Genomic DNA, 72,089 nt, shown 5'->3' on the forward strand with positions numbered 1-72,089 from the left:
ACCATCCAGAACAGGAACAACGTTCTGGATACTACCATCCTTAACAGGAACAACATTCTGGATACTACCACCCTTAACAGGAACAACATTCTGGATACTACCATCCAGAACAGGAACAACATTCTGGATACTACCATCCATAACAGGAACAACATTCTGGATACTACCATCCATAACAGGAACAATATTCTGGATACTACCATCAGGAACAGGAACAACATCCTGGAGTCTGCTATCCAGAACAGGAACAACATTCTGGATACTACCATCCATAACAGGAACAACATTCTGGATACTACCATCCATAACAGGAACAACATCCTGTAGTCTGCTATCCATAACAGGAACAACATTCTGGATACTCCCATCCATAACAGGAACAACATTCTGGATACTACCATCCATAACAGGAACAACATTCTGGATACTACCATCCATAACAGGAACAACATTCTGGATACTACCATCCATAACAGGAACAACATTCTGGATACTACCATCCATAAGAGGAACAACATTCTGGATACTACCATCCAGAACAGGAACAACGTTCTGGATACTACCATCCTTAACAGGAACAACATTCTGGATACTACCACCCTTAACAGGAACAACATTCTGGATACTACCATCCAGAACAGGAACAACATTCTGGATACTACCATCCAGAACAGGAACAACATTCTGGATACTACCATCCAGAACAGGAACAACATTCTGGATACTACCATCCATAACAGGAACAACATTCTGGATACTACCATCAGGAACAGGAACAACATCCTGGAGTCTGCTATCCAGAACAGGAACAACATTCTGGATACTACCATCCATAACAGGAACAACATTCTGGATACTCCCATCCATAACAGGAACAACATTCTGGATATTACCATCCATAACAGGAACAACATTCTGGATACTACCATCCAGAACAGGAACAACATTCTGGATACTACCATCCATAACAGGAACAACATTCTGGATACAACCATCCATAACAGGAACAACATTCTGGATACTACCATCCATAACAGGAACAACATTCTGGATACTACCATCCAGAACAGGAACAACGTTCTGGATACTACCATCCTTAACAGGAACAACATTCTGGATACTACCACCCTTAACAGGAACAACATTCTGGATACTACCATCCATAACAGGAACAACATTCTGGATACTACCATCCAGAACAGGAACAACATTCTGGATACTACCATCCATAACAGGAACAACATTCTGGATACTACCATCCATAACAGGAACAACATTCTGGATACTACCATCAGGAACAGGAACAACATCCTGGAGTCTGCTATCCAGAACAGGAACAACATTCTGGATACTACCATCCATAACAGGAACAACATTCTGGATACTACCATCCATAACAGGAACAACATCCTGTAGTCTGCTATCCATAACAGGAACAACATTCTGGATACTCCCATCCATAACAGGAACAACATTCTGGATACTACCATCCATAACAGGAACAACATTCTGGATACTACCATCCATAACAGGAACAACATTCTGGATACTACCGTCCATAACAGGAACAACATTCTGGATACTACCATCCATAACAGGAACAACATTCTGGATACTACCATCCAGAACAGGAACAACGTTCTGGATACTACCATCCTTAACAGGAACAACATTCTGGATACTACCACCCTTAACAGGAACAACATTCTGGATACTACCATCCATAACAGGAACAACATTCTGGATACTACCATCCAGAACAGGAACAACATTCTGGATACTACCATCCATAACAGGAACAACATTCTGGATACTACCATCAGGAACAGGAACAACATCCTGGAGTCCGCTATCCAGAACAGGAACAACATCCTGTAGTCTGCAATCCATAACAGGAACAACATTCTGGATACTCCCATCCAGAACAGGAACAACATTCTGGATACTTCCATCCTTAACAGGAACAACATTCTGGATACTCCCATCCAGAACAGGAACAACATTCTGGATATTACCATCCATAACAGGAAAAACATCATGGACACTACCATCCAGAACAGGAACAACATTCTGGATGCTACCATCCAGAACAGGAACAACATTTTATCACTGCAAGAGAACAAACTTGCAACAAACACCATAATGTAGCCAGAATGCTGTGGATTCATTATCTGTGGATCTGGAATGTGAAAGTTGATCCATGTAAGATGGATGTAGGACCAGAACAGGGTGGAAATCGCTGTTTGATTGAAATGAGCTGCTTGGTGGAGGTCTGACATCTCTGGGTGCTTTTCTAGTTCCAATATGTTTCACACATCAGCGTTTAGCTTAGGCTGGTTTCTCAGATACCAGAGAAGCTGCCCAGTACGCCCACTGTCCAGTCAGAAATAAGTTTTAATGTTCAAAGACATAAAGTCCTGATGATCTGCAAACTCTGAATATCTTCTCACTTCACTTTCCCTGCAGTCTGCTTGCTTCATGCCGCTGAAGTGAAAGGGATGTGACGGTGTTTGGTGAATTATTCAGAGCTGAAATGTGAGGGAGCTCACCATTCCTCGTCCTTTGACTGGATCCCCTGTGGGATATGCTGAAACCAGCATGAACCTTTCCACTGCTTTACACTGCCTGTGTGATGCACTGCAGCTTTCTGACAGTTTAGCTTCTGAATAAGCCACTACTCAGCTTACTACGTTTGTATTTCAATTACATTCCCATTTATGTTACATTGCATACTTCAGTCACTGAGCTTCATGTTGATAACCAAGAGTAACTGTAGTAACAGGACTGGTCTTGTCTGACCACTTTGGCCACTTTAACACTTCCGCCCTCAACAGGATTTTTTTTTTTTTTTTCATTTTTCTCAACATTTTCTTTTCCTTTTATAAAATTTTGCAATAATTTTGGTTGTGTTGCAGCTACAGGCATAAATCTTTGCAATAAATCTTTTTTTTTTCTTTCTTGCGTCTTTCATATTCTGTCGGTGCACTTTGCTTCAACTTTGTGGCAAGAATTACCCACACGCACAAAAACTGTTATAAAAATATTAAAACATTACTATTTCTCTCTGCTTTTGTATATTTAATCACCTAAACATCATTATACCTTCTCGAAACATTCATTTTTAAGACTTTAACCCTTTAAATACCAGTCTGCGTATTTGAATTGTTGCAATATTTATTACAAAAACACAATATTTGATCAAGACGGCTGTTTTATATTCTATAAATATCACAGTGGTGGACTGTTGGTGGTGATTAGTCTTAAACATGGCAACAATTCGCAATTAAATTTCCTTCATTGGCATGTGTATGTTGTATGTAGTGTCAGATATTTGCTCTGTGTGTTGACTGGACAGTTTGGAGCTGATCTGAACCTGTTCAGGGAACTTTAAGAGAAACGATGCATGATGCTTCGCTGTTATCTGTGCATGTTCAGAAGATTAGTCAGCAACGTCATAAAAGCACATGGACGGCACTGAACTTAGTTTTCTGTAAGTCTCTTCTGCAGCCTGATGAGTTTAAGGTGCTGCAGGAACACCTCAGCAGGGTGGTGTGAATAAAACTAAAAGTTTTATGTAAGTCCGTTGTCGAGTCAGCAAAGAAAGTTTTCAACTTAAACTGTCTTCTGTTGAAGCAGAGTGAAAGCAGAACACAAACTACTCTGCTGGGGGCGTTTACCTGATAAACTGAGTCCGTGTCAAGCTGGGAGAGATAAACGGATTCCTCCTGCTGGACTCCACATCTTATCTTCATCGTCAGGACTGTTGTGTTGCACGAACTCTGAAGGCTCCTTTCGTTAAAAAAGAACACCTGAAAAAAGGGACTGTCTTAAAAAAAACAAAATTCAATGTTGTGGGAGGCAAAACTGATTTAAAAAAGTGATTTATTAACAGTAAAGTGCTTGTGAAATTTTATTGATGCATGTTATTACTGCATCATTATTATAACATAATTAGCATTTCTCTCTTACAATCCTTCTCATTAGAGAGCACTTTATTCTGTATTATTTATTGTTCCACTGTGTTTACCTGCCAAGGGACTAAAGTCTTGCATTTCTACATTTTATATGTTCATTAAAATGCATTTCCCATTTTTAAAGATAAAAAATAAACTCAAAGTGAACATAATTTAAAATCTTATCCAGTGAGTGTTTTGGCTGAAGGAGAAGACGGTCTAGGCCTGATTAGTTTTTCTGACTACATTTATGTTGATTTATCTTTTTTAGAATTTAAAACAGAATTATGTGGGGTTTCCGACGCTGGTACAAAGGGATTTTCTGCTGAAAGGCAGAATACTTAGGGGCATCCGTGTCCTGGTATGTGGGGCTACATTCCAAAAAGGATGAGCTGAAAGTGTGTGAGTGTGTCTGACGTGCACATCTGTATGTTATTGCTGAAGAACAGTTTGTTTCTGAAATATATCCAGTTCCTTCAAATCGCATTATATTGCTGTTTCCGGATGGTGTGTGTGTGTGTGTGTGTGTGTGTGTGTGTGTGTGTGTGTGTGTGTGTGTGTGTGTGTGTTTGATTAAAGCAACAACTTCTGGTTTTAAAAAGTGGATAAAACCTGCAGTTCCCCCTTCATCCACTAGGGGCTCCAAAACAGAGAGAATCCCCATAAACTCCCATGTTAAAAAGACCAACTTCACAGCAGAAATAAACATGTTTACAGCAGTAATAAACATGTTTACAGCAGAAATAAACATGTTTACAACACAAATAAATGCATATTTTGGGGTGTGTCCTTTTGATTGACAGGTACCTGATCTCCTGCTTCTGTTAGCTGTTAGCACGGTTAGCTCTAAGCAACAGGGAGGTCAGAGTTTGCTAGATGTCAATCATCCACCCTGACCTTCACAGCCCCCCCTTACAGCTCCACCTCTTTGTCCACTTTTGTATTTTCCAGGAGACGCGACACGTTGACGCTGCTAAGATGGCGATGGTGGGAATGAGCTTCAATTCAGCTCTTCAGAAACCTACAGCTGACGTCGCAGAGGCGCCGCCCATCTTTTATATACAGTCTTTGGTTTGACTCCAATGTTACACAACTGTGCCTGCTTGTAAGCGTTGCTATGACAACAGATCCATTAGGTGATCGGGATTTCTGGCTCAGTCAACCCCTCAAACAACCAGTTGCTCTTCTCTAACAAAAAGTCAGTGAACCTTGGGGTCCGCCTGAGGAGGGTCTACCGAACACACTGCTGTGTGATTCTGTCATCTTCTGTGTAGTTTTTATCGCGTGTTAAAAAGCCCTTGTGGGGTCACCGTGCGCTCTGAAGGGAGTTCAGAGAAAACTGAAAGATTTATCACATTGATGGTAAGACTGGAGAAAATTGCTGACATCTTGACAGGTAATTTGTGTGTGTCCATGGAAAATAAAAGAAGTTTATCTGGGAAAACTTTGGAGCGGGTGACATCACACCTCGGGGCGCCGGCTCTGTAGAAGATTTCGGAATTTTAATAAAAATTGCTTCAAAAGCATAAAACTGCCTTTTCAGACAGTAAAAGTTTTATCTTGCATGACCTGCTTAAACTTTGAATGAAGTTTGGGCCTCCTGCATGTGTCTTTCCTCCCTTTCCAACGGAGGTCCCATTCATTGTCAACGGGACAAAAATGGTGTTTTAGACAGTGAGACAGTGAAAGTCACAGCTCTCTTCCCCCTCAAGACGCTCGCTTTGATGTCATCTTTGATGGCGCTGACTCGAGGCTGCACAACAAATTCAAGATGGACACAGAATCTTAATATTGTGATGATATTATGTGTATGTCGACACCCACGGCAGAAGTTTCAGGCTGCTTCCACTCACACAGTTGTGTGTTATTTGCTTTTATCCTGCGCTTGTTGTTTTTCCGTGGCAAACAGCTTGTTGCCTTCCTGTCACCTTGACGACGGGGGGTTTTGGGAGCCTCTCTCCTCAGTGTCAGTGTGTGTTTATGACAGAAATGAAGTATAATGGTGTGTTTAGGATCGGACTGATGTGTGTGACGTGATGAAAGCAGTGACAGAACGCTCCATGTGTGACGGCACCGACACCTCGCGCCGACTGCCAAGCAGGTTGTGAAGGTGTGTTAATTAGAGCCTGTTTTGCACCGACTGCAGCTGCCACAGAAAGATGGCATTATGGGGTTTTTCTCTCTCTCACATGATTTTGTAGTATTTGTCATTTTCAGCCTCATGTGAGTGAATTCTCTCCCAACGCCATGGTTGTCCTCGTTGGTGTGTTTTTGTGCGTGTCGTCGGAGCGGTGCGTCTTTGATGGGCAGTTTCTGGTGCCGACATGTTCGCTGTTTGTCCTGGAAAGGTTCTTCCCCTTTCTGCTAACTTCTGTCCCCCCTTCCTGTACTCCCCCATCATCCCTCTGTTGTTTGTTGGCTCATCACCAAGCAGGACCGCTGTCGTCTCCATCCAGGCTAAAGTGGACAAAGTAGAGCCGGAGTTACTTTTACTGAAGTATTGCACTTTTACTTTCTTTTACATGTTCCAACTTCACCCTGCAGGCCAGATTGGACCCTCTGGCATCCAGTTTTTGCCCCCAGGCTGTACATTTGGTCCAAAATCCTCTGCATATATCCTCTGGTGTTTCATTCCTCCATTTCTTTGCCCTTATCCATGAAAGTCTTCCCGCTTCTGGTTTCCTGACGAGTTGACAACAAGGTCATGTCATGTTATTAAACTCCAACACTATTAATGACCTCTGGGCTAGAAGAGATTCAGGTTAAAGCACTCTGGACTCCAGCAAGCAGTTCAGCTGGCATGTTATCTGTTCCTTTGTCTGCTTCCTGCTTCGTTCCTGCCTTGTACAGGCCCGTGAAGCTGCATATGAGACCCCGCTGTGCACCGCAGAGCAAAATTCATGGCTTAAATAAATTACAGTCAGCCTCCCACAGAAGTCAGATGTGATAAAAGGCCGTATTGATCCTATTTTCCCATGACAGTGAGATCTTTCTGTTCTTTGAAGAGCTTCAATTCGTATTTTTCTATAATTTTTTAATTCTGCCACTGTGGCGTGACACCCAGCAGTTGTCTACAGTCATGTAATTAACGCTTCCATCCCGCTATAACGCAGTTAAAACCTTCAGATTTCATTCAGCACGTTGCTTGGCTGGCAATCGGCATGTTCAGAAAACAGACCAGTTTGCAGTTCTAAAGAAAGTAACGCATGAACTGGTCTGCCCCGCAGCTTTATCGTCCCCTCCTCACTCGCCTCCACCAAGCACAATTACAAACTTGCTCAATTTGCATGATCCAAATTGGAAGCAACATATCAGGAGAAATTTGTTTCCTTCTGCATATTTCACCTCCTTTTCCTTCGTAGTTCCCGCTCCCTTTCTGCAACTCCTCCTGCACGCGTTTCTCCTCCATACGTTTGCAGAAAAGCTGCAGGCGTGTTTCTCCCGCAGCAGAACAGCGAGCTGCAGTGCTTCGTTTGTCTTAGGAAAGCTGACAACAATGGAAAGACCAACATTTAAAAGATAAATAAAAACTCCTGTAGAGTCGTGACTTAGACGAGCCTCCCTGTAGCCATGGTTACCGATGCACCAGCAGGAACCAGAACCCGTCCACTATGGACTGGGAGATGTAGCGTGGATCGTCCTACGTCCTTCTGTTTGTCTGTAGCTCGAGAATAAAGCAAAATATGTCTTTCTTTGGCCTTTGCTGTTGATTAGATGTTGTCAGTGGTTAATGTTGGGAAGAAGGGGGTGAGGTAGAGGTTTGGAGTCTGGCAGCCCCCTTGTCTGGACGGCTGAATCCAAAGGGAGGAATTTTCTTTGGCATCTATCAGTTCTGCCTCCTCTCTGTTATCTCTGGAGCATCTCTCAGTTTGGATGAATAGCTCACAGGGTTCATCACTTTTTCTCTAATCAACGTTAAAATCTGCAACAGTTTATTAATGACATTGTCCTTAAACCTCTTCATCAAGGCCAGACGGGTCATAATTCAGAAGACTTATCAGCTATGAAACAAATAAACCGTAACACACTGCGGAGCTCAGTCTGGATTAACACCCAGTCCGTCCCCTGTTGCCATTCCCTGTGTTCATAGATAGATAGATAGATAGATAGATAGATAGATAGATAGATAGATAGATAGATAGATAGATAGATAGATAGATAGATAGATAGATAGATAGACAGATAGATAGATAGATAGAGATGGTCTCAGTGTGTGGCAGCATTCACATCACCAAGCTCCTCAGCAGAAGGTACGCTGTCTCCGTCCTCGTCCCAGTGTCTTCCAGAGACCAGGTTATCTGCGAGCTTCTCTGGTCAGCTGATCTTGGAATCACATCATTTAAGCTCTCTGATGAGTCTTCGTACCCGTCTCATCTCTGTTTGACCTGTCATCATGGCTCTCCTTTGCAGTATGTCTTTGTTGAACCTCATCAGTCTCTGTTTATTTATTGTTTGGTTCATTTTATGTGAATAATACAGTAAAAGAATGTAATGAAAATTGTTGCATTTAATGTCGGCCTCCTTGCTGTGGCGTGACGTTGTTGTCCCTGTTAGACCTATAAACACACATTGGACAGGACGAAAACACAAACTTAAAAAATGTTCCAGTCTGGTCTTTTTCTTTTCCTTTCGCTGAACTCTTCCAGATCTGTGGCGCTTTAAAAGTCAGAGAAGATTGTCCGTCAGTGTTTTGCTCCCTGCTGAGTTCCCGTCTCCATGCGCTGCGACTCTAATGACTCATGAACATCAATGTTTCAAGATCATTTGACTAACAGGTTCAGGAATAATGGAAATCTTCTTTTTGACATTTTCCCAGAAATTATGATTTAAATTATTGAACAAATTATTAATTAACCTTTATTGTCTCTCAACGTTTGTTTGTGAGAAGATTTGGGCTGAGAGGGATGCTGTTCGGCTGCTTCATTTTCATTCATATTCTGGAGTGAAAATTGTGAAAATCTTGCTGCTCCTGTTGCCAAAACCTTTATCTCTGTCTGAGTCCATGGATTTGAATAACCAGGGGCGTTTCCTGGACCTGGGAGCAATGGGGGCCAAACCCACATCTTCATCGAGGAATCTCTGTTTTTATTTAAGCTTTCTAGTCTGTCCTGTCTTCTCTGTCCTGCTCCTCTTTAAGATTTGTTTTTATCATAATTAATGACACCAAAAGCTCATCTTAAAAGGGAACTGACCTTTACAACATAGGCTCAATAATCCAGTTTAATTATAAAATATGCTACTTAACGGTTCAAATGTATTAAATCTATCCTTTCTGGATAGTTAGACGTTATGCCTGCATGCAAATATTTGTGTATGTGATAAATCTAGAATGCAAACAAAATTAAAAAAAATGTTATTCTTAGAGTAAATCTTGGAATCACAAAGCGACGGGACAGTTCACTCAGTTAGTTAAGCATTCAAAGTAAATAAAATTATTTAATTAAATTTTGAACATTTCTATCAGGAAGCCTCATCTTAATCAACAAAAAGAAGAATCCTCCTGCACTGCAAGGCAGGACCTGTGTCCAACTGGACTCCAGCAGTCTGACCAGCACTCATCCACGCCGGACCCTCCTGTCTGATTTACTGCTTGTGTTATTCATGTCATGTCTGCTATTCTATTCTATTCTATTCTATTCTATTCTATTCTATTCTATTCTACAGTCATTTACCAGATGCTTTTATCCAAAGTCACTTACATATGAGAGTAAGAACAACAAAAGCACAAAATCAAACAGTAGAGGACATCATAAGAAGGTGCTGGTAGACTGTGTGTGTTCCTGGAGCAACACACACATACAAGACCACCATCCTCATTAATACATAAACATCCAACAGCTGAGATCATGATAAGTGGCTTTTTATTCCAAATATATTGTAAAGCAACATAAAATGTTAAATCTGCCTTCAACAGCTGGAATTGACCTGCTGAACAACCAGAGACCTGCAGGTAAACAGAAAATATTAAATAATTCCTGAAGCCAGGAAATTACAAAACTACCTTTTTATTTAATGTCACACAGCAGCTCAGTTAATGTAAACTTATTACTTCTCAGCTGAAAGTTCAGTCGGGACTTGATGAGAAATGTTCAGGGCTCGAGCCGGGAATGCCCAGGCCAGGCGACGCCCATGTTAATAACCCAAACAAATAAAAACATTTCAGTGTTTCACCGTAGGCTACCTGTTGGCCCGCTGAGGAGGTGGGATTAAAAACACATGATAATATGTTAAACTATTCCTTTTATCAGAAACATTCATAAACATCCAGAACACATGAACCGATGAGGAGTTACCAAGCAGAGACTGAAACTGGAACAACCCAACGTCTCCTGACGTATGAGGACAAGTCCCAGTTCCCAATGCACCGATTCCCATAGCAACCGGTGTGTTTAGCTAGTACGTTCATGCACGGTGAAATCTGCGGTCATTAGCTGTTGCTTTCCTGAGCCGCTCTGCGTCGTTACAACAACTAAACAACATCATGAATCCCAACCGCTTCCTCTCCTATTTATCTGATTCAGGCCATTTTGCAACAAACATAAAGACATGTTGGAGCTGTTGGAGAAACTCAGGATGGATGTGGAGAGGAGTCACACACGCCTGCAGATGACAGATAATGCATGTCACAGCTGGGATCCTCCAGATGTGCTGTCCAGGTCCTAGATGACGTGTCGCTGGATGGTCACAGTAATCAGGTTTTCACACACTCTGCAGTCATTAACTGAGACCAAACAGTTTTTATTCAGTAGCTGGATTTATTAGAGAAATCAGAGCAAATGATTGCATCCAAGTGCAAAACATCTCAGGTCAGTGCGTGATGCTTTTATTTTGAAAAACAGTTTTCTTTTCTCCAAGCTGTGAACTGCTGAGTTTTCAGACGGCGGGTCAGTTTATGACATCCTTAGTGAAAATAAATGAGGCCTTTATTAGAAACAACAGACATATTTATTCATGTTTTCTCTAGTCTAAAGTGACAGTACACACACCAGGAAGGATCAACACAGAGTGTGTGATGTCTCGCTATACTGCAGATTAAATTGCACCTCTAGTTTCTCACATAATTGCCAGAAATTCAATCCCTTAAATCCAGAAATGATGAATTTCTGCGTATGGTCCCTTTAAATAAGCTCCTAAACTTTTCTGGAAACACACTTTCGTTCCTGCGTTTTACCTTTCCCCGTGCAAACTTTGATTGCATTGAGCTGCTTTACATCGCCGACATCGTGTTCTGTCTCTACGAGTTTTTCACTGAAGTGACAGCCTCGTTCACATCAACCATTCCTCTCTTCCACAAACACATTCACTCTTCCCACTCTAACTCTGGGAGCCTGACACTCTGGAGGTTATCGAACAGCCTGTCATAACAAGTCAGGATCAAGCTCACCTTACTGATGAAAACAGTAATCAGGAATAGCATGTGGCTGGAGAGCTGTTTGGTTTTTGCTCAGTTTGTGAGGAGTGTTAGTAGACGACGTTCCCTCAGATAAGCTCAGATAACATGCAGCCACACATATTAATGAGGAACAGCTGGCTTTCTGACACACTTAGCTTTGTGACACTGTAGCATGTTGGGAAATGGTGCAACGGTTTGATGATACTCTGAGATCTGAAATGCATAAACAGATGTTTAAAATGGAGTTGGCATCTCCTGCTGTTTTCCTAACCTCAGCCTCCCCCTCCCCTCGTACCTCCTCTGCCTCCTCCTACATCTATCTTCCTCTGTTTTTAATCCATCCCTCTCTCTCTCTCTCCCTCTCCTGCTCTCTCTTTATTAACTTTCTTCTCCCTTTGACATGAAAAAGAGGAGCTCTTATCTCGGCACCAATGCAAGAACACCCCCTCCCCCAACCTCCCGCCACCCCTCCATCAACCATTTCCCCCAGGCCTTGTTATAGTGCGACACACGCCAATGACAGATAACAACTGAGCTAATGAATTTCTAGACTAATCTATATTTGTACACAGTTCACAAGGGGCCAAACAGACAGTCGAGAGGGAGAAGGAAGAAGCAGGAAGGGGGGGGGGGGGGGGACAGACAGCCATGAAAGATGGACGGATGAGGCCATGCATGCCAGCTGATACTTTTAGGCTGAGCTAAATAAGCTAATCCTCATTTTGTGTATGGTGAGGTGTGCGACTCGCAGCAGCTAAAGTGTGTCTAAGTGATTGTTATGGTCGCATTAAAACCAGCGATGAAGCGTGGCCAAACCTCTCCATTGGAGCTGCTGACACATGAAAGACTTGTGTGTGGCTTTTGTTCAACCCCTCAAAGAGCTATTTCAGACTGGTTCTGGCACGTTTCTCCCAAATGTTCTCCAGATAACTTAATGAATTGGTTCCTGTCTTGTAAAATGGGTAAAAACACAAACGTTTTTACTGTGGTTTTTAGCCACCGGCAGCCACAGTTACCATCACTGTGGACAAACAGAGAACTCTGCTTATACACCCTGAAGTCCAGGCCCACTCAGTTCCCACATGGCCCATGTTTAACCATCATGGACCCCACATGGACATGCAGGACTGGTTTCACGGGTTTCAGATCCGCCATCAAATCACAGGTTTTAATCCGTTTGTTAAACAGCTGCATGGAAGGTGTAGGAACGTCCACCAAACACCAGGTAAACGCCAAAGTCTGTGACCGACACATTGCAGGGAACCCTGAACATGTCAGCAGACTGAAATGGTTTTTAATTTTGCATGGCGTCGACTCTTTGCTTGTCTAGTGAAAGTTCATGAAAGTTTCTTTTCAGCGCATTTAAACATGTTTTTAACACACTTTACTAGTTAGAAACCTGAAAGTGTTGGTGTGGGCAAACCACCCCAAAATGCCAGACTAAGCTGGGATGACATCATGTGAGTTGCTGTAAATCAGACTTTGAACTGAAGGAATTGTGGGGGGTGTAGTCCTCGGACTGGCAGCCATGTTGTTGTTATGGGTGGCAGCATCTCTCCTCTTCCTCCCTTCTGGAGATGTATAGTAACATTTATCTCACCATCTGCTGCAATAATCCACTGTTACTTTATTCTTTCCACAGTTCCAGTCGGGAGAAAACGTGCAGGACGTCATGAGCATGAAACATGACAATGAAATCGCACCGTTTCTTCACAGATGGAAATTTTAGAAACAGAAAACATCATATACGCTTGCGGTTGTTATCTGACAGATAAAACAGGAAAACAAGAAGCTGCTGACTGTTTACTGTTTGAGTCCCATTCCTCCGGCACTGTCTCGGCCCTTTTTACACCATCGCTATGCACAGGAACGATGCTTTCATGTCCTGCCCTCGCCCTTGACCAAGGCAGCAGCCCAAGAAGCAGTTCTGGTCCCCAGGCACATGAGACGAGCACCCCACTCACCCTTTACTGCCAGGGTGAAAATGTTTGGGTCAAATAAGAAGGACAAGTGTCCTCACAGGGATAAATATACCAAACTTTCTGAGGGCCATGTCCTTTCTGCCCCAACTGCCTGGTCACTTCCAACCCAGCCACAAGCAAGGACACCATGTGGCAAACACAAATGTTTTTGAATATTTTTTCCAAGACTGAGGCAATCTTTTTTCCTCCATGATTCCCCAATGTCCAAGAATTTCTTCTTCTTATTATTATTATCATAGCTACATTTGCTTCAAGGTGGCTTATGCATAACTGTATATTAACACATTTATTGTGGTAGAAATGTAAATGTAAAAATGTGGGTCTTGCTAATGGATACTCGGGCGCCGTTTTCTGCCATGCAGCATGTCACGGTCTGTACCTGAGCTCTGTTTCTGCTGGTGAGACATTCTTCCTACACTGTGACGGCGCCAGATTCCGTCTTTAAGCAGTCTACCCTCCTGTCACGCCTGGCATCAGAAAATGAATTATGTCATTTTGATTGCACTTTGCTTGGCTTCAGCCGTGACACTGGATTCCAGCAGAAGCTGTTTCCTGCAGAAAATTATCAACAGGGACTCAAAAGTTCTGAAAGCACATTGACATTCTGCTCTGATATAATATTGTGCTGTGTCTCAGTATTCATGGTGTTGTAATTATGGTTTTAAATAATATCTGGGGTGTCCAGCTCTGGTCGTTGAGGGCCCTAATCCTGCCGGTTCCCGATGTATCCCTGCTCAACCTGATCAAATTAATGAGTCATTGTGCTGAAGTTTATAGGCCGTTGGATACATTTAAGATGTGTTGAAGCTGGAATACATCATGAACCTGCAGGACAGCAGTCCGTGAAAACCAACTTTGGACACCTCTTGGCATCAATCAATGTTTCATTCAAGGTGTGCTGATAAAAGCTGCCGCTCCACGTACATCGCTCTAGTTGCTAACTGGAGAAACTTGGATGTGATCAGTTAGAGAAGAGGGAACAGCTGGAAAAATCATCTATCCTCTGCATTGCTGCTTTACAGACATACAGCAGCTGCTAGGATTGGTTTGTCTCTTGTTTCTTTCTGCTGTGATTGGCTAACCCTGCTGTCACTCACTCAGTTGAAAGAGCTAGCGCTTCTGGCTAACAGCGGCAGAGAGAGGGGCTGAAAAGAAAGATGGATTTCAGAAGATATTACAGAATAAAGCTCAACTGATGCTGGACACAGAAGACGGATACGTAGATGGACAGGTCCGTCAAGCTGTCTGTCTCCTGTGTTGGTTTTGTATGTCATCTGGTCTCTTGTCATCCGTCATGATGTGGAAATGTCAGGCAGTGCTGAGTTATGTAGCTGACACACAACCACCATAAGGAACAAACCAACAAAGAAGAGAGAAGAAAGGAAGAAAACACAGAAACCATCAAATAAAAAGCACCAGAAGAAGATGACACTGATGAACATTAACAACATGGAAGACAATGACAGCCACAAAGCGGTGTGAAAAACACACAGTGAACCCTAAACTCACCGCTGCCCACTAGTGGATGAAGTGACTCAACATGGTAACGTAAAAAAAAAAAAAAACATAAAAGTTTGAAGGTAACGACGTATGACAATGTTTGAGTTGGACGTCCTCGTTTCCATTCAGCAGAGAGCAGAATGGGCGTGAAGCTAAAGGTTTAAGCGACAACGAAATGATTTTCCAGCTGCGATTGAGTTGTAAATAATGGTGATAATGGTCATTAAGGAAACAAAACTTTGCATGAATCAATGAGTAATGTCAGGTGATTAAAGCTGCCAGGAGGTTCTGAGAGAGGAGGAGATGCCGAGGCAGGAGGAGAGCCGGTCTGATACAATCAATTAAAACGTAATCAAAGCTGAAATATACATTACTGAAAGTAATTACCTGACTTTCACATAATATTGAGCAGACTTCAAAATGCATATGGACCATAATCATGTTTCGAAACTGAAATGAGAATGATAACGTTATAAAGATGAACGTTTTCTCTGACATCATACATTATTCCATTACAAAGTGACCACATTGACTTTTCTGAGCTGATTACAGCAATGTTCTTATTAATGCTGCTTGTGATTCAGTCTGTCATCTCTGTCATATATCCCAGGAGAAGTGAAAGATTTCTTGTTCTTCATGCCACGAAAATGTCATGTAAAGCAGAGCTTTCTTCTCAAAGTGTTGTGTGATTGGTCAGGCCTTTGAGGTGGGCGTGGCTAACATGGAAACGTGTGAAGCGTACAGTTTCTCTGCATTTATGCTGTTTTAATGAAACAGCTGATCAAGGAGGTGAGAAAGTACAAACAATTTTACGACATGCGGCATTAAAACACATGGATGCAGCCTCGTGCACAGGTGCACGAAGTTTCTAGTTAAGTATTAAATAACCGAAGTTATTGCACATAAAAGCCCGGACAGAACCCCCCCAAGTTCTCACTTCTCATAGAGGATATAGCAGACTTCAGAGGTCATTTTTCCTTCTTGGTTTTATTAAGTTGTGGGACGACAACAACGATGATGAATGCACCGTAGTGCAATCTGTTTTCCCGTCTGGAGAACATTGATATGAAACAGATGCCATTAGATGTTCAACTGAAAAAGTAATCTTGCATAAACTTTAGTCAAAAAATGAAACACTCTTATTGTCCTTGATTAGATTATTTGGTTTTTCTGATTCTCCAGATGTGCTGTTCACTCAACATGACTCTGCAAATATCGTAAGTTCAACAAAACACTCGGCCACCTTCAGGTTGACAAACAAACCAAATCGAAGTAGAGCTACATTTTCTTCAGCCACATGGAGCAACTCTGAGCTCCATGATCAAGAATCTTCCCAAACATTCAAAACATTCATTATATATGTGTTGACTTTGAGCCCTTTTGTTTTTCTTTTTTTATTTAAATTTAGTTTTAACAATGAAATGCTGAGTAATAAAAGTGTTACTGCGCATGGTGCTGCATGGTGTTAAGGTACGTCCAAGTGGATTTCTGAATAGAAAAACTTAGAATTTTTGCCATTTAATTGAGTCCAGGTTTGGAGTTAACTTTGCTTTTAAGTTAACCATCCCAGAGATTAGCCACCATTATTTATTTATATATTTGTTACTGTTGCTAGTTGTCATCAGTAAACTGGTTGTCTGTTGGAACGCAACGACATGCTGCTCGTTCAGAGGAACGTCTGACATTTTCTCTGTGGGTCAAGTTTCAGCTCCGACAGATCAAAGATCATCTGATGACCTCTCAACCACCATTTTTCTCTCTATCCAAGACTTTTTCACTTAATTCTCTGTCTGCTTCTGACTTTCAGACGTTTCAGTGACTGAAGTGGAAGAACGTTTTCATACATAGCAAACTAAACATGGAAACTTGCAAACATAAAATATTCATGCATGCACACGAGATGACTGCTCACATATTTTACTAAATAAATCCTTATAATTCGGTGTTATTTCCTTTTCTCACCGCTGTTGCTTTAATTTTTATTACAAAAATATCTAATAACCAAAAACTATCAGCTCTGAGGAAGTTATGTTTCTTGTATTCCAGCTGAATTCACAGCACTCGGCTGTGTGTAGAAATGTGTGTTACTGTGTAGTATTGAGCCTTTTATGTGCTCTTAAAAGCTTTTGGGTGGCAGTGGAAGGCAGGAAGAGCAGAGACATTTCAGACTGAACAGCAGCTGAAAAAGAAACTTGACGTAAATGTGAAGCTGGTTGCTGGATGGGCTTGGAGGCTTGATGAGCTATGACATCTTTATTGGATTTTAAACAGATTCAGTAAGTGAAGAATCTACAAGTTTTGTGAGTTCCTGCAGAGGGTAAGCTAAAGAAATTAAATCAAGCCAGGTTTCAGATAGCACATTAGCATAACTGTACCACTCAGCTAAGTGATCCTGGCATTAATTTGTGGGTCCACTCTGCATAAACGTGAATTATGAGCCGAGCTCTGGTAAAATGTCAGCAGGGACCGAGATGGAAGGGGAGGCTACGCATGCTAACAGTGAATGGATGGTGAGTTGAGGGCTTGGATGGAGGCAATCATGAGGCTTAAAACTGTTTGTCTGAACAGACTTCAAAGTAATCAGCCTTATAAAAACGTGGCTTTATTCTCTGGTTGACCTTTGTTCCACCGACAGGACATGGACAGGAGGCTAGAGTGGACATCCAGCAGATCAGAGCATGTCAGCAAGGATACAGGAGAGAAAGTGGTTTGGTTCGATGCATGAAAGAGATGAGTTATTTCATTCTAATGGGGAAAGAGGGGACTTCATTAGCTAGGCCTTGACTGATGTGCTCATCAAACAGAGCGGCTGATGCATGATAAAAAGGAAAAGCAGTGATGGAGGAATATGGAAGAGGTGGGAGTGAAACGGAATGAGAGAAGGAGAGAGAGAGAGATGAAGGGAAAGATAGATGAAAAGGTGGTAGGGCAGTGAAAAACAGGCAGAATGACAGAGTAGGAAAGAAACAGAGAAGGAGTGACATTAAACGTGGCGGGTTGAAAAGAAGGACCTGGTTCAGAGCGAGCTCTCGTGTCAGAAGGCATCGTCAGAAGCTGCAGGGACACCAGTCAGTTTAGAGGAACTATGTATGATCTGAGCTCAGTCTGAGGACTTTCCTGTCAACGACTTAACTTTCATGTGTGGCTCCGGGGTCCTGAAGGACTGACAGAACCGCGATGATTCAGCTGCACCTCGTAGGACGAAGTCCCGCCTGGATAGTCCAGAGGACTGAGAATTAAACCAAGTCCAACCAACATTTGGCTGCTTTACACTTCACTCCACCCACCTGAACGATGTCAGAGGCGAGAATGAGGGCGAAGTCCCTGAACGACCATGGACCAGCAGGAAGGAACGAGTTTATCCAGCTCATTGATTGGCCAGGACCAAACTGGCTCATTCTCTGCAAAGCAGACCATCTTATACCAGCTGACTGAGGAAACTGGGACACTGAAATTAATATCTTCTGTTTGTCATCGCGCAGATTGTTTACCACAAACTGAACTTTTCTTTTTTTAGGGACTGAACAGAGGCACAGTGGTTAGCACTGTGGCCTCACAGCAAGAAGGTCACTGGTTCAGTCCTTGGCTGGGGAGGGGTTTGGTCAGTGGCCTTTCTGTGTGGGGTTTGCATGTTCTCCCTGTGTTTGCGTGGGTTCTCTCCGGGAACTCTGGCTTCCTCCCACCATCGAAAGACATTTATGTTAGGTTGATTGGTTACTCTATATTGCCCATTGGTGTGAGTGTGAGTGTTTGTTTGTCTCTGTGTGGCCCTGCGATGGACTGGCGAGCTGTCCAGGGTGTACCCTGCCTTTCTCCCAAAGCCAGCTGGGATAGGCTCCAGCTTCCCTACAACCCTGAATTGGATAAAGCGGTTTAGAAAATAAATGAACTTTTTTTTGTTCTTCAGTAAAAAGAGTTTTCTAGTAAATATATTTCTCGTCATAAGTCAAACATCATCGTTTCTTATTGTTTTGTATGAAAAGGGATGGATAACTGAGTGATTAAGAAACCAACTTTTTCTTTTTTTTCTTTTTTTTTTTTTTAAGTTAGGTCATTTCTGCCTTTCAGTATCTAAAAACATCTCAATTTTTCCACACATAGTGAAACTGTGCCAAACTGTGCTGAACTGTGCCAAACTGTGCTGAACTGTGCCAAACTGAAAACCATCAGGTCACCTCTTTACTAAAATCCTTGTAACTTTGTTGTGCGTTGCTTCAGCTCCATGAAACGTTACACAGATACTGTCTTTATGTTGAGGCATGGTTTTCTGGGTAGTTTTGTCGAAAGTAGCTATTTTTAAAGCTTTTATTTATCATGAAATGCAAAAAATATTCAGTCGAGGAAAGGGTATGAACATTTTGTCATGTTCCATCTGCAGATACTTAAAATGGTAACAGTGATGATTTCACTTCAAACAAAACATCAGAAGTATTAGCTTTAATTCAATACCAAGATGGTTTTAGAAGGTATAATCACAGAGAAATCCTATTTGTGTTTGTCATTTACAAGCCAAAACCTTAAAAACAGGGTACAAGAGGTTTTAAATCATTAGTGCTGAAAAAACACTGACTGACTTTGCTGATCAGTTCAGACTTTGTGTCAGATTTTGCCCTAAAGTGGTTAAAAGTTCACTCAGCTTAACACTTAATGCTTTTCCATAATAGAGAATGGGACCATACCACTGGCTCTGTGGCAGATTTTGATTGGGATTTGAGTTATTACAGCCAATAAACTGTTAATAACTTTATATAAAAAACTAACTGTTCCCTTAAGATTTGGGGCCATTTTTCACCCTTTAGCAAATTTGTACCCCCACTTGGCCACACCACTGTTGGAGAGATCGTCCCAGTTTGGCTGAAACACACAGTGTGAGTGCTTGGAGTCTGGTAAAAGCAGCCAGCTCAGAGCAGAAGATCATCTACTTTGTTTTCTGTTTGGGAGTTTAACTACAGATTCGACTCTGCTGCTCCTCTCTGATGGACCTGACAGCTACCTCTGAGCTTTATCTGCAAGATAAACATTAATAATCAATAATGACTGAGAACAATAATCTTGGCTGGAAAGGTGAACAAGACACGTGGACTTTCAGGAGAGAAGGAACAAATTGAATCCATTTTCTCTCCTGGAGGAATGCAGACACCTGGATGCTCAGTTGGACAGTGAATGCAGCTGGAAACAGATCAATCAGACTGAACAGACTCAAGTGAGAAGAGAACAGTTCCAACGAGACGCTGCATTTTCACCGTGGAACATCTGCATGGGCGGGAAACAACAACGTGTCTGGTGACAATATGTTTTTATAAAATCAGTATTTTTGTTGTAAATAATGAACCTGTGAGGAGAAATTCTTTCCTATCCATCCTCTGCCCCATGTGGTGCCTCCTCCTTTAGGCAATCCATGATCCAAACTGCAGGTTTTCAGATGATTAACCTCCGTAAATAAAATCAGGATTATTACAATCCCAAAGTTTGAGAGGAATCAAGGAGAATAACTCCCCTAACTGCAGCACCAAGGTTCTGGGTTTGGTCGGGTTTGGCTGGGTTTAGCCTGGTTTGGCCTGGTTTGGCTGGGTTTAGCTAGGTTTGGGCTGGTTTGACTGGGTTTAGCCTGGTTTGGCCAGGTTTGGCCTGGTTTGGCCTGGTTTGGCCAGGTTTGGCCTGGTTTGGCTGGGCTTCTTATATCCGTAAGATGCATCAAACACTGAAAGAAATAGCATCTCTCCTTAACACTGTTTTCAGACAGAGGTTCTAACCGGACCATGGCCTGCGGAGCGTTTCCCTCCTGCAGCAGATCAGCTAACAGCAGATAAGACTCCTGTTTTATCGTAGATCCAAACCTCCGCTTCAAATGAAGCCGGTGGCCATAAACAACATGCAAATCAGATGTGAGCCGGTGCCAGCCAGTCGGAGCATATTCATAAGGTCTCCTTCAAGGCGACTTGCATTATGAATATGAGCTCAGATCATGCTGCCCCCCCCCCCCCCCCCCCCCCCCCCACTCACCGCCGTCCATTTCAGTGAACAGTCACTTTCCCACCATGATTCATCATCATGTTTCCTTTAGACATTGCTGCTGCTTGGAATGTGTGAGTTCCTTTACGACGGCAGAGTTATGTTTTGTGTGAACAGTCAGAGCCAAAAAGTCCTACAAGTTTCACTGTGAGTTGATTAAAAAGTAGAATCTGTGTTTCTACCCTTTAAATCACAGGTGTCAGACTCCGGGCCAGTATCCTGCTGGTTCACGTTGTCTCCATGCTCCAACACACCTGAATTACATGAATGAACAGGTTGACAAGAAACTGTTGGATCCATTTGGTTTGAATCATGTTTGTTGGAGCAAGGAAACAATAAAAACCTGCCGGATACCTGCTGTCCTCCAGGACTGGAGTTTGACACTCTGGCAATGATCAGAATTGCAGATCAGCAATTGCTCTAAACTGGTTTGCAATTCAGACCACAATGAAGAGGCTCCAAACAAGCATTTAGTGAACAATACCAGAATATAAACAATAAGAACTGGACCATTTAAAGCCCGGTCTCGCTGTAAACAATGAGAACTGGACCAAATAAAACCCGGTCTCGCTGTAAACAATCAGAACTGGACCAAATAAAACCCGGTCTCGCTGTAAACAATGAGAACTGGACCAAATAAAACCCGGTCTCGCTGTAAACAATAAGAACTGGACCAAATAAAACCCGGTCTCGCTGTAAACAATGAGAACTGGACCAAATAAAACCCGGTCTCGCTGTAAACAATGAGACCTGGACCAAATAAAACCCGGTCTCGCTGTAAACAATAGGAACTGGACCAAATAAAACCCGGTCTCGCTGTAAACAATAAGAACTGGACCAAATAAAACCCGGTCTCGCTGTAAACAATGAGAACTGGACCAAATAAAACCCGGTCTCGCTGTAAACAATAAGAACTGGACCAAATAAAACCCGGTCTCGCTGTAAACAATGAGAACTGGACCAAATAAAACCCGGTCTCGCTGTAAACAATGAGAACTGGACCAAATAAAACCCGGTCTCGCTGTAAACAATGAGAACTGGACCAAATAAAACCCGGTCTCGCTGTAAACAATAAGAACTGGACCAAATAAAACCCGGTCTCGCTGTAAACAATAAGAACTGGACCAAATGAAACCCGGTCTCGCTGTAAACAATAAGAACTGGACCATTTAAAGCCCGGTCCATCAAATGTTTCTGAAAAAGAACTTTTTTACTTTGCCTTTTAATAAAATTTAATGAAACATTTGACAAATGTTTTTGGCATGTTTATGAACATTTTCACACAGATTTACAGATTTATTTAGATAAAAGTCTTTTCAGCCGCGGAACGACTGTAGACTGACAGAAACGTAGATGTTCTCAGGCATCAACTTCTTTTCTAGCCTTGTTGGGTTTTCACTGCAGCAGCAGCCTTTTGTTCTGTACACACACTGTACACACACTGTACACACACTGTACACACTGTCACACACTGTCACACACTGTACATACACTGTACACACACTGTACACACTGTCACACACTGTACACACACTGTACACACACTGTACACATTGTACACACACTGTACACACACTGTACATACACTGTCACACACAGTCACACACTGTACATACACTGTACACACACTGTACACACTGTCACACACTGTACACACACTGTACACACACTGTACACACACTGTACACACTGTCACACACTGTCACACACTGTACATACACTGTACACACACTGTACACACACTGTACACACACTGTACACATTGTACACACACTGTACACACTGTCACACACTATTACACACTGTACACACTGTACAAACTGTACACACACTGTACACACTGTACACACTGTACACACTGTACACACATTGTACACACACTGTACACACTGTACACACTGTACACACACTGTACACACACTGTACACACTGTACACACTGTACACACACTGTACACACTGTACACACTGTACACACTGTACACACACTGTACACACACTGTACACACTGTCACACACTGTACACACACTGTACACATTGTACACACACTGTACACACACTGTACACACTGTCACACACTATTACACACTGTACACACTGTACACACTGTACACACACTGTACACACTGTACACACTGTACACACTGTCACACACTGTACACACACTGTACACACTGTACACACTGTCACACACTGTACACACTGTCACACACTGTACACACACTGTACACACACTGTCACACACTGTACACATTGTACACACACTGTACACACACTGTACACACTGTACACACTGTCACACACTGTACACACTGTCACACACTGTACACACACTGTACACAAACTGTACACACACTGTACACACTGTACACACACTGTACACACACTGTACACACTGTCACACACTGTACACGCACTGTACACGCACTGTACACACTGTCACACACTGTACACACACTGTACACACACTGTACACGCACTGTACACACTGTACACACACTGTACACACTGTCACACACTGTACACACTGTACACACTGTCACACACTGTACACACTGTCACACACTGTAAACACACTGTACACACACTGTACACGCACTGTACACACTGTACACACACTGTACACACACTGTACACACACTGTACACACTGTACACACTGTCACACACTGTCACACACTGTACACACACTGTACACACTGTCACACACTGTACACACACTGTACACACACTGTACACACTGTCACACACTGTACACACACTGTACACACTGTACACACACTGTACACACTGTCACATACTGTACACACACTGTACACACACTGTACACACACTGTACACGCACTGTACACACTGTACACACACTGTACACACACAGTACACACTGTCACACACTGTCACACACTGTACACACACTGTACACACTGTACACACTGTCACACACTGTACACACACTGTACACACTGTCACACACTGTACACACTGTCACACACTGTACACACACTGTACACACACTGTACACACTGTCACACACTGTACACACACTGTACACACACTGTACACACTGTCACACACTGTACACACACTGTACACACTGTACACACACTGTACACACTGTCACATACTGTACACACACTGTACACACACTGTACACACACTGTACACGCACTGTACACACTGTACACACACTGTACACACTGTCACACACTGTCACACACTGTACACACACTGTACACACTGTACACACTGTCACACACTGTACACACACTGTACACACTGTCACACACTGTACACACTGTCACACACTGTACACACACTGTCACACACTGTACACACACTGTACACACTGTCACACACTGTACACACACTGTACACACTGTCACACACTGTACACACTGTACACACTGTACACACACTGTACACACACCGTCACACACTGTACACACACTGTACACACTGTCACACACTGTACACACACTGTACACACACTGTACACACACTGTCACACACTTTACACACTGTCACACACCGTACACACACTGTACACACACTGTCACACACTGTCACACACTGTACACACTGTCACACACTGTACACACACTGTACACACACTGTGCACACACTGTACACACTGTCACACACTGTACACACACTGTACACACACTGTCACACACTGTACACACTGTCACACACTGTACACACACTGTACACACACTGTGCACACACTGTACACACTGTCACACACTGTACACACACTGTCACACACTGTAGACACACTGTACACACACTGTCACACACTGTACACACACTGTACACACTGTCACACACTGTACACACACTGTCACACACTGTACACACACTGTACACACTGTACACACTGTCACTCACTGTACACACACTGTCACACACTGCCACACACTGTCACACACTGTACACACACTGTACACACACTGTACACACTGTCACACACTGTACACACACTGTACACACTGTCACACACTATTACACACTGTACACACTGTACAAACTGTACACACACTGTACACACTGTACACACTGTACACACTGTACACACATTGTACACACACTGTACACACTGTACACACTGTACACACACTGTACACACACTGTACACACTGTACACACTGTACACACACTGTACACACACTGTACACACTGTACACACTGTACACACACTGTACACACTGTACACACTGTACACACTGTACACACACTGTACACACACTGTACACACTGTCACACACTGTACACACACTGTACACATTGTACACACACTGTACACACACTGTACACACTGTCACACACTATTACACACTGTACACACTGTACACACTGTACACACACTGTACAAACTGTACACACTGTCACACACTGTACACACACTGTACACACTGTACACACTGTCACACACTGTACACACTGTCACACACTGTACACACACTGTACACACACTGTCACACACTGTACACATTGTACACACACTGTACACACACTGTACACACTGTACACACTGTCACACACTGTACACACTGTCACACACTGTACACACACTGTACACACTGTACACACACTGTACACACACTGTACACACTGTACACACACTGTACACACTGTCACACACTGTACACACACTGTACACGCACTGTACACGCACTGTACACACTGTCACACACTGTACACACACTGTACACACACTGTACACGCACTGTACACACTGTACACACACTGTACACACTGTCACACACTGTACACACTGTCACACACTGTACACACTGTCACACACTGTAAACACACTGTACACACACTGTACACGCACTGTACACACTGTACACACACTGTACACACACTGTACACACTGTACACACTGTCACACACTGTCACACACTGTACACACACTGTACACACTGTCACACACTGTACACACACTGTACACACACTGTACACACTGTCACACACTGTACACACACTGTACACACTGTACACACACTGTACACACTGTCACATACTGTACACACACTGTACACACACCGTACACACACTGTACACGCACTGTACACACTGTACACACACTGTACACACACTGTACACACTGTCACACACTGTCACACACTGTACACACACTGTACACACTGTACACACTGTCACACACTGTACACACACTGTACACACTGTCACACACTGTACACACTGTCACACACTGTACACACACTGTACACACACTGTCACACACTGTACACACACTGTACACACACTGTACACACTGTCACACACTGTACACACACTGTACACACTGTACACACACTGTACACACTGTCACATACTGTACACACACTGTACACACACTGTACACACACTGTACACGCACTGTACACACTGTACACACACTGTACACACACTGTACACACTGTCACACACTGTCACACACTGTACACACACTGTACACACTGTACACACTGTCACACACTGTACACACACTGTACACACTGTCACACACTGTACACACTGTCACACACTGTACACACACTGTCACACACTGTACACACACTGTACACACTGTCACACACTGTACACACACTGTACACACTGTCACACACTGTACACACTGTACACACTGTACACACACTGTACACACACTGTCACACACTGTACACACTGTCACACACTGTACACACACTGTACACACACTGTACACACACTGTCACACACTTTACTCACTGTCACACACCGTACACACACTGTACACACACTGTCACACACTGTCACACACTGTACACACTGTCACACACTGTACACACACTGTACACACACTGTGCACACACTGTACACACTGTCACACACTGTACACACACTGTACACACACTGTCACACACTGTACACACTGTCACACACTGTACACACACTGTCACACACTGTACACACACTGTACACACACTGTACACACACTGTCACACACTTTACTCACTGTCACACACCGTACACACACTGTACACACACTGTCACACACTGTCACACACTGTACACACTGTCACACACTGTACACACACTGTACACACACTGTGCACACACTGTACACACTGTCACACACTGTACACACACTGTACACACACTGTCACACACTGTACACACTGTCACACACTGTACACACACTGTACACACACTGTGCACACACTGTACACACTGTCACACACTGTACACACACTGTCACACACTGTAGACACACTGTACACACACTGTCACACACTGTACACACACTGTACACACTGTCACACACTGTACACACACTGTCACACACTGTACACACACTGTACACACTGTACACACTGTCACTCACTGTACACACACTGTCACACACTGCCACACACTGTCACACACTGTACACACACTGTACACACACTGTACACACTGTCACACACTGTACACACACTGTACACACTGTCACACACTGTACACACTGTACACACTGTACACACACTGTACACACACTGTCACACACTGTACACACTGTCACACACTGTACACACACTGTACACACACTGTACACACACTGTCACACACTTTACTCACTGTCACACACCGTACACACACTGTACACACACTGTCACACACTGTCACACACTGTACACACTGTCACACACTGTACACACACTGTACACACACTGTGCACACACTGTACACACTGTCACACACTGTACACACACTGTACACACACTGTCACACACTGTACACACTGTCACACACTGTACACACACTGTACACACACTGTGCACACACTGTACACACTGTCACACACTGTACACACACTGTCACACACTGTAGACACACTGTACACACACTGTCACACACTGTACACACACTGTACACACTGTCACACACTGTACACACACTGTCACACACTGTACACACACTGTACACACTGTACACACTGTCACTCACTGTACACACACTGTCACACACTGCCACACACTGTCACACACTGTACACACACTGTACACACACTGTACACACTGTCACACACTGTACACACACTGTCACACACTGTAGACACACTGTACACACACTGTCACACACTGTACACACACTGTACACACTGTCACACACTGTACACACACTGTACACACACTGTCACACACTGTCACACACTGTACACACACACTGTACACACTGTCACACACTGTACACACTGTCACACACTGTCACACACTGTACACACACACTGTACACACTGTCACACACTGTCACACACTGTACACACTGTACACACACTGTACACACACACTGTACACACACTGTACACACTGTCACACACTGTACACACACACTGTACACACTGTCACACACTGTCACACACTGTACACACTGTACACACACTGTACACACACACTGTACACACACTGTACACACTGTCACACACTGTACACACACTGTCACACACTGTACACACACTGTACACACACTGTACACACTGTCACACACTGTCACACACTGTACACACTGTACACACACTGTACACACACACTGTACACACACTGTACACACTGTCACACACTGTACACACACTGCCACACACTGTCACACACTGTACACACACTGTCACACACTGTACACACACTGTACACACTGTCACACACTGTACACACACTCAGAGTGCTGAGTGTGTGTACAGTGTGAACTGGTGGGTTCAGATGACTGGGGTGGGGGGCTGTAGATGTGTGGGGGTGGGGGGCTGTAGATGAGTGGGGGTGGGGGGCTGTAGATGACTGGGAGTGGGGGGCTGTCGATGACTGGCGGTGGGGGGCTGTAGATGACTGGGGGTGGGGGGCTGTAGATGACTGGGGGTGGGGTACTATAGATGACTGGGAGTGGGGGGGCTGTAGATGACTGGGGGTGGGGTACTATAGATGACTGGGAGTGGGGGGCTGTAGATGACTGGGGGTGGGGGGGCTGTAGATGACTGGGGGTGGGGTACTATAGATGACTGGGGGTGGGGGGGCTGTAGATGACTGGGGGTGGGGTACTATAGATGACTGGGAGTGGGGGGCTGTAGATGACTGGGGGTGGGGGGGCTGTAGATGACTGGGAGTGGGGGGCTGTAGATGACTGGCGGTGGGGGACTGTAGATGACTGGGAGTGGGGGGCTGTAGATGACTGGGAGTGGGGGGCTATAGATGACTGGCGGTGGGGGACTGTAGATGACTGGGGGTGGGGGGGCTGTAGATGACTGGGAGTGGGGGACTGTAGATGACTGGGAGTGGGGGGCTGTAGATGACTGGGAGTGGGGGGCTGTAGATGACTGGGGGTGGGGGGCTGTAGATGACTGGGAGTGGGGGGCTGTAGAGAACTGGGGGTGGGGGGCTGTAGATGACTGGGGGTGGGGGGCTGTAGATGACTGGTAGTGGGGGGCTGTAGAGACATTTGGAATTTCTTCGTACCAGATCACTGGGACAGTCTCTGGCTGGATAAATCTTCTCTAAAGTGGCTTCAGAATATTGAAAATTCTGCATCGTGTTTGCTGTTCGGGGACAAAGCGCGACATTAAGGACACGATGGGGCAGCAGAGCTTTAACGTACTGGCCATGACGTGAAAATGAACTCATGGATTAGTGGAAGATGTCAGAAGGGTTTGTTCGTATACAAGACCAACGTGTGTCCTTTCTGTTTAGGAAAACAACTGGTGGCTCACTCTGTTTTTTAATGCTACACATGAAAACGTTCTGTTCTTGACTTGCGTTGATATAAATTTGCATTGTGAGGGTTGTGTGAGGTTGTGATGTGTGTGTGCTACAGTGTGGTCCCCAACAACGATATTCATGCCGGACGCCACTGGATATGAGTACAGACTGTTCTCGGTGCAAATAAAACACTTCCTCTAAATAAAAAGACACATTGTTCACTTTAACAGTCTTCTGAAATCACTTTAGTAAAAACTCAATGGTAGAACTGCTTCCACTTTGTTCTTATTAAACTATAAATGTTTAATGAAAGTAACAATGAAAGCGTCTCTTCAGCTTGGCAGGAGTAGTAGGATGAAGTAGGATCGGTTTCTAACACTCGCCTTGATGAACTCGCGTCGTTCAGAGGTGGTAACACCTCATAGATTATACGCCTGGAGACTCCAGAACTGCTGCATCCAAAGTCCGATTCTCCAGCTTCATTCTCCCCACAGAGAAAAAAAATACTTGTTTCATTTTTCAAAGAACCTTTAAAGACCTGCTTGTTCTCATGGTTCCTTCCTCCACGGAGGTCTCGTTTCTGCTACAGTTTGTCTGTTTGTTAGCAACTTACCACAAAAACTATGTTCTGTTTCCAGGAGAAGTTCCCAACAGGTTTTCCAAGATACCAAAGATAGATTTGGATTCCGGTGAGATTCTGGACACTACCATCCAGAACCGGAAGAACTTTTCAGAACAAGCATGCAACAAACACCACAATGAGGCCAAGACAGTGGATTTGTTACCACTGGATCTGGAATCGGATGGTGGATCCATATTAGCTGGATGTTGGACCATTCAATAAGGAGAAACTCATTTTTATGGAAATAATCCCTGGAAGCCGTTCTAAGCCAAGCTTCGGATGGAAATAAACTCTGTTGGAGGGAATTGTGCTGAAATGTCGTCTGGTTGGTGTTGCTGCACATGATTTCACAGTGAGATCACTGTTTTGGAGTTTCCATCACCAAACGACCACAGAAACTTGCCCCCGTCCTCGCCTGATGAGTGAAGCAGTGTTATCCTGCTACACATCCTTTTGTGCAGATTAGCAGATTAGCTTAGCTTCATCACAGAGTGTCTGCCAGCAACACCAAGCAGCCTCTTTACTCCGTTCTCATGGCCGGTTTGTTCCTTTTTTACTCGCACAGGGTTAGAACACCCGTTATTGCCTTTTATATTGACCTCAGGTCCGTTTGACTGCATGTCTGCAGCAGAACTTTGCAACGTTCCAACTGATCTACAGCAGGACACGACGAGCCGAGCTGTCTGAGGCATAAATGATGTCAGCAGATCAAAGAATGAACTCAGCTGATCAGAGCGAGCTGAGAACCAGTCCATCTTAAGGTAGAGGCGTTTCTGGCCTTGTGGGGGCCCAGACTGCAGAACTACTATGGTCCATGAACATGCACAGTCTTGTGCACCTGATGGACTGAACAGGCTGCAGTCATGACGACGTCTTCGATCAAACGTCTTCCGTTCAGTAACTGCAGCACAATGATGGATAAAAAACAACAAAAACAACAACATGAGACACAGTCAGAGGTAACGGGGCGACTGGGTCAGAGAGAACTGGTCTACTGGTCTGCAGTCTGCAGGTGGAGGCGTTGCTGCTGCTTACTGGTCCGGAGCTGGGGAGTCTGCCTCACATTTTCCTGTGAGAAGGTCCTGAACTCAGCGCCGTCTCCTGCTTTCCTGGTCAGGACGTTTGGAGAGGCCGTCTGCACTGATGCCTGGAAACCCGCTGGAACTCAGGTTACCGAGCAAAACGGATGTTCCTGAATGCAGCGTCACCAATCTGAAACATTCTGATCTGGTTTAGATTTGGTGTAATGTTCATTTTCCCTTCAAGAATGTGTTCGACACGCTCACCTTCAATCTAACTTTATTTATAAACCATGTTTTATTCAGAAACAGCTCCAAGTGTTTCACATGAAAAAACTCAAACACACACACACACACACACACACACACACACACACACAAACAGTCATCATCAAAGTTCTCCGTTAACGTGGACAAACCTGACGTGTTCCCAGCATGACGAGTCTGAATGTGCTGAATGAGAATCAGAGAGAAGAAACTGAACCCAGTAGAAAACGGTCCGAGTCCTGATGGCCTGCAACGGCTGCAGAGGTCTGGGAGTTCCAGAAACACCTGATGGCAGTGAACGCCTCAGCATGAAATCAGCTGCTTCATTCTTTGTTTTTCTAAATATTCCTGATAAAACCGCAGATAAAAAAAGTCGTGTTTTTCTTTTTAGTTTTTATTCATCGTAACTTTTCTCTGTTTATTTCAGCGAAAACTGCTTCTTCCTCTGATGGGGGGTAAAAGAAATCTGAAATATGTTAGGATTTAAGTATTTTTTACACTTTAAAGGCCAGTTTCATTACATGATGTCACTCATGACAGAAAAAAAAACACACTATGTGTGTTTTCATAAAATAATATTTTTGCGTTTCTGGGACTGATTCATTTTTAAACAAGTCTTTAATGCAGTAAAACTCTCACTAAAAGTCCACATCAGACCGAAATGTGTGAAAGTCCCATATTCTTCCTGGCTCCACCTGCCGTCTCTTGGTTTGTCCTCTCTCTCCAGCTACAGCTGCACCAGATGGACACACACCTGCCCTCCATCACCATCCCTTCAAACCAGTTCAGCCCTCCAGTCACCAGTCTGCCGTCCAACTCCAGAGCCGGATTCCTCCTGACATTCTGGCTGATAAAAACCTTCCACCTTCTGCCATGTGAATCCACCTGCAGACTCCTGGCAGTTGTGTGTCTTTTTGGGGACATTGGTAGGAAACATTTAAAGTGTAAAAACAGCATAAAAATGTACATTTAATGTTTTTTAATCAGATCTGAAACATCTGAGCAGAAATCTGTGATGGTTTTAAAGCTGTTTTAGGTTCTCTGTCCTCCTGAACGTGGACTGAATCTGTCCTGTTGTCCAGCCTTGGTACCATACGGACAACACTGTCCCCTTCTAAAGAAAATAAAGTTTATTGCTTAAAACAGTGTCAAGCACCTGAATCCTGCCAGAGACAATCTGCAAACGTAGAAAACGGCGGCATCGAGCACGTCACGCTGCTCCCAACAACCAGCTCCCAGTCTGTCTGAAGTCACCAGTCTGATATCCGGCCAATCATGGACAGGTGATGGCCCAACCAATCCCCGCGGAGAACAGGACCACTGACCAATCACCTGGCTGTCAGAAAACACGCTGGTTTCCATCCTCACCGGCCGGACTGGGCTGCAGGTCCTGCTGGAAGCAGCGGAACTTCCCAGCTCCTCACATGGAGCCGCTTCATACCAGGAAGACTGTTTCACGACAAGTTCTGCACTTCCCAAGACCTTTTCTGTCTTTTTTAGAGGCTTTTAATCAGTTCTGCGACTTTAAAATCCAAAAGAGTCTCTAAACCACTGAGGTGTGTGTGTGTGTGTGTGTGTGTGTGTGTGTGTGTGTGTGTCGCTGAGTTTGCTGCTTTTAACTCGGTAGATTTACACCCCAACCCAAGAAACACTTATTGATGTGACTGCAGTCGACTCTTATTGTGAAGGACAACACATCAGCCGTACATCCTCACGCCTCCTCAGGTTGTGTGTGCCGTACCAGATTTACTCCTCCAGTGTGTGAGAATTACGGTAAACATGCAGTAAAAGTGCACGGTGCGGTGCCATCTCTCACCAAGCTGCTCAGACTTTCTCCATACTTTTCTCAGGACTTTCCGTCTGTCTGTCCGTTTGCTTTTATTTGCCAGAGTGCAGCAGTAAACCACGCTGATCAATAAGAATGAGCCATAAATCTAAATGGAAATGCAGCCGTTGCCTTTTAGTCTGTAAATGGATGTATTTTCCCAGGTCTCTAAAAGCAGTCAGGTGAATTATAGGATCCTCTGGACCGCGTTGCTCTGGAGGACCTGCCGTGCAGAAGAATAGGCGCATAAAGTGCTGCAGCCACTCTGCATATTGTCCTGCATCGCTGCTGCCAATAAGAGGACGTTTTCATCAAGAGGCAGATATGACAGCTGGACAGCAAACATTTGGCATTATTAACGAAGGCAGGGCCTCCCCAGGCAGTCGTACTTGTGCTCTGTCCAGTCTGGATCCTGGATCCTGGATCTTGGAGCCTGGAGCCTGGAGCCTGGAGCCTGGAGCTGCCACTGGGCACCCGGACAGGTTGCCAGTCCATCACAGCCAGGGCCAGTACAGAGACAAATGGGACAAATTACCCCCCCACCCGGGTGTATTTAGGACTGAACATGCATGTTCTTGGCCTGCAGGATGAAGCCAGAGAGACACGGACAGATGTTGTCAGCCATGCTGGATGCTGCGAGGTGCTAACACCACGGCGCTCTGCAGTCACATGATCAGGGCTTTATGTTCCCTGTTCAGCTGGACCAGGAGTCTGCAGGCTCACAGTCCAAAGAGCTTTTCTTTCCGGCACGCCATCGAAGTAAAACTTGTTTAAAGCCATAAATGACCTATTGAACAACAATAATGAGTAATGTTTCAGGAATAGCTATAAATCAATATTTTATTTCCATTTTATGTTTTAAAATAATAATAAAATATTTTTTTTTTTAAAATTGCAATAACAGGATAAATACATGCTCTTCTTTGGGATGTCTGCTATTTTTGAAAAATAATTTTATTAATGGAGAAAAAGCCCACAGTTTCCAACATAATGGCAAAGTTACTTGTTTATCATTATTCTGTAGAAATTCAGCAATTATTCCATAAAAATAAACAGCTAAAAACCTGCATTTATCATTTTATTTTCATTTATAAACATACTTTAGTATTTTTTTAGTCAATGTTATTAAGAGTCATTGTGGAAAATCCAAAGAGCCTCCAGTGGATCTGGAGCGGCAGGTTGCAGACACCTGATCCACTAAACACCAGGAGGAGCTGCACCTCCTGGAGGAGCTGGAGCTTGATGCTGCAGGTCTGAAAGCTTCAAAACACAAACTCATGCAAGATTTCAACAGTTTGTTGTACAAGCGGCGTTTCCACTGCAGGTTTCCACTAAAAAAGCGAAAGCTTTGCGATTTGCAGGCTGTAACTCCAGTAGAATGTGGTCCAGCGAGACTCCAGTTGGAGCAGGATGGAGATATGAAACATCTTGCAGCAGCGTGTTCTGCTGTTGCTGCCGTCCTCATCTCATCATTCAGATGCAAAGTCTGTAAAAATGGGACACCAATAAGGGATTTCTGGGAGGAGACCGTCAGCGAGGAACTGATGGAGGGATTATGGATTCAGAACATCAGAAAGACGTCTGATGAGCTGTGTGATGAACCTCTTGTGGCTCCAGACGGTTCAGGTCCTCAGGAGGTAGTTCCTACCTGGAAGCGGGCGGTTCTTTACAAACTGGAAACTTGCTCTGTGTTTTTATTTATTTATTGATGTTTTACATTTTCCATTTCCAGTTTGTTATTATTGCAGCATTTAGGAGTTGCATGATTCTGTTTTACATGTATTTACATCACACTGCAGCAAGGACAAGAAAAGTCTTACAGTAAAACCATCTGCCTTTCAGCTCATCAATCCAAACCACACACGCTATCTGAACACAGAACTGCAGATGTAGAACATGTCAGACTTACAGGACCAGCATCCAACTGGACTCCAGCAGTCCACCAGCACCTTCCCATCATGTCCTCTACTGGTTCATTCCCTGCTTGTGTTTGTCTCACATGTACGTCGCTTTGGTAAAAGCCTCTCTAATGACTGTAGAATAGAATAGAATAGAATAGAATAGAATAGAATAGAATAGAATAGAATAGAATAGAATAGAATAGAATAGAACAGAGGGTTAAACCAATGTTCAGGTCAGCTTTTTCCGCCCCACAGTGAAGACATATGAAATGAAAAGTAACTCATATGATCTCCATCCTGTTCTGGTCCTACATCCAGCTAATATAGATCCACCATCAGGTTCCAGATCCATAGATAATGAATCCACGGTGTCTCGGCTACATGGTGGTGTTTGTTGCATGTTTGTTCTCTTGCAGTGATGAAATAATGTTCCTGTTCTGGATGGTAGAATCCAGAATGCTGCCAGGATCCTCGTCTATCTCTGATATCTTGGAAAACCTGATGGGAACTTCTCCTGGATTTTCTCACCATTTATTGTGGAGTTTTATGGAGATTTACTGAAAATGGTTCTGTCTCACACTGAGGAAGAATCCTTCACAACATCCCTGCACCCAGACACTGATCCGGATCATTCCCAACATTTTAAAGGAGTCTCAGTCAGACAAAGACCCGTTCTCAGAAACTCATCATGAAGATCCCTCCAGGAGTTTTAGCGTAACGCTGCAGACAGACAGACAGACAAACCATCAGACAGACAGCTGTGGCTCAAACATGGCCTCCATCACCTCCTTGGCAGAGTTAAAAGAAAAAACTGGGAGTGTATACAGAAACCCTGGATTCTGTGTTGGGAGGGTGTGTGTGTGTGTGTGTGTGTGTGTGAGGGGGTGTATTCTGCTGCAGCTTCCCAGATGGCCGAGCATCAAGCATCCAACATGGCTGCTTATCTTGGAGAAGCGTCAACCGAACGGGAAACGAAACTCCAGAAGCCACCAGAGTCCGAGGGGCAGGAAGCTCAACTGCAAAATATGTGTGTGTGTGTGTGTGTGTGTGTGTGTGTGTGTGTGTGTGTGTGTGTTTGGAGACAGTCTCATGACTCCATATTCTCCTGAAAACGTCCAGATGAAATCTTTTAGTGAATCACTGTCAGGGATTCATAACCGTTCTCACAAGATGTTTATATCCTGGTCCAGTCATGTGACCCCCCCCCCACCCCCCCCCCCCCCTTCCCCCTCGTCTAATCTTATTGCATGAGCTCGGTAATGAATGTGACCTTTACTGTCTGCAGCAACTGGAAATGCAGAAGCCCAGTGGTGAAGCTGTGATTCCCACTTCATTGGAGCTGCTGTCATGTAATTACAGGGAAATTGGATTATTAATTTAATAACCTTATTACTGCTGGAGGAAGTGTTTCTCTTTCTTAAGGGAAAGGGGGGGGGGGGGGTCCTGGTTTGAGCCTGCTGGAAGATGAGATGGACTCCAGCCCTCCTGCATGTTGGATAAAGAACGTTTAGAGAATGGAAGGATGAGATATGCAGTCACGATAAGATTAAAATGGAAGTTTTAACATCAACAGATCATATTTCCATCAGCTGTCCATAAAAAAAAACCTGAAAGGTCGAAGCCTTTTACTGCCATCGTGGGTCCTTGTTTCTTATCCAGACATTATTTATTCCAGATGGCCCCAGATGTCAGAATACGAGGCTCAGATGAAGTAGAAGCACTCAGACCTCCGCAGAGCCACTGTCTTTTGGACGTTAGTTTTTACCATGAAGCTGTAACATCAGAACGATTCTTATCTCCTCTTGGTAAAGAATCCTGGATCCAGATCACCCTGAAAATCCAATCACTTGTCCTTCATTCCATTTCTGAGATTTCCTGAAAATGTAATCAGAATCCGTCCGTCTGTCTGTGAGCAGCAGACAGTTGTGTTGTTTCCTGACAGACAAACTGACTCTGAATGCATCACCGCCTGTCGTGGCGGGACTGCGGACTTCCTGGATGGAATCTAAATGTCTGGAAAACGTCCACAGATGATCTAAAGGTGAAACTATCTCTCACATCTTCACACCTCACGGCAGAGTTCCTGAAGCCCCGTCCACACGTAGCAAGTATCGCACAAAACGGAGGGATTTTTCTCCGATTAGACCCGTCGACCGCACCGAGACACAGATTTATGCATCTAAAACGATTCTTTTAAAAACCTCCGGCCAAAGTGAAGATGTGTGAATGTGTCTGCATGTCAGTTTTTGTGTCTGCCCGGATGGGGGGAGCTATTCAGTTCTACGTAAACCCGGCTCCGTGATAGCAGTCATAGTGCTGCAGTTCACTGGCAACCTGACTGAGTCATCTAGACTAGGGTTGTTGGGGGGGGGGGGGGGTCCTTTACCTGCTGCTACCTGGCAGGGTACACCTTAGCAGGCCTCCGGTCCATCACAGAGCCATTATGTGAGATGTGCAGAAGCATTTTTCATCTTGAACACAAACAGAACGAGCGAGTTGGAAACAGCAGACTTAACCTTCAACCCTCCTGTTAACCCTCGTTTCTCAGGAGCAGCAGTTGTTCTGGGTTCCAGATCCTGTCTAGTTACTGTATCTGATACGCCACCTGGCAAAGAGGTCCAATAAACATACTTTATATCTGATAAAGTCCTTTATTAACCATTTCAGGCAACATTTAGTTCTTTTCCTCCAACAGATCATGACTGAATGAGGATCATTTATTCTGTTTTAATAAAAATGGATGAAAAAACATTTTAATATGATGAAAAGAGCTCTGTGTAAACAACAACAGTTTTACATGATAATCATGTTTTTAGTTTAGTTTCATGCTTAGTTTTTTGCTGTTGTTGTTAAATTAGCATAAAAGCCTCTGAGTTCAGCGTCAAACTGGACGAATGATTCCTGAAGATTTCTGTCGAAAGTCAACTTCTTCTACATTCTGTTATAAAACACAGGAAACAAACATGTTGCTGTTTTCTGCACGCATCTGTCATGGTTTTAGTTCCCAGCTGTCCCTGAAGGCATCCCTCCTCAGCTCTGTCTACTGATGCCTTCCAGCTGCACCACGTTCTTTTTAACAGCAGGACTGCAGAAGTTCTCCGTCCGTCTCCAGCCTTGATCAACTGGTCACCTGTTCCCAGTGGATTCTGACCATTCCCTCCCAGTACCCAGTTCCCTGCCTGTCAGGGAACTGGGTTCAGTTCCTGGGAACAGGGAACTGGGAGCAGTTCCTGGATCCAGTTTGGATCCAGGAACTGTTTAAAGGATTCTTTAACATTGTACCTCTGGGACCTTTGGGATTTAGGAAGACCACAAATGAAGCCATAGTCACTCATTTTACAGCCAAACACTGTGGAATCTGCAGGTTGTCAGCAGATTTGTTGTATATTTAAAAGCTACAAAGTTGGATCCAGAAGAAAACCATCATTACAGGAAATGTGATTTTCATGAATAATTACAGAACTAATTATCCTCCTAATGAGAATCCAGTTCCCAGCCGGGTTTTCATGGTGAAGGCGTCAGAAAATCTGGATAAAATGAAAGTAGGATTAATATTATGCTGCACATCGCTCTAATTCCGGGTCCTACGATCCAGAATGTGAAAAATAATCATAGAAAGACAAGAAACGAAGCTATAATCACACAACAGACTCCAGTACTGTGGAATCCGAACTCTCCCAGTGGGTTTGTTATGTCTTCAGATGCTGACGACGTGTCGATAGAACAAAAGGAAACAGGATAAAAGAAGAAGGCAAATAAAGAAAGTGAAAAAAGCTCATTTGGATACAATAAAAGTTGGGCCAATATTTATCATTCATGTCACAAAATGGGGAGAACTGTGGAGTTCTGTGATCTCCGAGCTCTTTTCTACTCATCTTCAGGGAAGGATCTCTTGCATTCCACTGAGGTGCCAGCTGCCTGCTTACTGGTCTCCAGTCATCGGTGACGGAATATTCTACCTGATCCAGAGGTTTCTGGTTTCTGGGTTCCATCTTCTGAGGCGTTGCAGCGTCGGCCAATCAGAGCTTTCTCTGCGAAAAGCATCAAGTGGACAGTTTGCAGGATGAATGGACAGTTTTAATAAAACAGCTGATGGAGGGGGTGAGAAAGTATGAAAAGGTGTAAAACACACGTGCACAGTCGTGTGCACAACCTGACCTGCAGTGGACCATGTTCCTCATTTAAATATAAAATATACCGATTAATATGTTCATTGCACATAAAACAGACATCTCCCAGCACTGGAACATGACAGGAGTGTTAACACTAACAACGTTGGCCGTGCACGTTAGCAGAAGTGTGCACGGTGATGCTGTGAGGCATGCCGTCCGACTCGGAGCGTACAGGAAAAGGAGGTCCTCCAGTGTCTGCATATCTTCTCCAGATATGTCTGCAGACGTCTGCAGCATCAGAAGAAACGTTCAGAAACTAAACAAACTTTTCTGTAGATTTTTTTTATTTATATTAAACTTATTTCAGTGTTTTGTCTCTTTTCATATGAAGGCTTTGTGTTTCAGTCCTCTTTAATCTGACTCTACAGATACCTTCCAACATCCTCCTGGGTTTTATATGAGTATGATGGGATTAAATGGAAAAGTTGTGTGTGTGTGTGTGTGTGTGTGCTGCATGTTCACATGCAGCTGCAGAAACATGAAGGCAAATCAAAATCCATCTGTAGAGGCAGAATGGGATCAAGCTCTCTGACTGCTTCCTGCCTTAAGCTTGATGACAACACTAAGCACAACTTCTTTCAGCCTTATCCTCTTAGCTGCTCGCACCTCGCCTGCAAAACCTTCAATCCGAGTCGTACCTGCAGGCGAAGCGGCGACGGAAAACATGCTAATGTCAGTCAACAGCGGCTTCCTAGCAAACCTCTAAGTAGCATTTCTCTACCTGTGGCTGTCATGAGAATGAGCCTGGACTCAGATGAGCATAAGTGTGTGTGTGTGTGTGTCATTGTTGTTGCAAGTACGGTGTGTGTGTGTAACAGATCCAGTAATGAAGTGTGACGTTCTTTGAACTTATGTGCATAAATCCGTTTTTAAGCTGGAACACATTAGTCAAGTTCAGATAATGATTTTTCTTTGATTTGTCCTTCATAGTGGTGTGTGTGTGTGTGTGTGGGTGGGTGTGTGTGTGTGTGTGTGTGTGTGTGGGTGGGTGGGGGGGGGGCTGCTGTCAGAGCCTGCCAGAGTCCAACTCTTCATACTGGAGGGTTTGTCCTGGATGTCTGCCACTGAGATGGCCGCTGGTTCTTCTGGTCAGCTCTCAGGTCATCGCCGCATCTTTATCGTGGATTTTTATCCCTCAGAAACCGCGAAGCGTCGCTCACAACGCGCTCACTTCACAGGAAAACGCTGTCAGGAGCCGAGCCAGAAGGTGGGAATGCAGCTTGGTCTCCGAGGCCACGCTGACCGGTCAGGAGGCGACACAGTTGCCGTGTCCTGATGATGATGATGATGATGATGATGAGGGGTGACATGGCTGTTCTACCGGTAACGGATCATCTGCAAACGTGCAAATCCCCAGTGAAGATCTGCAGCAGTGTGGTACTGACTACGTCTGCCTTCATTTTGTGGCAGGAGCCAATAAGATTCATGTTTTTTCACAGTTAATAAACAAACATAATGGTTTTACAATATTGTGTTGGTTTCGGATCTTTGCAGACATCCGAGGAAATCCTAAGTCCAGCAGGGGATGATGGATTCTGGTTCCAAAACAACAAAAGGCAGAAAAATGTCTGAAGTTTCTTTCTGTGATCATTAAACTGATTTAACTGAGTTACATCATGACAGTTTGTCTCTCCAGCAACGTCCTTTTATGTGTGGAAATCATCAGGTCATATTTCATATCCGGCCACCTCCTCACCTGGTTCCTCCGACGTGGAACCTGTGGGATTATTTCATTCATGTGATGGAAAAGATCATTTTATCCTCCTGTTATCAATCCACTGCAAATATTGGTTAGAACAGGGCAAGGCATGTTTATTTGTATAACACATGTCATGAAGAAGACAAAGACAAGTATTTTACAGTAAAACATTAAAGCAGACATGTCCAAAGTCCGGCCCCCGGGCCAATTGCGGCCCGTGGTCAAATTTTTACCGGCCCACGGCCTCTATCATAAAATCAATAATATGCGGCCCGCCAGCACTGTTGACCACAGTATAAAATACATGTGTACAAAAAAGCTATTTTACTTTTCACCAGAAGATGGCAGTAGCCCTGTGGCCGCACCCTGGCTGCCGTGACCCTTGGCCTGGCATGATCGTTTCAGCCACGTCCATTTCTAACATGGCGACTGTAAACAAAAAACGGAAAGTTGACTGCGAGGGCCGCTGCTTCCAGGACAAGTGGAAATTGGAATATTTTTTCACTGAAATACGAAACAACTGTGTCTGCCTAATTTGCCAAGAGACTGTGGCTGTTTTCAAGGAATTCAACATCAAGAGGCACTACCAGACGAAACATGCTCGCTACGACAAGCTAACTGGGAACGAACGTGGTGAAAACGTCAAGCAACTGGAAGCTGTTTTAACGGCACAGCAGCACTTTTTCACTAGAGCCCGTGACTCAAACGAAAATGCCACAAAGGCAAGCTACGAGATGGCAACGCTGATTGCAAAGCACTGAAAAACTTTCACTGAGGGTGAATTTATTAAAGACTGTGTGATGAAAATACCGCACATTTCTGATCGCTGCAGGAAATTATGACCAGTTTCCCACAGAACAATATCAGTGCTCAAATGACAAAGTATGCAGCAGACATCTCATCTCTGGTTGAGGAATTTCAGCAGCGCTTTCGGGACTTTGCAGCTATTGAAAAGGAGATCACGCTTTTTTCCTCTCCTTTCTCCGTGGACCCTGATGACGCTCCAGACCACCTGCAGCTGGAGCTCATTGAGCTGCAGTGTGACGCTGAGCATCGCAGTCGGCACCAACAGCTCCCTCTTGTCAACTTCTACCGCCGGCTGGATGAAGGTAGGTTCCAAGCAATTCAGACATTTGCTAAGAAAATGCTGAGCTTGTTTGGCTCCACATACATGTGTGAGAAGACATTCTCCGTTATGAACATTAACAAGAGCTGCATGAGGACGAGACTGAGTGACTCTCACCTGCGTGACGTCTTACGCATCAAAACCACTGCTCTTGAGCCAGACCTGGACTACATACTGCAGTCAAGATCCCAGTATCACCCTTCACATTAGTGCAGGCAAGATATTTGTTAAGTCCTCTGAGTTGAATAAATTCTTAAATCTCAGTTAATTAATTTTTTTGTGATGGTCAAAATCACAGTTTAAATATGCTGTGATCACTGTTTTGAATTTTGTTTACAGTGAGCATATAATAGTGAATAATATGTAATGTTTCACATGAACTTAGATATCCTTGATAGTTTTCTTCATTTTTTGTGGTTTGTGATTTTGGTAAAAACTTAATGGAAAAAAAAATGTAAAAGTAAAAAAATGCCATTTGCAATAAAAAAAATCCAAAGTTCATTTGTATTTAATGTTAATGGTTCAAAGAATGTCAGGCTGAATAGTCGGCCCCCACACATTTTCACCTTACCAAATCTGGCCCTCTTTGCAAAAAGTTTGGACACCCCTGCATTGAAGCCTTACAACGAGATGCAGAGGGAATTAAAAAGAAGAAATGTTAAAAGAAAAAGAAAGTGATGAAATAAAAGAGAGGGGGAAAAAAGAAAATAAAAATGACAGTGTGAGGAATGAATTATTTTGATAAAAGGGAACAAATAAAAAAGTTGTTAACCTGATTTAAAGCCACTGAGACTTTCAGCAGACCTGCAGGTTTCTGGAGGTTTCGTCCACAACTGCGGAGAATAAAAACTGAACCCTACCTCCATGTTTGGTTTTTACTCTGGGAGCAGAAAGTAGACCTGATCCTGATGAGCTGAGAGATCTGATTGGTTCATAACAAACCAGAAGATCCTGAACGTTGGTCAGAAACCATTCAGTGCTTTTTAAACTAACCGCTTCCCTGGTCTTAGTGAGGACTGGATCAGCAGCGGTCTGGAGGACCTTTGATACGGAAGTCTCCTGATTGGAATTCACCTCACCTGCTTCTTCTTCATCTTCTCTTATGGGAATTGCAGGATGAGGTGAACATGGCTGCTCTCCTCCAGCCAAACGACAGGCAAACACTCCTGCAAGGGAAATTCCACTCTCGTCCACGTAGCTGTGCACGTGGGGGCTTGTGACGCCTGATAGTTAAAAAATGTCCAACTTTTGTTGCTGTACAACAAATCATCGAGGTTTCAGCGATTATCAGGTAGAAACTGAATTTATCTGCGTCGTTTGTCACAGGAAGCCTTGAAAACATCAGAATTCCTTAAAACACCATCACCAGTCAAAGTTACTGGGGACAATGGTCTGGGAGCACAAGGCTGCTGCTGTGTTGCCTCCCGGGTGTTGGGCTTCCACCCCCATGTTTGTCCAGCCGGTGCTTTTTCTGAAAAACTGACATGAAATGAAACCTTTTAAATGTGAATGTGAGACAAACGAGGAGAAAGTTGCTTCTCAGACCAAACTGACCTGAAACTATTTGGATTATTGAATAAAAAGTTTTATCTGCAAAGATTCTCTCAGGTCTCGTTGGAACTGAAACATCAGCAGTGCATCATTTAGTCACACAAACAAACCCTGAACATGGTTTATTTATTAGTTTAAAAACTACAGTAACAGAAACAATTATTGAACCGTCCCCGTTTTCCCAGTTTTCATCTCTTCATTCATTTATTTGTTTGGGAAACGAGGGAGAATGTTTAATAATCTGCGATGTAACTACAGACTATTTGCTGACTGTAAATTCAGTTTTTCATGTCGTCTTTCAGGCTTTGACAAACTTCCAAGGTTGTGCATATTGTAATCTAAACATGACTCATTGTGGAAAAAACTACTGCAGGAAAATCGAAAGCGTTTTTATACAAAGTCCTTCATTTCAGACGGTTTCTGTCAATGAATGAGACAAAAATGTTTTCTTCCAGTAAACCAAACGAACAAGCGGAAGGGTCATCATCCGGAGACTAACATGCCAGTAGGATCACCGTACCGACCTTTGAACCCTGACTTCAGAGCCTTAACAAGCAGATCTGAAGACATGGGATGTTACAGAGCGCCTTGACCTGAGCTGTCGTGTACTAACTCTTTATGCACACAACCTGGAGCTGCTGTACAACATATTCTACAACCAAGTAACATGATTCTAAATAATAAATACTAGATCGGGATTCTGCTGATTGGCGCTGGCAGCACACAGACTTTTGCGCTGACCGGACTCAACCGTAACCAGTCTCGCCCAAACTGGTCATTTGGCCGAGGTCCCGGAGCTGGTCCGCAGAATCGACAACAACATGGAGAAGATGTCTGCTAGGATCGGTGGAAATTGACACCCCTCCCCATTCGGCTGTTTGGAGCTGCCAGCCTGAGATCAGCTAAGGACTCAAGGCCAAGGGCAAACAGTTTTCCTCGCCTGGAACCCAAACAACAATCATATCTGGATTTGGCTTCCCAGCGGCCTTGGGCCAATGCAACCCCCCCTGAGAATGGAAGCAGAGATGTTCATAGATGTGTAGCAGGAGGAACATTTTATTCCTCCTGTTGCTTCACTATAGGTCCTGTCACATTAATAGCATGAGATGGCCAGCCCTATAAAAGGGGACTGCAGCTGCAAGTTCAGCATGCAGACAACAAAGTCTCCACCTACTTCCTGGTTTTATCTCCCTTGTGCTGCAGGTAGGATCTGTTGCTGCTCTCTTTACCAGTCTCTTTTTTTTTTTTTTTTTTTTTTACTTATATGGTGCAGTATTTTATTGTGGTTTTTATTTTTATCCATTTCTGCCATACATATCCCCCAGTGAAGGCCTTACTGCTGGTATGTATGTTTACCATGATGGTAACTTACCATAAGTTGCCAGTAGTCATGTGGCATATGCTTCTAGGGAAAGCCAGGCCAAGGCCTCAAACTCTTCTGCTGCTTTGCCTGTGTTTTAGCTTCCTTTTAAATTGCTGCAATTGCATTGACTGCTGCAGAGTAGCCCCAAGCAGGACTGGGGATTGCAAGGAGCTATTTTCTTAATTGGAATTTTAATTTTTTTATTGCAGAAATTTTTACTTTAAAAGAACCATTTTATTTTAATTTATTTCTTTTATTTAGGTGTTGGAGAAGTTGGGCGGTGGTTGTTGGGCTTTGTCTGCAGTGGCATCCCCCTTTTGTGTCTGAATGCAGTGTTAACCCTTCAATTTTGGGCGTGAGTTGTTCCTTTTTGGGTGTGCGCATGAGTGACTCACGTGTGCCTTATATTGGGAATGCCACTCCCGTCCTGCCAGCCTCCCTGTCTGTAAGCTTGCCAACACCAAAGCTTGTGTTATTTTATTGGTTCTTTTTTCTTGTTAATAAACATTTTAACTTGGATCCAGTCTCCTGCCTCAAAGTGAATTGAACCTGAGTGCCACTTTCACCTCCTTCCCGACATGAGTCCACTTTCTGGCCGGGGGACCGTGGTCTTCGATGTGGAGGTCCGGATTCTCATCCCAGCTGCTTCACCTTCGGTTGCAAATCGCTCTGGTGAGAGTTGGACATCTCAACCTGATGAAGCCGATAGTCACATCAGAGACCCAATCTTGAGGCCACCGTCGACCCACAACATCCTGCATCGAGGTCAACTCCCCATCGCACACGGAGGACTGTGAACCCCCCCCCAACTGCTGCCGGGTGGTGGACCAGAATCTCCACAGAGCCGTCTGGACGGTCATTCCATGGTGCTGGCTGTCCTTACCGTGTTGTCCCTGCAGTGGACTGGTGGTCCTGCCTCTGGTCAGCAGGCGTTGGGAAGGACTTCAGCGGTTCTTCCTGCATCCCGGTAGAAAGAACGGCACTGTGTCATCGTGGCGCAGATTCATTGCGAAGCTTTGATAATCAACTGTAGCGTCTTTCTGTGCATTGGACTGGGACGATGCAGGATGGTGAGCTGCTGCAGCCAAACGGGTGCAATGCTGCCGTAGGACACCATTTCCTTTAGGTTCTGTGATCCTTCGACGTTTTGGAGAAAATAAGAGGAAGTTTGTTTAGAATAGAAAGGAATTTGAGGTTTCACTCTGAGCGATGAAACTGTTATCTTAGCTTTTTACTCATCAGAGAGCAAGATTTACAGCGCTTGAGTGGCGGTCGGTGTGGTTATGAGATGCATGCAAGGCATTATTTACAACCCTGACAAGCCATACATATTCATGTCATAAGTCCGACTGGATAAAAACTGGTCTCATTCCCAAACAAACGGTGTCCATATCCACCAGCGCTCAGCTGTGTAGACACAAAACCAACCTAGTCTGCTGTTTTTACCTCAAAGGAGAAAAATGATTTGAAAATGCCTGCAGGGGTAATTAGCAGGGATTTACTGGCACAAAGAAATTATGAACATAAACAGGTTTTCCTAAATATTATTCTTTAATTTGTAGTAATTTATTTGCTGTTAATGCAGCTGCTCTGTCATGTAGCTTGGTTGGTATGTCAGGTGTGCTCTACTCAAAGGATTCACAGCTGCATGTGCATCGCCTTTATTCTGTTAAATGGATCAGTACATTTATGGCTTTTAGGAAGATATCACCCATGTTTGCTCCATATTTAACAAGTTTGAGAAAAGCTAAAAAGGTGGATCACACCACAGACTGCTTGTCTTCACCTCCACCTACAACCTCTGCTACTCCGTGGGAACATGTGACCAAGGTGGTCACCGCTAAGCTCAAGAAGTGGCGAGCTGTGGAGGCCAGGAAGTAGAAAACACTGAAAGGAAGTGAGAAAGTATTTACCTCCTTCCTGATTTCTCACTATTTAGTGGATTTATGGCTTAAATATTTCAGATAATCACATAAATTTTCATAATAAACAAACATAACCTGAGTAAATACAAAATGCTGTTATTAAATGATCATTTCATGTATTAACCATTAAGTTAGCATGGTGGCCTCGCAACATTAAGTTCGCTGGTTTGATCCTCGGCTGGGGAGGCATGAACAGTGGCTTTCTCTTCTCCCCCATGTATACTGGGTACTCTGGCTTCTTCCCACCATCCAGAGACATGCATGCTAGGTTGGGTTTATTGGTTACTCTGTACTGTCCTTGTATTGACAATGTGACTGGCGACCAGTCCAGAATGTACATGTCTCACCAATGAATGCTGGGATACAGTGAACCTTCCCACAACCATGAACTGGGCTAAACTGTTTGGAATAAGAGAAAAGCAGTGAATCGTGATGGTAGACATGGATGGCTTGCTGTGATTGATGGAACCGTGAACTCGTCTACCAGGATGTGTTTGGTCATCAGTTCGTCACCTCCTCTGCAGCAGCAAGTGGAAAACTCTGAAACAAGCAACAATATATAGCGCATAACGTTCAATATCTGCGAATAACGTTTTCACTTTGTCAAAATTTTAGAAATACCGCCTTTATTTTGTGAAAAACTGCAATGGAAACACAGTAATAGACCTACAGGAGGCACTGGAACAAAGGACATGGCCTCCAGCCGAACGATGAAGGTGGGCTGTGTTGTCTGACATGGGAGTTTATTTGTATCACATATTTCATATTCAAGAGCATTCAAGGACTTTAATATCAAACATGGAAAGCTAAACAGCAGAAAAAATCTTACAAAGTTATAAACACACCCAAAAAAATCACATGACAAAGTTTCAACTATATAAAGATTACATGCATCAAATAAAAGTTCTAGTCTGAGAAATTAACAATTATTTTAATAAAAAGCAGCAATTATGAAAGTTTTCACTGATTTCCAGCAGCTGAGAGTTTCATCAGACCTGAAGGTTTTTGGGAGGTCCACGTTGTTCCAGAAACTAAACACTGCCTCCAGGTTTGGTTCTGACTCTGGAACAGAAAGGAGACCTGATCCTGATGACCTGAGGGGCCTGCTTGGTCCAGAACAAACCAGAAGATCCTGGATGGATTTTGGTTCAGTAATTTGTAAACCATCAGCAGACTGGGAGCCAGTGATCTGACAACAGGAGTTCTATGATCCATGTTGTTGGTCTTAGTGAGGACTGGAACAGCAGAGTTCTGGACTGATGCCGTTTGGATACGAGGACCCCCTCAATTCTTAGAGGTTATTGTTTAGTATTATTTATATCATTTCATAAACCCTCTGCGAGCCACTGGCCCCCCACTAGATTCTAGCCTTTCCCCTGTATTAGATGGACTTGCATCAGCTAACAGATGCTTTTGTTATTTTAAAGTGTCAGAAGGACCCTTAGAAATGACTCAGCACCAAAGCAGCCTAATTTTCCCTAAATCAACGTGTTTCTGACAACATGACACAGCATGTTGTCCTGCTCCTGGACACCAGACTGGTTTGATGGCAATTCTTCACGGTCTCATGCTTCTTGAACCACCTGCCATATGCTCCAAAACAAGCAAATGTCACTGTGACAAGCATTACACTTTGTAATTTTACTTCTGTGGAACTGCAAACCCATGTCAGACTGAATGGATTAAACCTCCAAACAGAAGCATCAGGTCTGATCAGGTCTCTGAAACCACCAGGCTAAGTTTGCACCAAAGAGCTCATTTTTAATTGTTAATGGGCTCAGTTGTGGCCTACTTGCAGAGATAATAGAGTTAATATTTCATGTTAATTATGGGATGTAAGTAAAACAGGTCCTCAGGTAACACCAGCGAAACAGATGTTATTTCTAAAAACCTTTAATTCCAGATGAATAATAAGCCTGAAGCCCAACTGGACTTTCTCTCTTTGTTTCTCTCTGTCGGCAAAAAATATGAACTTTCTGTAGCTTCAGTGATTTCCTTTGTTTAATAATGTGATATCTCCTGGTACGATGCTACAACCAGACCACAGCCACCCGAATCTTTATCATGCCCCTGCACTGGTAACCATAGTGATGCCGACATAACAGAGAGAAAACTCTAAAATGTAATGAACAGAGCAAATGCACATTAGGAAGTCTTTGAAGCAAATGAAGTATGTTAAAGAAGAGACAAGGATAAAACCTGCTAACAATCCAAAGTCAAAACCATCCGGCTGTGAAACAAACTTTTAAATGTGACTGATTCTTCTACGTTTGCAAGATGCAGGTTTGTAGCTGCTGCTGTCCTTCAGTATGGGTCTGCTGGAGGTTGTGCTTCTTGTTAGAGGGCAATCTTTCCTTTCCACTGTCACCTGCTACCCCATTCGTCCTCACAAAGCAAGATTTATCTAGGTTTTTTAGGTCACAGACTGTCATAAATGTATATAATTTCATGTTCATCTTTCCTGCCTGGTAATGTACAACTAAAGGTACATTAGTTTGGAAAACAAGTGCAATCTAATAATTTCCTCCATGACTGTATATACACACAGTTATACATTTGGCTATTGTAGATAATAAGATGGATTTGCTTCAGTTGGGTTATAGATGGAGTACAATGAACTGGTGCCATACAAATAAACCTGAATTTATCACATAATGAAAGCAGACAGCATGGCAACACCCAAATAGACTGTTTTAGTCGTTCACTAGCAATAAAGACTATTCACAGTGCATCAGAGATGTCTGCTTTGGTTTATTCCCAGAAGGATAATAGAAGATCATTATTTTTCTTCTGTTTAGACACAAATTAAACTTTCTTCTCACTTGTTGATCTTTGGCTGCTCCTGATTGGACATTACCATCAGTTTAAGCTCTCTGATTGGTGGAAAGTCTGACAGGAAGCATCTTCATCATCATGTCCAGGTGAAAATAGAGGTCTCTAAGCAACATGGTAGTGATGGTGATGAAGATGTGATAAATAATGATGTTATCATGGATCATTGCTGATTTACCTTGTAGAGTCTCTGAATAAACAAAACATTTATTTGTAAACCTCCTGGATGGAATACAAATGCTGGAAAACCTCCGCGGACCACCTGACATATAAGGTATAAGCGGTCGGGGACGTCAAACACCGAGCAGAGCTGTAAGAGTTACAAAAGATCAGGCACAACTATTTTACTATGAGTTAGTTCATCAGTTCAAATCTATCTGTAACCTCACAATGAAGACCAGAAAAGGTCAGAACCAAAGTTCTGAAGAGACGTAGATTAGTCTGGCTTGTTAGTTTACATCGCTATTAACTTATGGGAATGTGCAAACCTATGTAGAAAGTGTAAAACCTTAACTGAAGGATGTGGTGAGGAAGGCATAGAGAACAAAGAACTGTGAAGGAGCCATAAAACTCTGCAGCAGAGATCCAAGCATCCCTTAATTGGACCTCTTTAAAAAGTCCATAATGCTGGACTTCACGGCAGAGTGACCAGAAGAGCCAAAACTGCAGAAAAAGTACGAAAGCACATAAGAGTTTTTCTAAAAGGCATGTTGAAGACTTCCTATGCATGTGAGAGAACGTATTATGGTCCGATTAAATCGAAATTTTGATTTTCTAACTGGGCTGATAGGGTCAAAACAAAGTGGAGACCAATTCCCTCCAATATCGTGATCACAGCCAATTAAAAGTAGACTGAAGCAGGCAGAGTGTCCATGTTCACTGAGCCCTGAAGGAAAAGGATGATGGTTATGCTATAGTTGCAGTGGTAGGATGGTAAAATAGTTATGACCAACTCCAGTGCTCCCACTGCAATATAATATATCCAGAATGCTGTAATCCTGCAAATTAGACATCTTCATCGAAAACAGAGTGATGGAAACACATGGAGGCCTGAAGGGGCAACCTGGGATGTGAACGCAGCTTCATGCTTCACTTCATTCAGGAAGAGCTTCAAATGCCCTTTAAAACACCAGTTGCCACCATTATAAAACCACTTTAAAAGCAGCAGATTCCTTCCTAATCTCCTCCTCTCAGCAACGCTGTTGGTACAACCATCACTATGTATGAGACCGTCTCAGTCCAGACTGCTTTCATTTGTGCTTCCATGATGCTGGAATGGGTCAACAAAACTCTGAGGAAGTTTGGGAATTCTACAAAAAGAATGGGAAAGAATTCCACCTACAGAGCTGCAACACTTCCTCAAAAAGGATGAACAAACCATTATTTACGTTTCTCACAACGTCCCAACTGGGGTTGTGTAGGGTAGGGTAGGGTTAGGGTTAGGGGGTTAGAGAACCAAGCACTTGTGACATCTGATCTTGATTAAACATGTTCTATTCACCTTTATTTCTTCCCTGAGCCTTCAGAGTTTATGAAGCAAGGTTTTCTGATATTACACCACAAGCAGGATCAACTGAGACGAGCCTACGTGGCCCTAATTACCTCCGGCTCCAAGCCGACATGTAACAGATGTAAATGATCTCGTCAATGGTCTCTGTGAACAGATAAATGTAATGTCAAACATGCTGGCTTGGTCCTAAACACAAAGGAAATAAGCATCCGCCTTACAACTCAAACACACTACTGTGTGTGGAAACACAAGTAAGCTGACACAGTTTTGCACCATCCAGCACAAACACACTTTCTACACCCCCCACAAGCACACGCATACATAATGCTCATCTGTGCGTTGCATACATCACCACCCACACACACCCCCTGCTTCCCCCTTCCCTTTGCAGCCACTGCTGTCACATCGCATTTTCCTCTGTGTCATTTTGGCCAAACCTTCATCGCCAGCGGGGACAAAATGAAGTCTCCTTGAGAGAGCGTACCCTGCAAGGTGAGAGCACCTGTCTCTCCTCTGAAAAGTCAGGACAGGTGGAGGGGTGAAGGTAAAAAACAGCCCACTGACTCTACTCCATTTTACATTTCCTCTGTGCTCATTTTCTCAAGAGCTCTTCATCCGTTTGCCGGCGGAGTGCATTCAGAGTCTAGTTAAATAAGCCATGAGTCATCTCCTGCACTCAGCATGGAAATGATGCAATCTGTTTCAGGAGACTGAGCTGAGGTGGAAGGTGATTCTGGCTGTTGAGGCCAAAGGAATTATGACTAATGAACACACACCACAGAGGAGCACATTTACTATTTTGCTGGACCTGCTTCGGCTTTGATTCCAGATTGATTGTCTGTGGCATCGTCTCAGTGAGCTTTGGCATCCTCACAGTAATTATATTGTCCAGGGTGGCGTTTATTTTTCTCCAAGATCTTGTATCGAAGATGGAGACTCTGAGCACTGCACAAAGCCTTCTCCAGCACATCGCAGTGACTCCCATTGGGGCTCAGGTCTGGACTTTATGGTGACCAACCCATGGGCCAGGTCTACTAAGATCCCAGTTAGCCAGTAGTAATTTCTCTGTGTGGAATGCAGAATTTTGCGTGTGGGGCTGAACACGATTGTGGGTGATTTACTAAGAGTGATTGTGTTAAATGACTGTAGAATAAATGGGCAGAAGGTGCGAACATGTTGGATGATTGAGATTTAAAAGAGTGTTTTCATGGTTTACAGAATGGTGAGTTTGGAGAGAAAGAGCAAAATAAATCTGCCTGTATGAGAGGAAATTAATTAAAAAGTTCATGCTGTCAGTAAAACCATGTGAACAGGAGATGAAACAGAAAGATAAAATAAAGGCATTATGTATTTACATGAATTTGGTTTTTCAGTAAAAGCAGGGAATAGATCTCCCAGAAGTGGGCAGAGATAGCAGGCTGTTAGCTAACTCCAAAAGGTTTAGTTTATTCTTGTCATTTTAAATTAGACTTTCATGACTTTTAATCCTGTTTGCTGTCCAATCCTAAAAAATGACGATACAAAACAGGTTGTAGTCTGGTTTTTACACCATTAGTGTTTTAACTTAGCTGGAAATCAATTTCTTGTTCAGCATGTTAGCTATAATAAACATGTAGTGCATGCGTCACTTGTGATCTGGTCTGTTGTGTGGTCTGTATGTATTCTTCTGACAAATTAATAAAAAGGATCCATATGGGAAACATTTTCCAGTTAAACCTCATTGGTAAATGTGCCAAAAATGGAGAAAATGTCAGTATGAAACTAAACCTGTGTTAAACTTTATTATACTACGGTCAACGATAATTCTGCATTATTTTTGTAAATACAAAGTTTGGTGAGTTAAATCACTGTAATATCCCTCCGTTATGGGCTTTACCATAGCAACGCATTTATCAACTGATTCAGATCACCTGCTTTTAACAGGTGAATGAGAGAAACGCGCTGTAGCTTGGCAACGGTTGCTTAGCATAAAACAGTTACTATACTTTAGCATATTTACCAAGTTTTGTCATAAAGAAATAAAAATTTGTTATAAATTGTTTACTGTTCTCCTGTTCCACCATGCTGGAGTCTGGTTTACTATAAGGAACTCTTCCTCCTCATTTGGAAGGATTACAAGCTCTTCACTGCAGAATATGCAGGAATAAATGGGTAAAATGTGAGATAAGCAGGTCGGGTCAAACGGGTCCCAGGCTGAGTGTCGATTGTTTGGTGTGAAGGATTGACTGTTTCAGACGCAGAGGCTGATGTCAAAAGCTCTTTTACCCTGTTATAACAGTCATCCCTTAATTAATCAAACCAAATAACTCTGGTCTGCAGTAAGAAAATATTCATAATTTCTACTTTGTGTACATTTTTCTCAGTTCTTCCTCCAACATTTAAACTTGCATCACTCTAACATGGTTCATGTCGGTGGTATCTATCTGTAGGACTCTGTACAGATGCTCAACAGGAATGACAGACATGTGGAAAGTGTCATTCATGTATTCATCCCCAGATCTAACAAAGAGTTCATCAGCATCATATCATTAAGGAGAGAAAGGCGGCCTAGGGGGACGTCATAAGGATGCACTTGAGAATGCAGCCTCACATTGACAGCACTGTGTTAATGCAGGCTTCAGCTCACCCTCAATGAGAAGCATTCATGCATCTTTTCAATGGAAGCTTCACACTGAGCGTTGAAAAGCTCAGACGCTTTTAGTTTCATGTAGCTTCCCGCAAATCGCTCCACGAACTGCCTCTGGTTTGCATGCTTGGTTATTTTCACATTCCAGCAAACAACATCTGCTTGTGGAAGAACATGGCAACACTCCCAGTCCTAGTCCTTTAAAAATTCTTTATTAAGGTTTTATGTGATTAATAATGATTCATATTCCATATTGTTATTATTATTACTATTAAATGATATTAAATGATTTTAATGATATTAAATGATGAAATGTTTCTTTCCTTTCCACCCTCCTCTCTTCTCTCAGTGAGCTCAGGTTAAACTTGAGTGCTGGTATTTCAAGCTTGTTAACCAATTAAATGATTGATTACCACATTTAAGTCTGTTTCATTTTTAATCACTCCTCCAATGATGTGTTTAATGGTCCTGGACCAGATCGGGATGCCTGTTAAATAAGGTGGGAAGTTGGACGAAGGAAGGGGAGTCCATCTTTTCCTTAATCTCCCATTTATATTTCCCTAAAAACACACCACAATGAGAAATAAGTATTTTAATTTGTTTTTTTGTTGTTTTTTTTAAACTCTAACATTAAATGATTTGACATTTTTATATTTGGTCTTCAAATTTGTTCAATAAAACCTAAAACACCATTAAATGTAGGAATATGTAGGACAGTATGCAGCACAGCAGACAGACTTTATTCTGTTTATATCCAATATTACAGGAGTTGTTTACCGATAAACTATCATTTATATCAAAACATGTTTTTGTTTTGTTATATTTGTGGGAACCAGAAGCTGCAGACGTGTGATCTCATCTTGTCTTATATGTGATATAACAGAAAGGAAAACAAATGAAACCAATGATTAAAGCCCTTACCAGGATGTCACACTTTGAAATGCACTGTATGCAGTCAGAAATTGAAGAAGAGTTAACAAGTTTTTATTTCTGATATGTGTTGGCATCACCGTTGTTAAATGGAAAACAGTTTTCTATCTGTTTTATCAGTAAAATTATAAAACATCACATTTCATGGATCATCATGCTGTCAGGAAACCTGTGACAGTGGAGAAACTCAGTACATGTAGGCATGTAAGCGCTGAAAACGACTTGCTGGTGTTCAAACTGAGTATCACAATGCCAACAAAAATGGAGTTTTGGAAGTTTAACTTCTGCATACATACAGCTGTGTGCCACTTGCATGACTTCCGCTTGCTCATCATTGTCCTACACGCTGAAGTGCTGCCACCCACCAACGTTTTTGTCACCATCTTTTCAGAGATGAGCATTGCTGATCCACCCCTTCTCCAGCTCTCGCCTTTTCACCACCATGTTTTGCTCTCCTCCCTCCTCCGTCTCCTCTGCATCTCCCTCCTCTTCCTCCCTTTCCTGTCCCCTTCCTCCAGCTCTGAGATGTACATCCTACCACACCTCTGAATGAATAGGGAAATAAAGGGCAGCGGAGGAATGCAACATCCATCCAAGTCCTTTCACCGCTTGTACTCGCAGTCAGACATCCTTTTCTCCGGCTGAAAGTGCATGCTGCATTTTCACAAAACGACCCTCATCCACTTCAGATGAATAACCGCCGATGAATGCGTTCAGGGCTCATTGGGTGGGTGGAAAAACACAGCCATGTGGTTTTTATAAAGTCAGAAAAACATGATATGGAGCTGTTACACTTGTAATCTTCTTTACTGCCTCGTGTTCCTCTTGGTGGGATAGTTTCTCAACAAGCATAGTTTAGTTTCCCATCTCAGTGGAAATGCAGAGCAAAGGTGCACCTTTATACAGATCTCTGGGAAAATCAAAGACAAAAAAAGTCTGCAGCAAACTAAACAGTAAGACTAAGAGGAAAAACTGTCTCTCGGTCTGGACTGAGTTTTCATAACACCAATATTTCCATTTTTCTCCCCAACACATAAACATACCTCACAGAAGAGTCCAATGACACCTTAACCTTTTAATCCCACATGATCCAACATGCTCACACTCCACTCAATCCCATATAAAACCGTGGCCTCAGGGGCCTCAGACCCAATTAGCCAGCGTGAGCTGCGTATGTGGTAATGGTGGCACTGTGTCACTGTCAGCTGCGCTGGTGATGGGAACACTGCAGGCATCTCTGCATGGTGATTTTCTTGTCTGAGCCTCTCGTCCTCATTCTGGTGATGACAACACCAACGTCTCGTTCTCCTGGAGGTCTTTCTTTCTGGTGTGTCCCGCCTCCCCAGTCAGTTCCAACGATGACGATATCCATAAGAACCATATTTCACATGAGTAGTCATGTCAACAAACTGTGATGGCACTCTGACACAGGAACTGGCATGTGAGAAGGCCATATGATATTTAACTTCATGAGGACACAAACGTGTTTTATTTTCAGTGTTAAAAGCCTTTATTGGAACTTTGAAGATCAGAGCATTGATTTTATGGCAAACAGGAACTGCTGGAAACAAGGCGGCAGTCAGTGTCAGTGAGATACCAGCAGCAGCTCTGACAGGAAGACCGGGCAGAGAGACAAAAGAACTGTTCATGGTCTCACACATGTTTGGGTGGCCAGTGCTCAGCAGGGCTGCTGGGGCCCATGGTTGTCCCTGTGGGCTTCCTCACTTCCTGCTCGATGGTGGCTGCTGGCTTATCCAGGTCTTGGTGTTCTTTGTCTCATTCTGATCTTTGGAAGGGTGCAACAGTGCCTGAAGTTATAATTTCAGCAGTGTTCTCTGGAGCATTGTTCCCATAATCTTCTATGACGCTTAATTTATTTCTGTCCAGAGTTGCTTTTTTTTTTAAGATCTTGTAGTGATGATGGGAGAACTGTCCACTTCTCAGTGTTCAGGTCAGGATTCTGTGGAGGCCAGTTCATGTATGAAAACAGTTTTCTACACAACTGTTCGGTGTCCTGAGCTCCGTCACATCGTTCTTGAGGAAATGTTCTTACTTTCACTATTTCAATCTGAAAATCTTGAATGGGATGGAACAGAAGACACTGTAGTGAAATACCAATATGATTGGAAATAGGGATGCACCAATGCCAATATTGGTATTGACTTAAGACCAAGCATGTGTAATCATACCTGGTATTACTAAAAGTGCACCGATACCCTAACCTGATACCTGATATCACACTAGTCAAGCCAGTGCAGATGTGTATGATTACACGCTTTGGACATGTTTTAAAAGAAATAAATGCCTTGAGTGTTAAAATGTGACATTTTTTGATACACTAAAAGCCAGATCTTTGTTCAAAAACCACATATTTATAGTTGTATTTAGGTAAAATGCGCCAAATCAGAATAAAACTTGTTGAAATTGTCAGATCTGTAATGTTATTATCTTTGTATTGGTGAGGTAACTTCAGAAAGGATGGGTCATTTATTACAACCTAATGAAGTCTTACACAGTTATAACAGCAATAATAACCATAGTCACAACAATGTTCACATAAACAGATTTGGTATTGGCAAATTTCGGTATCGGATCGGAACTCCTGAAAAGTGGATCCCTAGCTGTAAACCTAAAAAGATAATGCAGAGAAGCTGACTGTAAGTGGAGAAAAACAAAACTTCAGATCCATAAGGAGCTGTACAAACAAGGCCTGCAACATCTTAACAATGAGCTGTGCAAGGCCAGGGAGCAGTATCTATCTCAGATGTTTAACAAGAATGTCAACAATTCCCACATTCTGTTTGCGATGATAGAAAAATGTACAAATCCTCCTAAACAGTTCAGCCCAGAGCTCCTTTCCACTGAGAAATGCTGTGAATGTGCAAACTTTTTCCGGCGAAAAACTAATTCAATTAGACAAAATATTAATGCCACACAGCGATGGACTGGTGAGCTGTCCAGGGTGTACCCTGCCTTTCGCCCAAAGACTGCTGGGATAGGCTCCAGCTCCCTGTGATCCTGAACTGGATTAAGCCGTTAGGAAAATGAATGAATGACTGAATGAGTTAATGCCATGCCGTCTGGCAACAGGAAACAGGACCAAATAAGGCATGGGTCTTGGAAACAGACTGGAAACCATTCCACCCTGTCCTGACTGCAGCTACTTGGCTGAGGTTTTAATGTCATGTGACAAAGTCATGATCTCTACAAGATTTGTGACCAGCAGAAATTTCTTTACATGTTCCATGACAGGAGGGACCACTAACCACTTGTTAGATGTGATGGAAACTTTTTTTTTTTTTGCCCCCAAGTATGCAGAATCGTGAAGAGTCGTCAAAAGTCATCAAAATGCATTTTTTAAATTGAAAAACCCCTTTTTAGCTCTTCCACAGTAGCTGTAAGTGAACCCGTAGAATAAATTAATTACAGAGAAAGTAGAAGTCTAAGTATGCAGCTGTTCAATCCATGCGTCTCTTATTTAAATGTTATACATCATTAAGCCAATATAATTAGGACCCACCATTAGTTGGAGTCTGCTACACTCTTGGTATAATATGATACTGAAAAAATAAAAATTCAGATTATTGTTCACAAAATTTTATGCATCCATCTTTCGCTGTTTTAATGACGTCGGGTCACAGGGGCAGCAGTTGAAGTCGAGAAGTCCAGACTTCCCTTTCCTTGAACACTTCTTCCAGCTCTTCCAGAGGAATACTAAGACATACCCCAGCCAGCTGAAAGATGTTGTCCCAACACTGTGTCCCAGGTCTTCCATGGGGCCTATTTTCTGTGGGACGTGCCCTCAACACCCAACAAGGAAGACATCCAGGAGGTACCCTGACCAGATGCCACCTCATCTAGCTCCTCTTGCTGTGAAGCAGCAGCTTTACTCTGAACCCCTCCTGGGAGACTAAACTTCTCACCATATCTCGAAGCACAATCCCACACACCCAGTGAAGGAAACCTTCTGGCACCTTTTATCCACAATTCGGTACCACAGCTACAAGCTGCAACAACCATAGATGCATGTTGGAACATTGACTTCTCAGCTGGGAGATGACCTTTTGGCTCAGCTCCTTTTTTTACCACGACAGACAGATTTTCCAGCCGATCTTCCTATCCATTCTTCCTGCACGGATGACCCTGAGATGCTTGAACTGCTCTATCCAAATTTCATTTGAATGACATCAGTTGAATTTCTGCACAAGTAAAGTGGAACAATCAGCACCGCAGTGGGTTGACAATCGGGCAAAGTAGCAGGTTGTGTTCGGGAAAGACTGAAAATCAACACTGGATAACTGTGCAGGTGTTAGATCAAAGTGTGTTTGTATTACACAGTCTCTTTCATAATTCAGCAAGACAAAGCAAAATGCATACTCATACATTTACAACAGGAAGCTTTCTTTCAGGTTTCATGCACACTCGATAGTCTGCTAGACCTCTCAAACGGAGACTTGGTTGAGGTGGGGTTGCAACATTCTTCTGGTCCAAATTTGCTCCTCTGTTGGAACTCGTTCATTTCCTGGTTAATGAAGGACAACTTCTGTTTCCATCAGAGCAAAACATGAAACCACATCAGAGGTCTAAGGTTGATTAGATTTATGTCAAAACTTTTATTTTGTTCTACAACATTTGACCTTGAACCGTTAATTCCCTCCTATGATCCTTTACGTGAGAATGTGTAGGTCTGGAAGAGGTGTGTGTCGGGCCTCCATAGTCCTTTGTGGAGCACATGGATGTAACCGACCTTACTTTACTCACCATGCAAGTATAAATCCAGCTTATGACAAGATGTTTTCAGGCAAAGCAAAGTTCACTTCTTAGCCCTGGGATATACTTGCTGCTGGCAACGTGTCTGCATGCATATCATGGCGCCCATACAAGTCCTCAGCATGTGTTTGGCGCATTGACATGAGATTATGCGTTATGTGCATAAGGTGCAATTTTGACTTGAACGCTAGAGGCGCTCCTGTTGACCAGAGCATGAACAGGAGATCGGACGTAAACACAATGGCAGATAGTTTTGAAGAGCACCTCTGGTCTTCTTCACAACTACCAGCATTTTTAGAATTGTTCCTCCTTGTTGCATAGTGACAAACAGCTACCGAAATACCACAGAAATACAACTGGTAGATTGACCATTTCAGAGCCCTATTGATGGGCAGTGCCCCTTACTTGGAACCTCCAGTACTAAATGTTTTGGCCGCAGCATGCTTGTGTTGTTTGTAGAAAGTAAATATACAGACAGAGCGAGTGCACACAGCTGGCATATCCCAACCCTTAGATCCACATCAGTTTGGTTGTGCATTCACACCTCCCCAAATGAACCAGACTTTCCCAGCAAACAAACTGGGTTTGGTTCAGAAGGGCTGGTTCTGGACTTACCTGCCAGCAGTACAAAACCTTTACAGACTGGAAAAAATTTGCTCGATCCAGGACTTGTGAGCAGCTGGACTCCTCTCTCAACATTCCTGAAGGTCCAACGACTGCTGTAATCAGCTCCCAGACCTTCATAGACGTTGTTAGAAGAAAGGGGGATGCTCCACAGTGGTAAACATTCCTCCTCCCATCCTTCACAGTACACCTGATTAACTCAAAGCTTCATGGGTTAACGGCATTTTTCCATTTCTGTATTTTAAATTTCTATATGTCTTTTAAATAAACATTCAGATCATGTCATTGTGCTTTGATATCCAATCCACACAAGTCTTCTCATGCAATAAATAAAAAATCTAGAGTTAAAGGTGACAACTTATCAATCCCCTGAAGACAAGCACTAGATAGTCCACTTTAAACGCCTTTTATCCTTATTTTTTGCCAAGTTACTTGAACATTTACCCGTGAAGCAGAGCATCTTCTGCCTGTGAGCTTAACCTACAGCAGAAATCCAATCCCTGCTATTCCCCATGGTGGAGCAAGCTGAGCCACATTTCCTGAGCTTTTCATTTCAGCTCTGCTTTTCCTCTTTATCGCATGCCTTCTCTCTCTTTTAAATGCCACTTTGTGACTTAGTGGAGAGTATGGTTCCTCAGCCAAAGTCACTCATAGATAAGGAAGTAAGACAAGAAACACTTGTCTCACTTGCTCTTATCTGCCAAGGCTAACATTTCTTCTGTGCAGTCCTCCTACGAACTTGGTGGACTAGACAGCGATAAGCTGCATAAACCTTGATAGATGTTGACTTCATGAGCCATAAGAGCAAACAATTTACCATGTAGGGGACAAAGAAAACAGCACCACTATCACCAGAGAAAGTACCAGTTTACAAGCTTCATCTAACATGCAGCCAAATGAGTCAGCTCAGTTTGCACTACAGTTAGAGTTGTGCATGTTTATCCAAAGAGTCAACGTACATCCCAGCTAGCATGTCCATGTCCGGCTCATAAGGGTTAAAAATGGACTGCATTTCAGAGTTCCACTTCGCTTTGTCTGCAAATCCCATGCTGGCCTTACCTGTGTTTGCCCATATGGGTTTCAAGTTCATTGTGAGTGGGTTGGAGCCGGAGCCCAAGTTGGGGCCCGTTCAACAAACCAACATGAGCTTTTAAATTTGCCCTGTTTATACACAGGTTCAGTTATATGGACCACATACGTGAAGCCCATATGGGTTGTGTGACTCCTATAAGGAATGTAGGTGAGCTGAGTGGATATATGGCAAAGGGCCAATAAATTTTAAAAAAAAAAAAAAAAAAAAGGAAAGCTACTTGCGTAGCATTACAGCTACGCAATTAGCTGCAACATAAGACTGTCACCATTTCTAAATGGGGTAATTTACTTAAAATAAACATCATCTGCCCATAGAAATATAAATACATTTAAATTTATCCAAAACTGACATTTAAATATGTCATGTTTCAAAACTATAAACAGGAAACTTCTCATCTTATAGGGTGGATGTAAAATGACTTTTGTAGCAGCAATTTACTTTATACCAGGAATAAAGTCTCAGAGCACACTAGAAAATCTTAGGATAAAGACCAAACTACTTGATGAAAGTTAACTGAACAGAAAATATCATGACAAGATGCATTTTTGGAAAATTAAACAAACAATAAACAAAAGTTGATTTTAATTTATTGGTGAAGGTGTTAAAGTATGAAACAGTTGAAGGATAGCAGACTAAAACTAAAACTACACATTCACTCATCTGAAAAATATTTTTCAGATTTTGTTATATTACTTATTCACTTCTTTGTTTTCTCATCTTTTAAAATGAATAATATTCAATCTAACATCACCTTATGATACTTCAGCTACTCCCATGCAAGCAATTTGTGTTGAGGAGAACATCAGAAAAATCAAGTCCCGTTGCCACCCAGTTCAGCCAGCTTCCCTGTGATGTAGCTGATGCATCCACCAGTTTGACAGACAGCTTATGGAGCTGTGGCTGCATGGCTGCAAGGAGGGGGATTGATGAGCAGAGGACAGGGAGAAAGTGATGGATATACCCACCATCCACCACTCCTTTTTAGACATAAGGAAAGAGTAATCTGCAGACATCTATCACCTGAGGAGAAAGAAGAAAGGGGAGAAACTGTGCACATGGGCAGGCACATCCATCCCTTCCTGGTCATTTCTTACCAGCTGGTGGGACAGAGACGGCTAAATCTAAAACACCTTATCTCCCGATTACCTTCCTGACAACATAAAGAGCTTGGAAGTCCAACAGGATGTCTTCTGCTGTCCTTCAGCCCATCAAAGAAGAAACCAGAGGTAGAATTCTATCCACATGGTGAAACACATGACAAATGAACAAAAAAAAAAAAAAAAAAAAAAGAATTGTTTAACAACCATGCAATTTAACATGATTTTCTAAAGTTCCTCAAAAGTCACCAAACACACACCCCCTTATTCTTATCTGATGTAATAGAACTACTGTCAAAATGAGCAAACTTAGAACTATACTAAACAAGTCATTTGCACTGTGACTGGTTTAATCCCACAGTTCCAGCTGATGTAAAGGTAAAACTGGTCTGCCCGGACAATTAACTCTTTAAAATACAATATGGACACAACATAATGAGTAAATGCCAGTGAAACAGAGGAAGCGTTGACTAACAGCTCTAGTGGTGGCCGAAAAGTGTCCAAGTGACAATACAAAAACAAAAACCGCACCTCTAATCAATGAGCTGCAACTATCCACAAATAGCCCCAATTTCCACAGTTAGCTGCAACATAAGACTGTTTGTAGCAATGCTACACAATTAACTGCAACATAACAGTAAACAACACTCCACACTTAGCTGCAACTCTCCACAAATAGGCATAATGTTCTGCAATTAGCTGCATCTTAACAATGTTAGCTGTAATGCTAAGCAATTAGCTGCAACATAACAGTATTAGCAACAACACTCCACAATTACCTGCAACTGTCCACAAATAGCCACAATGTTCCACAGTTAGCTGCAACGTAAGACTATTAATAGCAATGCTACACAATTAGCCACAATGCTACACATTTAAATACTACATAACAGCATTAGCAACAATGCCACACAGTTAGCTGCAACAAAACACAGTTAGCCACAATGCTACACAGTTAGCCACAATGTTCCACAATTAGCACGCAATATCACAAATAGCTGCAACTCTCCACGATTAGTTGCAACGCTATGACATTAACCAGCTTTTGTATTGTGTTGTGGTTACTCTGAGAGTGCTGTAGCTTTTATATTGCTTTGACATGGTGAAGTTTTGGTTAAATTAACTGCAGATATGTAGTTTCACACAAACAGCAGAGTGGATTCTCCTCTCACAGAGACAGATATGTCATGATTGATTTCCCAGAGACCTTCCCTAATGGGTCACAGATCCACTCCTCTTCACTTGTCTCAGCTGGAATTGGAGCTGCTCTGTTCAGCTGGAACTACACTGATCTGCCATAACATCATGACAGCCTATTTAAAGTCAGTTTTTTTCCTCAGATTGTTCAGTGTTATTACAGAAGAACTTCTCTACATTATACCTGCTTTGCTGTTTCTTTATTCACTGACTGTTCTCTTCTTTCTATTCATGATAAAAATGGCTGGTGGCTCGGTGCCTGTCTTTGGGGATTTCTGGCTGTTTTTCAGAGATGTGTCAGAACAGACACACTGACAGGTAAACGGTACACACTGACAGGCTGAAAAGAAATGTTTAAACCATTTTTATAATGATGTTTCCAGAAAGATGCCTCCCAAGTCCAGGGAAAGGTCCAGTAGCCTCTTCTCTGAGACAAATACAGTGTTGATATGAAGGATTTATTCATTCTGCACACACCAGAGAAGACTTGTCTGTTACATTATTTTGTTATTTTGGCATCAAAAGATATAAATAAATAAAACTTAAAGACCTGTAAGGTTTGTTCATGTGGTTTTACATGTTTATAATGATGTAAAAATGATTTTGCTCACAATAATCTTGATCATTTTCAACATGGCTGCTGTCCCACAAAAACTGAGTTATGGACGGCAGAAATGTAACTATGATATTAGTGTAGATGTTTTTAATGTTATATTTGGATTACTAACTTAAACATCTAGCAAGCCCTTTAAGTGTTTTCAGATCTCAGCTTTTTAGTTTTATGAAATTGTTACAGTCTACGGAGACACACATCAGGACTTTGTATTTATGACTAATTTAATTTAGAGACATTTTTCTGACTGAGGCAGAGAGAAATATCATAATATTACTGAGGGAGATTCAGACAAAGATCTTTCAACAGATGACAGTCCACAGAGCCGGACAAGAGAGAAGATGCCAGACCAGACGGACCACATCAACCAGCTGGAGTGGACCAGGATGCAGGACCAGATGGAGTGGACCAGGATGCAGAACCAGCTGGAGTGGACCAGGATGCAGGACCAGATGGAGTGGACCAGGATGCAGGACCAGATGGAGTGGACCAGGATGCAGGACCAGATGGAGTGGACCAGGATGCAGAACCAGCTGAAGTGGACCAGGATGCAGGACCAGATGGAGTGGACCAGGATGCAGGACCAGATGGAGTGGACCAGGATGCAGGACCAGCTGGAGTGGACCAAGATGCAGAACCAGCTGAAGTGGACCAGGATGCAGGACCAGATGGAGTGGACCAGGATGCAGGACCAGATGGAGTGGACCAGGATGCAGGACCAGCTGAAGTGGACCAGGATGCAGAACCAGCTGGAGTGGACCAGGATGCAGAACCAGCTGGAGTGGACCAGTATGCAGGACCAGATGGAGTGGACCAGGATGCAGGACCAGATGGAGTGGACCAGGATGCAGGACCAGATGGAGTGGACCAGGATAAAGGACCAGCTGAAGTGGACCAGGATGCAGGACCAGCTGGAGTGGACCAGGATGCAGGACCAGATGGAGTGGACCAGGATGCAGAACCAGCTGGAGTGGACCAGGATGCAGGACCAGATGGAGTGGACCAGGATGCAGGACCAGGTGGAGTGGACCAGGATGCAGGACCAGATGGAGTGGACCAGGATGCAGGACCAGATGGAGTGGACCAAGATGCAGGACCAGCTGGAGTGGACCAGTATGCAGGACCAGCTGGAGTGGACCAGGATGCAGGACCAGCTGAAGTGGACCAGGATGCAGGACCAGATGGAGTGGACCAGGATGCAGGACCAGCTGGAGTGGACCAGGATGCAGGACCAGGTGGAGTGGACCAGGATGCAGGACCAGATGGAGTGGACCAGGATGCAGAACCAGCTGGAGTGGACCAGGATGCAGGACCAGATGGAGTGGACCAGGATGCAGGACCAGGTGGAGTGGACCAGGATGCAGGACCAGCTGGAGTGGACCAGGATGCAGGACCAGCTGGAGTGGACCAGGATGCAGGACCAGGTGGAGTGGACCAGGATGCAGGACCAGATGGAGTGGACCAGGATGCAGGACCAGATGGAGTGGACCAGGATGCAGGACCAGATGGAGTGGACCAGGATGCAGGACCAGGTGGAGTGGACCAGGATGCAGGACCAGATGGAGTGGACCAGGATGCAGGACCAGCTGAAGTGGTCCAGGATGCAGAACCAGCTGGAGTGGACCAGTATGCAGGACCAGCTGGAGTGGACCAGGATGCAGGACCAGATGGAGTGGACCAGAATGCAGGACCAGCTGGAGTGGACCAGGATGCAGGACCCGATGGAGTGGACCAGGATGCAGGACCAGCTGGAGTGGACCAGGATGCAGGACCAGCTGGAGTGGACCAGGATGCAGGACCAGCTGGAGTGGACCAGGATGCAGGACCAGCTGAAGTGGACCAGGATGCAGGACCAGATGGAGTGGACCAGGATGCAGGACCAGCTGAAGTGGACCAGGATGCAGAACCAGCTGGAGTGGACCAGGATGCAGAACCAGCTGGAGTGGACCAGGATGCAGGACCAGATGGAGTGGACCAGGATGCAGGATCAGATGGAGTGGACCAGGATGCAGGACCAGCTGGAGTGGACCAGGATGCAGGACCAGCTGGAGTGGACCAGGATGCAGGACCAGATGGAGTGGACCAGGATGCAGGACCAGCTGGAGTGGACCAGGATGCAGGACCAGCTGGAGTGGACCAGGATGCAGGACCAGGTGGAGTGGACCAGGATGCAGGACCAGCTGGAGTGGACCAGGATGCAGAACCAGCTGGAGTGGACCAGTATGCAGGACCAGCTGGAGTGGACCAGGATGCAGGACCAGCTGGAGTGGACCAGGATGCAGGACCAGCTGGAGTGGACCAGGATGCAGGACCAGATGGAGTGGACCAGGATGCAGGACCAGCTGGAGTGGACCAGGATGCAGGACCAGATGGAGTGGACCAGGATGCAGGACCAGATGGAGTGGACCAGGATGCAGAACCAGCTGGAGTGGACCAGGATGTAGAACCAGCTGGAGTGGACCAGGATGCAGGACCAGCTGGAGTGGACCAGGATGCAGGACCAGCTGGAGTGGACCAGGATGCAGAACCAGCTGAAGTGGACCAGGATGCAGGACCAGCTGGAGTGGACCAGGATGCAGGACCAGCTGGAGTGGACCAGGATGCAGGACCAGGTGGAGTGGACCAGGATGCAGGACCAGATGGAGTGGACCAGGATGCAGGACCAGATGGAGTGGACCAGGATGCAGGACCAGATGGAGTGGACCAGGATGCAGGACCAGGTGGAGTGGACCAGGATGCAGGACCAGATGGAGTGGACCAGGATGCAGGACCAGCTGAAGTGGACCAGGATGCAGGACCAGCTGGAGTGGACCAGGATGCAGGACCAGATGGAGTGGACCAGGATGCAGGACCAGATGGAGTGGACCAGGATGCAGGACCAGCTGAAGTGGTCCAGGATGCAGAACCAGCTGGAGTGGACCAGTATGCAGGACCAGCTGGAGTGGACCAGGATGCAGGACCAGATGGAGTGGACCAGAATGCATGACCAGATGGAGTGGACCAGGATGCAGGACCAGATGGAGTGGACCAGGATGCATGACCAGCTGGAGTGGACCAGGATGCAGGACCAGATGGAGTGGACCAGGATGCAGGACCAGCTGGAGTGGACCAGGATGCAGGACCAGCTGGAGTGGACCAGGATGCAGGACCAGATGGAGTGGACCAGGATGCAGGACCAGCTGGAGTGGACCAGGATGCAGAACCAGCTGAAGTGGACCAGGATGCAGGACCAGCTGGAGTGGACCAGGATGCAGGACCAGCTGGAGTGGACCAGGATGCAGGACCAGGTGGAGTGGACCAGGATGCAGGACCAGATGGAGTGGACCAGGATGCAGGACCAGATGGAGTGGACCAGGATGCAGGACCAGATGGAGTGGACCAGGATGCAGGACCAGGTGGAGTGGACCAGGATGCAGGACCAGATGGAGTGGACCAGGATGCAGGACCAGCTGAAGTGGACCAGGATGCAGGACCAGCTGGAGTGGACCAGGATGCAGGACCAGATGGAGTGGACCAGGATGCAGGACCAGATGGAGTGGACCAGGATGCAGGACCAGCTGAAGTGGTCCAGGATGCAGAACCAGCTGGAGTGGACCAGTATGCAGGACCAGCTGGAGTGGACCAGGATGCAGGACCAGATGGAGTGGACCAGAATGCATGACCAGCTGGAGTGGACCAGGATGCAGGACCAGATGGAGTGGACCAGGATGCATGACCAGCTGGAGTGGACCAGGATGCAGGACCAGATGGAGTGGACCAGGATGCAGGACCAGCTGGAGTGGACCAGGATGCAGGACCAGCTGGAGTGGACCAGGATGCAGGACCAGATGGAGTGGACCAGGATGCAGGACCAGCTGGAGTGGACCAGGATGCAGGACCAGCTGGAGTGGACCAGGATGCAGGACCAGCTGGAGTGGACCAGGATGCAGGACCAGCTGGAGTGGACCAGGATGCAGGACCAGCTGGAGTGGACCAGGATGCAGGACCAGCTGGAGTGGACCAGGATGCAGGACCAGCTGGAGTGGACCAGGATGCAGGACCAGCTGGAGTGGACCAGGATGCAGGACCAGCTGAAGTGGACCAGGATGCAGGACCAGATGGAGTGGACCAGGATGCAGGACCAGCTGAAGTGGACCAGGATGCAGAACCAGCTGGAGTGGACCAGGATGCAGAACCAGCTGGAGTGGACCAGGATGCAGGACCAGATGGAGTGGACCAGGATGCAGGATCAGATGGAGTGGACCAGGATGCAGGACCAGCTGGAGTGGACCAGGATGCAGGACCAGCTGGAGTGGACCAGGATGCAGGACCAGATGGAGTGGACCAGGATGCAGGACCAGCTGGAGTGGACCAGGATGCAGGACCAGCTGGAGTGGACCAGGATGCAGGACCAGGTGGAGTGGACCAGGATGCAGGACCAGCTGGAGTGGACCAGGATGCAGAACCAGCTGGAGTGGACCAGTATGCAGGACCAGCTGGAGTGGACCAGGATGCAGGACCAGCTGGAGTGGACCAGGATGCAGGACCAGCTGGAGTGGACCAGGATGCAGGACCAGATGGAGTGGACCAGGATGCAGGACCAGCTGGAGTGGACCAGGATGCAGGACCAGATGGAGTGGACCAGGATGCAGGACCAGATGGAGTGGACCAGGATGCAGAACCAGCTGGAGTGGACCAGGATGTAGAACCAGCTGGAGTGGACCAGGATGCAGGACCAGCTGGAGTGGACCAGGATGCAGGACCAGCTGGAGTGGACCAGGATGCAGAACCAGCTGAAGTGGACCAGGATGCAGGACCAGCTGGAGTGGACCAGGATGCAGGACCAGCTGGAGTGGACCAGGATGCAGGACCAGGTGGAGTGGACCAGGATGCAGGACCAGATGGAGTGGACCAGGATGCAGGACCAGATGGAGTGGACCAGGATGCAGGACCAGATGGAGTGGACCAGGATGCAGGACCAGGTGGAGTGGACCAGGATGCAGGACCAGATGGAGTGGACCAGGATGCAGGACCAGCTGAAGTGGACCAGGATGCAGGACCAGCTGGAGTGGACCAGGATGCAGGACCAGATGGAGTGGACCAGGATGCAGGACCAGATGGAGTGGACCAGGATGCAGGACCAGCTGAAGTGGTCCAGGATGCAGAACCAGCTGGAGTGGACCAGTATGCAGGACCAGCTGGAGTGGACCAGGATGCAGGACCAGATGGAGTGGACCAGAATGCATGACCAGATGGAGTGGACCAGGATGCAGGACCAGATGGAGTGGACCAGGATGCATGACCAGCTGGAGTGGACCAGGATGCAGGACCAGATGGAGTGGACCAGGATGCAGGACCAGCTGGAGTGGACCAGGATGCAGGACCAGCTGGAGTGGACCAGGATGCAGGACCAGATGGAGTGGACCAGGATGCAGGACCAGCTGGAGTGGACCAGGATGCAGAACCAGCTGAAGTGGACCAGGATGCAGGACCAGCTGGAGTGGACCAGGATGCAGGACCAGCTGGAGTGGACCAGGATGCAGGACCAGGTGGAGTGGACCAGGATGCAGGACCAGATGGAGTGGACCAGGATGCAGGACCAGATGGAGTGGACCAGGATGCAGGACCAGATGGAGTGGACCAGGATGCAGGACCAGGTGGAGTGGACCAGGATGCAGGACCAGATGGAGTGGACCAGGATGCAGGACCAGCTGAAGTGGACCAGGATGCAGGACCAGCTGGAGTGGACCAGGATGCAGGACCAGATGGAGTGGACCAGGATGCAGGACCAGATGGAGTGGACCAGGATGCAGGACCAGCTGAAGTGGTCCAGGATGCAGAACCAGCTGGAGTGGACCAGTATGCAGGACCAGCTGGAGTGGACCAGGATGCAGGACCAGATGGAGTGGACCAGAATGCATGACCAGCTGGAGTGGACCAGGATGCAGGACCAGATGGAGTGGACCAGGATGCATGACCAGCTGGAGTGGACCAGGATGCAGGACCAGATGGAGTGGACCAGGATGCAGGACCAGCTGGAGTGGACCAGGATGCAGGACCAGCTGGAGTGGACCAGGATGCAGGACCAGATGGAGTGGACCAGGATGCAGGACCAGCTGGAGTGGACCAGGATGCAGGACCAGCTGGAGTGGACCAGGATGCAGGACCAGCTGGAGTGGACCAGGATGCAGGACCAGCTGGAGTGGACCAGGATGCAGGACCAGCTGGAGTGGACCAGGATGCAGGACCAGCTGGAGTGGACCAGGATGCAGGACCAGCTGGAGTGGACCAGGATGCAGGACCAGCTGAAGTGGACCAGGATGCAGGACCAGATGGAGTGGACCAGGATGCAGGACCAGCTGAAGTGGACCAGGATGCAGGACCAGATGGAGTGGACCAGGATGCAGGACCAGCTGAAGTGGACCAGGATGCAGAACCAGCTGGAGTGGACCAGGATGCAGAACCAGCTGAAGTGGACCAGGATGCAGTACCAGATGGAGTGGACCAGGATGCAGGACCAGCTGAAGTGGACCAGGATGCAGAACCAGCTGGAGTGGACCAGGATGCAGAACCAGCTGGAGTGGACCAGTATGCAGGACCAGCTGGAGTGGACCAGGATGCAGGACCAGATGGAGTGGACCAGGATGCAGGACCAGCTGGAGTGGACCAGGATGCAGGACCAGCTGGAGTGGACCAGGATGCAGGACCAGCTGGAGTGGACCAGGATGCAGGACCAGCTGGAGTGGACCAGGATGCAGGACCAGCTGAAGTGGACCAGGATGCAGGACCAGATGGAGTGGACCAGGATGCAGGACCAGCTGAAGTGGACCAGTATGCAGGACCAGATGGAGTGGACCAGGATGCAGGACCAGCTGAAGTGGACCAGGATGCAGAACCAGCTGGAGTGGACCAGGATGCAGGACCAGATGGAGTGGACCAGTATGCAGGACCAGATGGAGTGGACCAGGATGCAGGACCAGCTGAAGTGGACCAGGATGCAGAACCAGCTGGAGTGGACCAGGATGCAGAACCAGCTGGAGTGGACCAGGATGCAGGACCAGCTGGAGTGGACCAGGATGCAGGACCAGCTGGAGTGGACCAGGATGCAGGACCAGATGGAGTGGACCAGGATGCAGGACCAGCTGGAGTGGACCAGGATGCAGAACCAGCTGGAGTGGACCAGTATGCAGGACCAGCTGGAGTGGACCAGGATGCAGGACCAGATGGAGTGGACCAGGATGCAGGACCAGATGGAGTGGACCAGGATGCAGGACCAGATGGAGTGGACCAGGATGCAGGACCAGCTGAAGTGGTCCAGGATGCAGGACCAGCTGAAGTGGTCCAGGATGCAGGACCAGATGGAGTGGACCAGGATGCAGGACCAGATGGAGTGGACCAGGATGCAGGACCAGCTGGAGTGGACCAGGATGCAGGACCAGCTGAAGTGGACCAGGATGCAGGACCAGATGGAGTGGACCAGGATGCAGGACCAGATGGAGTGGACCAGGATGCAGGACCAGCTGAAGTGGTCCAGGATGCAGGACCAGCTGAAGTGGTCCAGGATGCAGGACCAGATGGAGTGGACCAGGATGCAGGACCAGATGGAGTGGACCAGGAGTGCACCTTGACGATTCTGCTTGGCGTGTTTCGTGTCTGAAGAACATATCAGCAGTCGCTGGTTTACATTATTCAACACTTTCATCTTCTTTGCCTCAGAACCAAGTCCTCAAACATCCAAGGTTAAGGAAGTGACTGAGGACATGTTATAATGAAACCAGCTTCTAGAAGAAAGGCACGGCTGTGTAATGATGGGAGGTGT

This window comes from Telmatherina bonti, assembly GCF_933228915.1.
Source record: "Telmatherina bonti genome assembly, chromosome: 12".
In the NCBI taxonomy this organism is placed as follows: Eukaryota; Metazoa; Chordata; class Actinopteri; order Atheriniformes; family Telmatherinidae; genus Telmatherina; species Telmatherina bonti.